A 69,905-nucleotide genomic window follows, 5' to 3' on the forward strand; every position below is an offset into this window, starting at 1 on the left:
GGCACTAGCCGATGCCACATAAAGTATCCAGGGTCCACCTGCGCTTGAGCTCATGTGAGTGGAACGCACGTGTCTGTTGGGGATGGATTTGTTTCCCATCTCCCGTAGTGTCTAGAGGACTCTGTTGACAGTCACCCACCCTGTGGGCTGATGCTCCCCCTAGGGCACTCCTGTCCCCCAGCATCCCCGTTACACCTGCTGCCACAGGAGTTAATTCTGGAGGAGCTGTTCTAGACACTGCAGAAGCAAACAGTAAACCCCACAGTGCAGGGAGCAGGGAAAAGCTTCAGACCAGACAGCGTGGAGTCCAGGTATGGTCAGCTGCTCTGGCTGGGCTGTGTGTCTGCTCTCTGTCCTCAGCCCCTCACTGGAGAAAGCGCCTGGCGGAACAGCATCTTCAGACACAACAGGACTGACGCATATATGAACTCAGAGCTGACAGCATGTACAAGACCTGCACAGGTTCAAAGCAGACACAGTCCCAGCACTGAGGAGAGGTGGGCAGAGTCCCACCCCTGACCAAGAAACTATTTGCAGTTGGTATCTGCTGGGAAAGGGAAAGCTCATTTTCTCCAAAAGAGTGTCATTGGGTATATCAGCCGCACTCCAGGGCAAGCCCTGTGCCCAAAAGCAGCTGGCTGCCACAAAGTGAACTCCATGGTTTTTGGTGTACTTTTTATTTGGTATTTTTTTTGTCTTACTGTTTGGGCGAGGGTCTGTTTATTTTCTAGGATTTTTTTATTGTTTTTATTGGTTTCTTGTTTTTATTTTTGTTTTAGAGAGAAAGAAAAAAAGGTGAAGTTAGGTGGGTAGTGAAGTGGGAGGACTTGCGAAAGGGAAAGAATATGATCAAAATATATAACAGTTTTTATATAAAATTTAATGGATGGTGGTGGTACACACCTTTAATCCTAGCACTCAGGAGGCAGAAGCAGGCAGATCCCTGAGTTTGAGGCCAGCTAGGTCTACAGAGTGAGTTCTAAGACAGCCCGGGCTACACAGAGAAACCCTGTCTTGAAAAAATAAAGAAATTGATAGATGATAGATAGATAGATAGATAGATAGATAGATAGATAGATAGATAGATAGATAGATAGATGGCTCTGTCTTGGGCAAGCTAAGCTTCCATTTCTGCATAGGTACTGGGAATAACTGGGAATATATATATACCTTACTGTAGAAAACACATGTCGAACTTTTATATTATAAAATGTTTTCAAAACAGTTGGGCACATTTTAGCATTCCCTGTGTCCAGCACTGTGTGAGTACTATTCACTGACATTGCTAGTGGCAGTCAGATTTCGCATTGGTTTATACAGAAAGACCTTGCTTTGCTTGTTGCATAAGATACTACAGTGATTGTAATAGGGTGTTTCCGAGTCCCAGCTCCCAATGTCCTATTTGAGAAGACCCTATTAGCTTAGTCTGAAGGGAACATGTATTGGGAGAGAGCAGTCCACTCTAGTGGTTTCCATGAAATAGACAAAACCATTGTTGCCTAGGCCCCAAAGAGAGCAATAACACTGGCCTTTTGTCTGGGTGGTATGGATGGGGTGTAGACTACCAAGCTTGGGCAGGCTCAGGACATTTTGCAGTCTCTTTTCTGCCAGCTTCCTGCTAGAGAACTCCAGATGGGAGGTTGAAGGGCATGCGGTTAAGGTCTCCGTAAGACAGTGTCACCATGGAGTTACAGGTGTCGGTGAGCTCGGAGTCTAATTGTACAGCACTGGGTCCCAGAGTAGACCTGCCTCTGCTGGATCAGCCAGAAACCCCAGAATACGGACTGTACTCGTTAACTTTGCAGATACCAAATTAACGGCAAAAGAAGAGACTATTAATGACTTATATTTGGAAAAATTTTAGACTAAGGTGGAGCTGACTGTACAGGTCAGCTCTTGGTGGTTAACGTTGCTGGAGAAGGGAGGACATTTTCCTCATTGGTGCAGTCATGGGAAGTGCTCCAGTAAATTACCCCCACCCTGAGCACGCAGGCAACGCTGATCCAACTCAGGGGTCACAGACAGAAAGTCAGCCAGAAAGTAGGAAAATAGGGGGTAGGCTTGTTGGGAAGGGGGGGGCTCAACAGGAGTAGGAGGGATGAGAGAAGATAATGGGGAGGAAATGGCCAAAGCACATTATTTACACTCATGAAATGGTTAAATAATATAAATAAAAATCTTAAGATAGTCAAAACTTGATAGAAACTATCATGAATGCTACCAACACATTGACCACCCCTAGCCTGCCGACCATCCCAGTTCAGCCTTGCAGTCACATCCATGGTTGCGTACACCGGTCTTTGGCTGGACGGAATACCCCACGCAAAGCTACCGTGTGATGCAGTGTGGAAACCTTGTGGAGCCTCTGACACCCTGGGCTGAGAGTGAAGAACCCAGTGGGTACATGGCTACACTTATGTGCATACTCAAGTTGAGAAAAGAATCGTCTGTAGAGCCATCATGGTTGAAATCTGGCCCGTGTAAATCCAGAAGCTGGCATTTACCAACTTCTACAGCCCCCGCTCCACGCCAGAGTCCAGGAGCCCTGGAAAGCCAGTGGCGTGGCTCTGTGAGCTAGGAGAACAATGAATGTCTTCCAAGACCACCAAGCAGGAGGAAGCTTCTCTCACCTTGCAAAGGGGAAGGTGTGAACCATCCTTTCCCTCTTAGTCCTTCAACTGCCTGGACGAGGCCATCTACCCTGGGGAGGGCCACCAAACACTGGAGGTCTCTACAAACACCAGGGTAGGAGGGTAAAGTAGAGGGCCATTCGTGTGAATGAAGAAGAAAGTCTAGTTCATCTTGACTCAGCAGACAGTGTCGCTTCAAACATCCAGAGCGACACTGGGCAGTTTATTTTAGTTCATATGTAAGTGCAGTACAACTTGGATAAAAGTTTCCTGGTGTAACACAATCCCCTATGCACTAGGAGGCATAATCGCCTCCAAACTCTTCTCAAGGCACATGTCACTTCTTCCCTGAAGACTGGTCCTATAGATAGACTACATGTGTTATCCTAAGCCGGGAGGGTCTGTGTGGTCTCAGTCAGGCAGATAGTGTAGAGGTCACCTGGGCTATTAACCATTCCCAGTCTCTTGGGAAACAGGTTCTATATCTCCCCTTTGAAGAGACAACCCCACATGTTAACACTACTGGTTTACGTAGCGTTGTCTGTGAGCGCAAGGACCTCCATGGCCCAACAAATCACAGACTCTACCCAGGACACAGCACGGAAACACACATTGTAATGTTCACCTGAATACCTGTGACCCATATCATCAGCTCCACAGGACCGCCATGAGCACCCCGAGTGGCCTTGGTAGTGATGGAGGGACATCTCCTTGAGGGTCCTGCCAGTCTGCTTCCCCACCGTTCCCACCCACAGCCGTGAGGTTGTGCACTTTGTTGGTGTGAGTAGAAGGAGAGGCATGAGCCCAGACAAAACAAAGATCCCTTTGATGTGTCAAAAGATCAGAAGGGAACTAGCAAACCAGAAATTGTCTTCAATGTATGTGGTAAAGAATTATATTGTTAAATGAGAATTATAATGAGGGGGGCAAGTTCAAGATACCCAAGATAGTGAAGGACACAGACCACTCTCAAAAGGAAATTTCCATCAACACATAAAAACAATTTTAATTTTGTAAGCAATAAGAGAAATACACGTCAGAGCAACTTATTCACAACTGGGAGCATTGTAGTAAGAGTAAACAAAACATTAGTAAATGACACATGCTAGTGAGGTTTTGCTGGTGGAGAAGAATCAGTACAGCAATCAAGAGACTGCCCCCAGTAGTGCAGATGATTTCTTAAGGAAATTATCACAAAAGATCAGGAAGGTGTTCCGTAAGAATGTTACTGCATAGCTTGTGGGCACCTGGGGCCTTTTGCATGCTAGGCAAGTCGTCCGCCACCCAGCTACACCCCACCCCACACCTCACATACTTCATTTTCAGTCCTGGATATTCTGGATATATCTAAGATGCTAGGTAAGTCCTGGAGTTATCCTTATGGGAGGCTTTTTAATCATATGAAGAGACTAGGCTCATATTTTAAAGACACTCTTGCAGAGGACCCAAGTTCAGTTCCCTGCGCCCGCACTCTAGCAACACACAACTGCTTGGGACTCCAGTTCCAGAGGGTCTGGTGTCCTCCTCGCCTCTGTGGGCACACACACGCACATGCACAGACATATACATACTTAAGAATAAAATGAATCTTAAAAAGCAGACTTTTGTTTGTGAGGTCCTTGGCCCAGCAAGAGGTCCTGCTCCTGTACTGAGGAGATCCACCCAGAGTGGTGAGTGTGCTAAACCACCTCGACCTGTGAGCTATATCCTCAGCCCTGCGCGTGTTTTCAAAGCTCCAGTTTGTACAGGTGAGAACCAGAACTTCATTTCTGGCCCGAGCAGCCACCCTCACACTACAGAAATTCACTGCAGGCCAGTGGCTTCTGCCAGCAGCAGATAGGGAACAAAAAGCAGAGCCAGAATTCAGGGGAATCATGAAGTTCCCAGAAAACAGGAAGTGAAGATGCTCTGGAGCTGGCCATGCCTCAGGCTGGAGCTGGGCGGGAGGGAGTCTAGGTCCTCCTGGCCCCTCTTTTGAAGAGGAGCTTTGCCAGACCCTGTGGATCTCTGACATTAAAACGCAGAGTTGTGGTTTCCAGATGCAGGGGCCAGAAGGCAGGGCCCAGGGGCAGACCTCCCCAGCCTTATGACTAGGAAGCTGGAATATAGAGTGTTGTGTAGTTTGTAAAACAAAATAAAACACTCATAGGACCCCATAGCTTATATATACTTTAAAAACAGCCAAATGACATGTACATAATCTATGAACAAGGCAACCTAGGGAGAGGATGTTTCTGTAAGCTTTTGGACATGAAGTCAGCTGCCGGTTTCCCGCTGGAGGTCATTTCTTCAAAATCATCTACGAAGCGGGACTATGTGTCTGAACACAGACCCATAGAGATGCTCATTTTTCCCGTTAAAAATTGACTGGCTGCCTGCCCCCTGCTGGTCATAGCTGGAGCAGCATATGGCGTGGTGTTTCTCTCCCCACCCCGACTCCCACCCCTTTAGGTCCCTCAGCCAGATTCCTGTTGGCTTTCACCTGGAGATTTACAGGATGCAGACAAAATGGGCAAAAGCTACAGGTCTCTTGTACCTGGCTGTGATCACTACTACAGTAACTCCCATTTCTCAAAGAGCTGGGTAGCCTGCGCGCAGGCCCAGAACAAACAGGAGCAGAGCGTGGGTCCATGCAAAACCCTACGTTGGTGCTGGAAGAACTGCTGCCCTGTGGTGCTAACTGCTCCCTGCTGGAACTCCACTGTCCACTGTTCCTTTGTAGCATCCCCGTGAACAGAAGTGACCCCTCTTGGGAAAGCAACCCCCTTGCCTTCTTGTTTTGTCCAGCAAGGTCCTCTCTTGCCCCACAGCCATCTCTGCTCTTCCACACACAGGTAGCCTGTGACCCCTGATGACAGGCAAGGCAATCGGACACCATGGAATGCTCATAACAACGAAACAACTCGTTGCTTAGCCAGTTTCAGTCTGGAAGAAAGAAGACTAAGTAAGAGGGGATAAGAGAGGGAGCGAGCTGGACAGGAGGGGATGGGTCTGGATTCACTCCAGTAGTGAAGGGGTGGGCAGCAGAACCCAGTGACACAGTTTGAGAGAAGAAGATGAAGCGATAAAACATGAATATGTGTGCACACTACACCCATCGTGCCACGCCCACTGTGCAGCTGCTTTGCACAAGCACCCCCTCCTGGTTTTGCATGAGACTCCAAGATGCTCCAGCAGTGCTTGCACACAGGAGGTCTGGATGGTGCCCATTCTTCCCCTTGACTGGAGATGGCCTACCACCTGTGCACTAAGTAATAAATCTCATCCTGTGGCTGTAGCTCAGTGGAGTGCTTACACGGGTTCAACCCCAGCCTTGTATAAAAAGGCCTGGCGGCACATCCCCATGACTCTAGCATTTGGGAGACAGAGACAGGAGGATCTAAGGCCATCCTTGCCTACAGAGCAACTTTGAGGTCAGCCTGGGATACAGAAGGCCTTGTCTCGAAGGCAAACAAAATAACCACAACATAGTCAATCTAACAACGGCCACCCTCCAAAAGGAAAAGGGAACAGGTGTTATTGTCATTGTGATGATTGCCACAAAACATGGTCTTCTGGCTCCCAGGCCAGCATTTATGATTTCATCTGTTAATCCCATCAGGTGAGCGTAAGACCGCTACCACAATTTTTAAGGCAAATTTGAAGCAAGCTTTATTAAATGCTGGTGAAGATGATAGACACTGGTCAGGTCCATATCAGGGACTTCCAGAGTATGACACCAAACTACATTCGTTGGAGGCTTATAAAGGCAAACCCCACAAGACTACGCACTTCCCAACTTTGCCCAGTCAGGGCAAACATACATCCTGATGGATGCCTGTGGTCCGTGCTGCCACCTGAAGCCGTGTTGATTCCCACAGTTCTGCTGGGAACTGTGTTAGTGTGGCCTGTATTGCCATCAGTGACCATGCTGAGGTCCATGGCACATGCTGACACCAGATACCATGTGGAAGTCCATGGTCTTTGCTTCTGCTGACTGTAGCATTGATGACTGCAGAATCGCAGTTGAGAAAGAGAGACATAGAAGGCTTCTGTGACAACCTTCCCCGGCCCCCATCGTAAAAGCATGCACAGGAAGCCATTGAAGACAACTCTTAAAAATTGCAGTAAGGATGCTGAAGTGTAGCTCTCCACAATAGATGGCTACTGGAGGGGGGGCTCTCACTTTTCCTTAAGGGGCTGGCCAGCGGGAGTTTGACCAGCTCCAGTGGCTATATAGACAGCACAAATTGGACTGTATAAAAATCTTTTTTGGGGGGAGGCCACCAGGGAGGGGGCAGACCTAAGAGGATTGGGAAGTAAGGGTGATCAGGGTTCATTATGTGAAATTCCCAAATAATCAATAAAATAGTATGTTAATAAAAGGAATAGTAGGGCGATGAATAAAGAGGCAAGACAACTTTATATTTTGTGTGATTTTGTGTAAACCTAAAGCCACTCTTATAGAAAGTCTATTTAGGGGCTGCGGATGTAGCTCAGTTGGCAGAGTGCCTTCCTAGCATGCATGAAGAAAATCCTTAGCTCAGTCCAGCACTGTAGAAACCAGGACTGGTGACCCATTCCTGCAATCCCATCACCTGGGAAGTGAAGACAGGAGCATCCATAATTCAAGGTTCGTCTTGGCTAGTTAGTGAGTTAAAGGCCAGTCTGAATTATAATAAAGTTTATTTAAATATTTGATAAATATGGTAAATATTTGAGAAGGTTCTAAGTATAGAGGCTTGAAAGAAAGTGGCCCCCATAGGGAGTGGTAATACTAGGAGGTATAGCCTTATTGGAAAAAGCGTGTCCCTGCGGGGGTGGGCTTTGCAGTCTCACATACTCAAGTTATTCCCAGTGACAATTCACTTCCTGTCACCTATGGATCAAGTTGTGAGCTTAGCTTCTTCCTCAGTACCATGTCTGCCTGCATGCTGCCATGCCTCACTATGATGATAATGGACTAAACCTCTGAAACTGTAAGCCACCCCAATTAAATGTTTTCCTTTTAAGAGCTGCCATGGTCATGGTGTCTCTTCACAGCAATGGAAACCCTAACTAAGACACTAAGAAAAACCCCATTCATTCCTCCTGCATATATGTCTCTTTGGCTCAAGAATATAATAGCTTGCTTAAAAACATCAGAAGTGGAGACGACCCAAATGTCAATCAACTCATGAAAGAATAAACAAAGTGTTGCCTCTTCACAGTGGCAGCTCTGCTCAATCAACTGCTGATGCCCTCTATAGCATAGAATTTGGAAAACATCCCACAAAGAAAAGACACAAAATGTTACATCCCCCATGACCCCACACATAAAAATATCCAGCCTAGGCAAGGCCCTAGACACAGAAGGATATGAGTGATTCCAGGGACCGCAGTGGCAGCTGTGAGGGTGACAGCCAAGGAGATAGGGTTCCTTTGTGAGAAAAGTTGTTCTCCATGGACTGTGCTGTGTATTTGTCAGGTTCTCTACAGGAACAGAACAGATAATGGGTGTGTAGTAAAAGCAGACTGACTTACACAATACAGTCTGTGTAGTCCAACAGTGGCCATGTTTATAATGGGGAGGCTGAGAATGCAGGAGTTGCTGGATTCCAGAGACTGGATGCCTTGGCATCTGGTGCAGAAGGCCTAGAAGATTGCTAGAAAACCATTGGTCTTTGAGATACTTTAGAAGGCGGAAGAAGATGGGTTCTGATGCCCAAGAATGATGGCCATATCAGGATGGATGCGCTCACCAGCAGGGGGAAAGCACGTAGATCAAAAAGCTTCCCTCTTAGCCGGGCAGTGGTGGCGCATGCCTTTAATCCCAGCACTCAGTAGGCAGAGGCAGGTGGATCTCTGTGAGTTCGAGGCCAGCCTCTACAAGAGCTAGTTCCAGGACAGGAACCAAAAAGCTACGGAGAAACCCTATCTTGAAAAATCAAAAAAAAAAAAAGCTTCCCTCTTGAGCTTCCTTATGTCCAGGGCACCTCTGGAAAGTAAGACCCACATTTAGGGAAGACCCTCCCAACTCAATGAACCTAATCAAGGAAGCCCCTCACAGGCATGACCAGAGGCTAGCCTAGGTTGATGATTTCTGAAAGTGTGTGCATAAGCTTGTCTCATAGGTGGCTCTATCAAATGCCAGTCAGTATTAACCACCATGGCTCTATGACTACACTAAAAGCCATCCACTGTATGCCTGGAAAAGGTCATTGTAGTGTATGAAGTCTATCCCAATAGCACTCTAAGAAATGGGGGTGGGGCTTACTTCCCAGGTTGTGTGCACAACCACAAAGGACAGCGTTGGGACAATTCCAGGCCCAGCAGGTTCAGTGGGTAAGCTGAGGCAGCCTTACTCATTGTGGGGTCAGGGCAGTCATCCTTCTGCCCTTGCTGAGCCAGATTCAGAGTCACAGGGACCAGCAAGTGTGTGGGGAAACCACAGAAGATGGCGGGGAAGGACCTTCCAGACCCACCAACCAGGAGGATTCAAGAACCAGCCAGCAGGGGGTTGTGGGTGGCAGGAAGATTGATTTACTTAGGGGCCACAGGAGGCACTCTACCTGCAGGGGTCCTAGAGGCTAGACCCAAGCCTTGGAATGTTCTAGGGCCCAGAAGCCCAGAGAGGTCCTCTCAGGCCAATACTGCAGCTTGGCCTTAGGCCAGTTGCCTTTAGGAGAAAGAGGGGACAGGAAGAAGGGAAATTTCTGTAGAGATTAGGTTAGATGTAATGAAAAATTGGTCTTCTCACAGTTAGGAAAGTTGGGGGGTCCAAGAGTGAGGGTCTGGTGGCCAGCGGAGGATCCTCTGGCTTGTCATACCATCATGGATAGTCAGAGGGGGAGAGGAAGAGAGTGAAAGGGACAGGGCAAGTTCCCCTTTCCTAAGGAGCCCACTTCTGTGATAACAAGCCCAGCGCCCTGAAGGTCACACCGGTCCATTCATGAGAAGAGTTCTCACGACCTAATTGCCCTATAAAATTCCCCCTCTTTGCACTGCTGATTGTAGCACCCTAACCAGTCAGATGGTAGATGGGGTTTCTCCAGCCCAGCCAGCCCTATCTAGTTGGCCACAGTGGTCAGCAATACGATATAGCCTTACATAGACCTCAGACAACTCAGCAGAAAAGTATACGGAGAGCAACTAGGGATGCCTGCTATGGAAGTGGGGTACGGGGTGTGGGTGTGTATACATAGTAGGGCTGCTCTACCTGCCTTAGAGAGCTTAGTTAGGAGCAAAAAAGAAAATGTTTGTTCTGCCTTCCTAGAAGCTGTTGGCCTGAAAAAGAACTCAGTGTCAAGACTCTATAAAGCCCAACTCTTCTGCAGAAACTGCTAGCTGAGGCCAGAACTTCCCCGGTCTACACCCTTGGCCTTCCCATGATAGGTGACTGGAATGTCCCCCAGCTTCCAGCCAGTTAAGTCTCCAACAGGCACATGAGCCTTTGGAAGCGGAGCTGTGTTTCTCAAGCCAAACAGTTACCAGCACCGACATTCACTTCCTAGAAGGTAACATGAGGACGTGTTAGATCACATCTGGCACCTGCTCCCAGAACGACACTCTGTGCCGATAGTGACCGGGATGGGACCTGACAGCATTCCCAGGACAAGAGCACTGACTCTGGGGAATTTTGATGCTCAATCCAGCCATGTCAATATGAGGGACAAAGAAGCTGCAAGCATCCTCCTCCTCTACTTAGAAGCTCAAGTCAGAGTAGAGGCAGTCACCTCCCCGCCCACCCCATCCTCTCTCAGCTCCAGGTGCCTCTACTCTTATTCTTCTAGGGGAGCAGAGGTAGAACCCCTCGGCCTAGAGTGGGTATGTGTGGATGCTGCCCATCAGCTCAGCCACGCCAGAGCATGGATCTTGGAGAGAAAGTGGCCGAGTGAGAGACTGCCAGCAACCATCCATCCTGCCGGCCTGGCTACGGGCCTGGGCAGATGCTTTGCATGTGGCTGCCTGGCTTGCCCAGACAATCCTGCTGCCTTGAGGATTTAAGCAGCTTAGGCCAAGCCCAGTTGATGTTTTCAGAACTTCCTGTAAACAAAGGGAAAGATGCAGCTTATGTAACACTCTTGCTGGATGGCTCCCTTGGCACAGGACAGCAGCCTGTCCAGGTATTGCAAGCAGACATGGCGGGGATGGGGGGTGTCTCTCAGCTGTCCCCAGCCTGCCACTGAAACACCCTCTCAGGGCCATTCTTTCTAAGTCTTCTGCAAGCTTTCCACCAACCAAGCGACCTTGGATCCCATTCCAGAACAAGGGAAGCTTCAGGCATATCCACAGTAATTGCTAACAAATTGCCCCTTGCTGAGGCAGGAATCAGCAATGAGCTCATCTGATCCACAGGGCAGCACTAGGAGGCAGGCATGAGCACTGTAAGCAGTTGTGGAAGACAGAGTTGAGCAACACCCCCTGCTCCCCCAGTGCTGGACATGGCCCAAACAACCCCCCCAGCCCCCCCTGCTCCCCCAGTGCTGGACATGGCCCAAACAGCCCCCCAGCCCCCCTGCTCCCCCAGTGCTGGACATGGCCCAAACAGCCCCCCAGTCCTCCCCCCCCCCAGCTATTCTCACTTCTGCTTACAGCTTTCGCAGCATCATTGGCCAGAAATACTAACATCCCCCTTCTCCCTTGGAGCCAGTGCTTTATGTAAGGATTAAGGTCTGCTCTTTAGAGACATGCGAAACCTGGCGGCTTTGATTGATGGGGAATGGAGGTGAGCCAGTAAACCTGTGTCCAGTCGCCTCTTTGTTAGGAGTCAAGGGCAACTGAACCAGTTCCCCAGCCCATGGTCTGATCCTCTGGATGAGACCAGGGCAGTGAGCTCTTGCATACCACAGTTCCTGTGATGCCTCCCTGAGACTCCTCCCAGAAGCCTGTGCAAGGGCTTGCCCCACCAGCTGAAAATTCAGACGGGTTTACTTCAGGTGCTGTCCTGGCTGATACAGTTCCAGAACAAACAGTTCTGCCTCCAAACCTTTCCTGCCACCTCTCCACTTAGATCTTCGAAGAGAAGACACACCCAATCACACCTAGGGAAAGCTAGCTCATCTTCCCTGTCTTATTTGTGAGACAGGGTTTCTAGCCCAGGTTGGCTTTAACTCTCCCTGTGGCTGTGGACGATCCTGAACATCCCATCTTCCTGCCTCCATCTCTCTAGTGCTGGGATTATTGGTGCGCACCATCGTGAGGGTTTTACACAGTGCTGGGGATCTAACTCAGAGCTTCATGCTAAGCAGATGCTCTGTCAATTGAGCTGAGCTTCCCAGTCGTTTCTTCTTACACGCCTGTTTTCCCGGACGCTGTCATTTCATTCTCTTCACAGACCCGCTGTCTTGGGTTTTCTTCCCTGCTAATTTGTGCTTGTCCTTCTCTGTCTGTATGGTAGACACCCTTGATGCTCACCAGTAACTGTTGCTTCCCCATGCTTCCAGTATCGTGTCTACTCCAGGGACCCTGGCTCTGGCCAGTTGAGCGTGAGCGAGGCTGGTCTAGGGGCATTTCCCTGCTTCCTCCTCCCTCTGCTGGGGTGAAAGTGGAGCTCCCATTTCCCCACCTCCTCACCCCACCCCTGCCAACTTAACCACCCAAGGATTTTGGGGTAAGCTTTCTTTGGTAGCAAAAATTAGTCTCTTCAGAACACATACACCATGACTCCCTTAAAAGCACAGACCCGCTTCTTCCACCGTGATCTCTGGCGCCTGGGACATTCCACCCAATAAATACGAGTGAGCAAGCAAACAGGGAATGAACTCTTCCTTTCTGTCCTGTCATAAGACAGCAAATGAGACAAAGACAGAAGCTGCCAATGGAGCCAAGCTGTGCAGCACAGACAGTAACTTGGGAGTGACCCCCGATTGTGGGGTCATCACAGCCAGCAGGGAAATGATCCACATGAGGTTAAGAATGAAACTGGGTCAGCACGACATTACCTAGTGCTGGGCCCAAAGCTCCTAGAGTCTGACCAAGCAGTTTATTTTCCTTACACATTTAAATACAGTAAAACGTTGGGAAAGCTTTCCATGTGGCCAGGAGCACAACAAAGCGTTGGGCATGGCTATGTAGAGACTCCCTCGCAAAGTACAGGTCTCTAGAGAAGCACCTGTGTACGTGAATGGGTTCTTATTCACAGAGAGACAGTGTTCAGGGCGAGGACCTAAGGAGGGGAGATTTATAATAAGCATAAGGATAGTTTCTGTTCATCAAGAACGCAAAGCACCCGGAACCTCTTTCATAGGAATGGGTTCTATTCACAGAGACAAAGTCCAGGATTAAGGCCTGAACAATGCTCAGGATTTGGGGGGAGCCAGGTGAAGGCTGGCTCTATGGATAGCAAGATCACCAGTCTTCTGGCTGAATAAGCATCGTTCATTCCCTTCTCTTGAAGGAAAAAAAGCCTGCGAATTTGACAGTTCTGGGTTTCTAATACATCTGTGAGCTGTGCCTTCTACACACAATTACAAAGACAAAACAAAATAGAAGGAATGTAATCTGAGCGTCCAGACACCAATGGGCTGAGGGAGATGTACTAAGACTGTGGCTCCCAGCCAAGGGCTTGCGTGTCATGGTGGACCGCTTTGGAGAGCCCAGGGATGTAGCTTGCGCTCCCTGGTAACGCATGAGTTTTGGCTGTTTATGTGCTGGATAAGACAATAGTTGGAAACATTGACTCATGATTGTGTAACTGTTTTTAGATTAGTACTTAACCCATGTAATGGAAAAACTAGATTGAATTAAGATGTTGGACCTAGACTGGGGTGTGTGTGTGTGTTTTGTTCTTCAGTTGGTTTGCATTTAGATATACTCTAAAAATACTTTTAGTCAAGACCTGGTCAGCTTTGGGGCTTTATAACAAAACAAATTACATTACAAAATTCCTTAAACTTCTGGGTATGTCACAAAAGAAATCTAGGTCAGCATCTCACAGAGGCGTTAGCAAATATAGCATGTCACAGAGATACCAGAATATATAGCATGTCACAGAGACCCAGCATATATAGCATAATAGCCAAGATAAGGAACCAGCCTAGCTGCCCGTCAACATATTAACGGGCTTACATATACACAGTGGAATTCTATTCAACCATGAAGAAGAAAAGAATTTATGCCATTTGCAGGAAAACAGATAAACTGGAGATCACCATGTTGAGAGAAAGAGGGCAGACTCTCATATGCAAAATCTAGATTCATTTTTATTGTCTTAATTGTAGATTTAATGAGAATAGGGTGTATACACGCATGCTTAATTAAGTACATGTGCGTGAGTGCATAAATGCAGGTCAGGGGGCATCTTGCAGAGGTCGGCTTTCTTCTTCTATCACGCGGGATCTGGAGATGGAAATCAGGTCATCGACTTCTGAGGCATGTGTCTTTACCTGCTGAGTTGAGCATCTCACTAGCCCAAGAAGCTAGGTTAAAAAATATATATAGTGAAAGAAAGCAGGCAGGGGCTCTGTATGTGGAGGAACAGGTTTAAAGGAGGGCGATTAATGGCGGGGGAAGACAAACACAGCAAGTTTTCTCTCCTATGTGGAACCTAGGCTACTGTATATCCTGTTTTCTCAATGAAAGCCCAAGGGAAAAAGGCACCCAGTGAGTGGGAGGGACACAGGACGAGGAATAGAGATGCATATGAACAAAATATAAGTATGGAGTTGCCATAGTGAAACATTTTGTATGCTAAACTTTTTAAAATTTTATTAAAATAATAGCAGTAAACAGGAAAAGGAGAGAAGGCAATTACGATCACCAACTGTTTGCTCTCATACATCCCTCCAGAACACACGGGTGATGCCTCTGGGGTCCCCACACCTCCAGAACACACGGGTGATGCCTCTGGGGTCCCCACACCTCCAGAACACAGGGGTGATGCCTCTGGGGTCCCCACACCTCCAGAACACACGGGTGACACCTCTGGGATCCCCACACCTCCAGAACACATGGGTTACACCTCTGGGGTCCCCACACCTCCTTTTCTCGGCCATGTGTTTCCACCTCTGTTAATAGCTGGTCATGTACAGGGCTGAGGATCCAACAAGAGGCAGAAGCCCTGTAGCTGGCACAGTTACAAGTGACATTTCTTGCCCAGCCTCCCTCTGTTTCTTCATGGAGAGATGGCTTCATGCCCATACTGCATATGCATGAAGCCATCTGCTAAGAGTGTACGAAGACGACAAGAAATTTCATCTCTTAGAGCCACCTGATATAACCTGACACATTTCCCGATGAGAGCTAACTTTCATCAGGGGAGAGGACCCCGAAACATCATCGTCAGAGCTCACTCTGACTGGCGTCTGTCCACCAAAAAGTAATGAAGTCTTTAACTGCCAGCAAATCAGAATGTTCCTGGTCTTGGAATCTTCTGTGACTAGTAAGGTAAAATGAGGTCATATGATCCCAGGTGGTGGTGGTGGCACATGCCTTAATCTCAGCACTCAGGAGGCAGAGGCAGGCAGATCTCTATGTGTTCAAGGCCAGTTTGGCACACGGAGCAAGTTCCAGAACAGCCAGGGCTATACAGAGAAACTCTCTCAAAGAACAAACAACAATAAAAAAGAGGCCATATGGGTGGCCTTAACCTAGTCTAATGGGTGTCCTTAAAATAGAGGGTTTTGCTCTGATGACATCCGCGCCGCTATTGCACCAGTGGGCGTGTCTAGCCAGGCTGGTTGTCACTGCAGCATGCAGGGTGCAGGGCTGGGCAGGACTGACGATCGCTTTTCTCGTGTAGTGGTTATCTTGCTTTCCCGCACGATGAAAGCTAGCGATAGGCATGAAGCCCCAGGTCAGTACCAGCTCGGTTTCCCCACGTTCTGTGACTCAAGCATGTGGTGTTTTCAACAACGGGCTCTTACCATGAAGTTCTGGAGGGAAACCAACAGCAGTGACAATGAATAGCCTGTAATGGCTGCCGTCTCTGGAGCCAACACTCACAGAGAGGTAACCCGTTCCTGGCCTTGGGCTTTTTATTAGATAGCCTGTGGTGTGTAGCAGGGCATTGTCAGCCCATTATAGAATAACTTCACCTTGATTCATTCTTGTTCCATTAATCCTCTTTTTAAAAGAGAGAATGGATTTTTTTTTCAGTTTTTCGAGACAGGGTTTCTCTATGGTTTTGGAGCCTGTCCTGGAACTAGCTCTTGTAGACCAGGCTGGTCTCGAACTCACAGAGATCCGCCTGCCTCTGCCTCCCGAGTGCTGGGATTAAAGGCGTGCGCCACAACCGCCCGGCAAGAGAATGGATTTTGAAATGCGTTTAATGACCTCTAATTACACCCTAATTAGTTCAATATCAGAACACATGATATGCTGAGTCGTTTCGGTAGTCCTGTACTTGAATAATACAACTTGCTTCGTCCGTGCTTGACAAAACAAGAAGTACAATATCCATTGCCACACAAGTTCAAACCAGTTTAACTTCTAGGAAAGTCTTTAGATCTTGATTCAAGTGCAAAGGAATATCCCATATTCTAAAATCCATTAACTGTACAGGTAGAGAGCTTCCACCTAGCTATCACTTGGAATTGATTAATGTACAATGTAATGAAGTGCTAGATTGCAATTAGCATAGAATAATTTGCTATAATTCTATAACAGCCTTCCAGTTGTTACATATCACTTAATACCATCTGCTCTTGACTGACATCAGTTTTTGGTAGTTCCTGTTTAAAAGAAAATTTCAAAGAGTAAATATGTAAATCTCACTCCAGATCAGCTTTAACTGATGTACCTTTAAATTATTTTTAATAATAGACAGTACTAACATTGTACCTCCTATTTAAACAAGATGTTATCGCTATAATTTTTCTGTTATTGATAGGCTTCCATTTATAAAAATGCATTAAATTATTTTAATATGCTTTGAATTTCATCAACGAAGAGTTGCAGAATATTGTGTCTGTTTCATTATGTCCTTCCCTAAGTTTCACTTGTTTCTAAGAAAAGAAACCTTTCAGAACTCCTGCTGTGAATTGGTTTATTTTATGTTCCCTCTCAGCATAGGCTCTCCTTGGTAGCTACATACTGAAGTGAACACAATATGAAGGACTAGAAATGTAGCTCAGTGCTATAGAGCTTGCTTAGCATGCACAGGGCACTAGGTTCTTCCCCAGTACTGCATAACCCAATTGGGGCTGTTCCTGCCTGCAATCCCAGCACTAGCGAGGACCAAAAGTACAAGTTCATCCTCAACTACAAAAGGACTTCTAGACCATCCTTATCTGCAAGTGTTCATTGCAATGAGTCATTGGTCTGGTTCAAGGCCTCTGGCCTCTGTTACACCATCAATACTGGGCCCTCGCTGGGACTCCTCTTGGATGTCCTGTTGTTGCCCTGTGTCTTGGAGATCGTGTAGCTTTGTGTCTGCAGGACCAGCCCCTTCACGTGTTCCAGCAGTTATTAAATGAAATGGATATTAGGGTGCGGCTATTCATAGCCCTGGTTCTGGGCCTGGGTGGTAACTGGCTTGTTCAGCCTGACAGCTTTCCTCATCATCACCACCAAGTCAAGCTCTCCAGCACGGCCCTGGCCAGCTCACCCAATGCCTTAGGCAGCAAGGGTGGGGCCCATTCTCCTGCTCTCATACCCTCGAGGCTGGCTGACCAGCACCCACACCACCCGGGCCAGCTCCACTGTGCTGCCCCAGTGAGGTGCAGGGCCCTCTCTTCTGAGTGCTGCAGCTGGGTAGGGGCAAGACCTGCTCTCCTGCTCTGGTGCAGGAGACTAGCTCTCCCTTCTGCCACAGGTGCCGAGGGGCAAGCGGGGTTGGGGTTGGTGGAGAGCGCACCTTTCCCTCAACCACACCAACACATGGCATTAATCCTCTTTAAGCCTTGAAACCACGGTATTCTGTCTTTCTGCTCTTGAAAATCTCCTCCCCATGACCTCTTGGGTCTCTCTTGAAAGCTTCCCTGACCTCTATGGGTATTTCAAATGAGGTATGCTTGTCTGCAGATTAAAGCTACATCCACAAATGAGAGGAAACATGTGATGCTTGTCTTCCTGGATCTGTGTTACCTCACTCAGAACAAGTGTTTCTAGATCCATTCATTTACCTATGAATCTCATAATTTCATTTTTTATTATCTTATAAATGTTATCATTTTAAAACCTTGCAAGTAAATGAAAACATCACACAGAGAAACAGACCAGACCCAAAGTCTCTATACTCAATGAACTTCTGTACAATTAGAACAGGCATTTCAAATGTGTGAGCATCACCTTAAATTTCACACTTCCAGTATCGAGTATATTTTCTGCATCTACCCACCACCAAAACAATCAACAAGACACCCACGAGAGAACTGGAACTGAAAAAACAGTTTGCTTAATATCTTCTTTCATAACCTGTGTTCATCACCTGCACCCGCCAGCATCCAGCCTCTCTTCTCTTTTCTTCATGTTACACTGCACCCACATGAACATCTGTTTACATGTGCACATATGTTATTGGCTAGAATCCATCTTTCTGAAACCATGTGGCCTTGCTTAATAAATATTCTAAGTCCACCCATTTTTGTGAAAATATTTTACCTTAATTTTTTTTAGAGCTGAGTAGTATTCTATTTTGTATATACATCAGATTTCCATTATCAATTCATCTCTTCATGGGAAACTAGATTGATTCCAATTCTTCGCTACAGTAAATTAAGCAGCAATTAATATGGGGTGCAAATATCTCTATGGTAAGATATGGAGTTCTCTGGGCAGATGCCCGGGAGTTAAATAGCTGGGTCATATGGAAGTTCTATTTTTAATTTTTTGAGAAATCTCCGAATTAATTTCCATAATGCCTGTGTTAATGTGTACCCATATCAACATTCAAAAGCAGATATCTCTCCACATCCTCTCCAACATCTGTTGGCAGACTTATTGATGATAGACAGTCTGACTGGGGTGAGGTGGAGCTCAAACTCATTTAAAATTGCATTTCCCTAGCAAAGAATAGAATAGCTAGGAATATTGGACACTTTTAAAAATAGTTATTAGCTATTTCTGGTTTGCTTGTTTGGTTTTTTTTATTTATTTAGTTAGTTCATTTACTTGTCTGTTGATTGGCTGGTTTATTCCCTTGGTATTTAATTTCTGCAGTTCTTTGTGAGTTCTGTACATTAGCCCCTGTCTGAAGTGTAACTGGTTAAGATTCCCGCCCCCTCTCTGGGCTGTCTGTCAACTCTGCTGATCATTTCCTTTGCTGTACGGGAGCATTTTCTTTCTGTGCTGTTGGTGGTCTGTTTAAAAAGTTCCTTGTTCCACTTGTTTACTGATTTGGCCCTGAGGACATGAACTTCCGAACCCTGTGTTTTTCCACAGTGCTGCAAGCCCGTGTATATATAGACCATGTTCTCCCTTCAATAAATGGCATTCTCTTAGCACGAATGACTTGCTGTGTGGTGTTCCTCTCAATCCTCAGCTCCTCGCTCACAACTCAGTACTGTGTTAGCGGTAGTGCTGGCACTACAAGTGGAGTTCCACCAAGATAGAGAAAGAAAAAAGGTCGTTGAAGGATCGCCCCGGGGAATAGCTGGCAAGTTAAGCTCCACAGAGAGGTAAGAAATAGGGGTGAACTGGAAATGGGTGCTGGAAGTTCCACGAGTGTTCTTACGGACCAATTGATGAGACTCTTAAAAGAAAATGGCCCCAGAGTTAAGTCATGAACAACCAACGAATTCGTGAAAATGCTTGAACAGGCCAGTCCCTGGTTTCTCATTTCAGGGGGGTGCTAAATATTCCTGATTGGGAACAGGTGAAGACAGATTTACAAATCTACATGATAAGAGACCTGATCAAATCCCCATTGCTGCCTTCTCCTTGTGGAGATTGGTTAAGGATGCATTGTTAAGCAGAAGGTGAACATGAAAGAGCAATGTGCTGAGAGAGGTCCAGGAGGAGGAATCCTCAAATCACTAAAGGTTTCAGAAGCCTCTAGTTCAGACACCCCTCAGGATACAGATAGCGAGGAAAAAAACTAACTCAAGAGATTAAAGTCCTCTGGAAGAAAATAAAAGGATGTTCTATAAAGAACCATCCTCCTTTAAGAAATCCTGACTTTCAGGGTCACTTCTTGAGCCTTCAGTGCCCCTAGGCAGGTTTGCCCTGCCCATAGTCGAAACGTCTGATCCAAACAATCCATATCAGGTTATATGAGTACACAATCCTCTACAATATAAGGACATTCAGCAATTGAAGGAGGTTGTCACTGCTTATGGGCTCCATGCCCCTTTTACTCTTCCTATTTTTGAGTCTTTTGGTGCCCTCAATCTTATGCTCCAGGACTGGTGCAGCAAGTGTCAGGAACATTGCACACAGATGTCAGGCAGTTCACAACGCCATGGCTGGGTTCCCGGGGAGAAATGTTGACATGCTTACTGGGGCCAGAGTGTATGCAGGAAATGCTGGTCGAACTTCCAGGGATGTGCTGTAAGGTATGGGGGCAGTGCTCACCATTCAGCCAGTGAGACAGATGCTAAAAGATCAGAGATTTTGCCCCAGCAAAGGCCTAGGGAGGAGATTGCAAGAGGCTCCTCAACCTGTGGCTGAAAAGACTCATATTACATGCCAGCATGGAAATCATGTGGGACTGGGGCATTTTTAGCAGGGGCATTGCTGAACAGCCTTTGATCATTCCACCCATTCCTATCTCTTGGCAGAGTGAGTAACCCATCTGGGTTGAGCAATGGCCCCTTAATAAGGAAAAAAATAGAGGTTGCCCAGATGATAGTACTAGAGCAATTGGCCACAGGGCATATAGTACCCTCAACATCTCCTTGGAACACTCCTATATTTGTTAAAAAGAAGAAATCTGGCAAATGGCACTTTTTGCAGGGCTTAAGAGCTGTTAAAACTATGATTGCTATGGGAGCTACTTAGCCGGGATTGCTCACACCCATAGCAATAATCAAATGATTGGCATTTAATTGTTATTGGTTTAAATGATTGCTTTTTTACTATCTCTCTGCATCCCACTGACTGCCATCACTTTGCTTTTAGTGTTCCATCTACTAACCTAAAAGAACCTTATAAGAGATATCATTGGGTGATCTTGCCACAAGGGATGGCAAATAGCCCCACTATTTGAGTTAGTGCTTAAGCACCCTCAGCTGTATATCATTACATGAATAATATTCTACTGGCAGGACCCACCAAAGCCTCTGTGCTAGATGCCTTTAGTGACTTGCAAAATCAGTTGAGCCTAGCAAATTTACAGATTGCTCCTGAGAAGGTTCAGACCCAATTTCCTTATCAATATCTCAGGCATCAGTTATTACAAAATGGTGTGAAGCCCCAAAATATCACCTTGTGATTTGACCATTTTCAAATACTTAATGATTTCTGAAAGCTCCTGGGAGACATTAACTGGGTAAGGCCCAGTTTAGGGCTTTCTACAGATCAATTGCAACCGCTTTTTAACATCCAGATTCATTGTCATGCAGGAGATGGACTGATGAAGGGTGCCAATGTATTACACTAATTGAAAAGACGCTGCAGTAAGCTCATGTACATTATATAGATTACTCTAAACCTTACAATTGCTCATTTTCAGCTCTGATTATGGACCTACCGGAGTCTTCTGGCAGGAGGGTCCCATATTATGGCTCTGTTTTCAAGCTTCACCCTCCAAGGTAGTTGTGGCTTATCACCAATCCCTTGTCTCCTTATAATTCAAGACAGTCAAGACTAGTGTCTTGACCTTTGATAAAGAGCCAGATAAAATCATTACCCCCCTATTCAGCCAGTAACTCCTATGGCTTCAACAGCATAGTGATGACTGGGCTATATTTTGTAGCACTGTATTGAGTCAATTTGATAATCACTTTTTTCAAGATGCACCTGGTTATTTTTTCCAGAATTGTGAATCTTCAACCCACTCCAGGAGGTCGTGTGGTATTTACAGATGGCTCCTCCTCAGGCATCACTGTAGTCATCTCTCAGACTGTTGTTAAGCAACTTTTCATTGAAACACAATCAGCACAGGTTGCTGAAACCTGCAGCCTTAGTTCTTGCCCTACAATTATTCCCCTCTGAAGTGCTTAGTATTTACACAGACAGTCAATATGTTACCCAAATATTTCCCCTGCTGGAATCAGCCACTTATATTGCCCCTATGTCCAGGGTCCAAGATTCCCTGCTTCAGCTACAAGGACTTTTGTGGCAATGGTCTTGCCCACTGTTTATAGGACATCTGAGAGCTCATACCCAGTTGTCCAGCAATCTTAGCAAGGGCAATGAGTTGGCTGACTCTTGCACACATGCATTCCTAGCTATGTCCACATTTGATAAAGCACAGTTATTACACTGATGCTTCCATCTCAGCTCTGGGACCCTGCACCACCACACTGGAGTCACCAAAGAACAGGCCACCCAGACAGTTAAGGACTGCCCTTCCTGTATCGAATTTCTGCCCATGCTCACCACAGGAGTGAACCCTAAAGGGCTCATGCCTAATCATATTTGGCAAATGGATGTTACCCATGTACCAAAATTTGGTAAATCACAATATGTTCATGTTTCTGTTGATACATTTTCTCATCTCATATTTGCTTCTGCTCATTCTTTTTCATATATGGGAATGCCCAAGCAGCTCAAAACAGATAATGGACCTGCTTACATGAGCTCAGAGTTTAAGCAATTTTGTGAGGCATATGGTATCACCCTGAAGACGGGCATACCATACAATTCGCAGGGACGGGCTGTGGTGGAATGCTCCCATCATACCCTCAAAAGTTACCTGGATAAAGTAAAAACGGGGGACTCAGGGGCTTTCATTCTGTCTCCACACGTTTCTGTAGCTTATATCTTATATATTTTAATTTTTTTAACTGTGGACTCTCTAGGATTGTCCGCAGCCGATCGCCATTGACAACCACCCATGGAGTCTGAAAGAATGGTTCGCTGGAAAGACCTCTCCTCGGGACAGTGGTGTGGCCCAGATCCCGTTCTGGTGTGGGGCCGAGGGTCTGTTTGTGTCTTCCCACAGGACGGCGAGCACACAATTTGGGCTCCTGAGCGTTGTGTGGGCCCTGTTGTTCCTGAGCCAGACCAGCCACACAGAGCCACTTTGGGCCTTTCTAAAGAACACCCCCATTCTTGATGCCTGTGGGCATCCAAAGCACAGGATGGCCAGCTGTGGTGGGAAATAATATTAGTCTGGGAAAAGTTTCTATCCCAGAGGATTTGGAAGAAGGAAATCTTACTGACATGACTTTCACATTAGAGGATAGCTTATGTTTTACTCAAATTTGGAATAGTAGTCTTTTGGGTGGAGCTGAATCCTCCTTTCTTAATCATTGTCTCATGCTAAGTAACTGGTCGATTGCTGATTTTGTACCCAATGCCATGAATGCCTCAGTCCTGGGCTTGCAGAACATTATGGGGCAGGTAAATTTTGATCGTAACACGTCAGGCAGTGCCTTGCCCCCTTGCCTGGGACCCCGCTGCTGGCCAGGTCCATTAACCTATAATTTAGAGTTACCACTCCTTTGGGGAGACTGTGTAGTTAGTACCCCCTACCTTCTCCATGGCCGTAGGGACGTTTGGCAATATGGACCTAGGCCTCCCATAAAAAAAAAAAATAAAACCATGGATTCACCTACATTTCATTATCGTAAAGCCCTGCAAACTGGAGTGGTCCCAGCCCTTGGTGGTATGTTTCTGAGTGGACCCTTCGCTTGTCTGGATGCAGTAAGACAGGTGGCCTGCAAAATATTTGCATTTAATACCACTGCAGCTGAAATACATCAGACTATTTTGAGCATAGTTTAAAATCACAACACACTTGATATAGGAGGAATATGTGTATGTATTGCCACTGGACTTTGTGTGCTCTCGCCATTCTTTTTGTGGTCACTAATGATTCCCTTTTGAGAGATGTTTTAGATTGTTCTTACAGTGACTGCCGCCTGCGGGGGGGGGGGTTGTGTGCTGGGGTGCAGAGACCACGGCATAGGTGGTGCGCGTTCCAGGCATCGTCCCCATGCCGGTAAATGCTGGGGCTGCAGAAGACGGTGCTTGGACGGCACAAAAGAGACTTTGGCACCACTGTAGCCGTTGCTGCTGCCGTTGCCCTCGGTGTGACTTCTGCAGCTGTTTCTTGCATTGTCCTTTCCCAGTCGGTGGTCACGGCAAGCGCGGTGGATAAATTATCGGGTGAGGGTGCTACTGCACTCAGCACTCAAACAATGTAAATGCTATGATACAATTGGGTCTTCTCAATTTAAATCATCAGATCGTCCAAATTAATGAAACCAGAGTGCCCCCATTGGCTGGGGACCAGATTTTGCGGGGCCTTCAAATTGCCAGTCGGCTTATCAAGGAAGGGAGCGGCACCTTAGCCCTGGGTCTTTTGGCCCTGGGAATTGTAGGATTTACTTTATTCCACCTATGCCGGTTTCGCAGGCAGCAGGCCCCGGACCGATTTCATATGTGACAAGTTATGCTGTCTCTAGCTACAGGCAATCCCACAGCACAGTCATGGTTAAGCATGCAAAGTAAATGAATATTCAATGACAGGTTCTACATGGGGGGGGGGTGCTTATCAACCTAAGACAGAGGGCTCACAAGGCCTGGATGGGCTTCTCTGAGACAGGTAAAGCAAGTACCAAAATCCTATGTTATCTAAGACAGAACTTCATTTATATACAAAAGGGGGGACCTGTTGGGCCCTTCTGCCAGGGATGTCTGTTTATTGCTTGCTGACATTTGCTAGCAAGTACATCTTGCACCTCCTGGCCTAACCCCAAGTTCCTTGTTCCACTTAGTTGTTTACTGATTCGGCACTGAGTACATAAACTTCCGAACCCTGGGTTTTTCCACAGTGCTGCAAGTCCATATATATAGACCACGTTCTCCCTTCAATAAACGACATTCTCTAAGCATGAATGGCGGGGTTTCTCTAGATCCTCAGCTTCTCGTTTGCAACTCGATACTGCAGTTGTGCTGGCGCTATAATACACCACTATATGGTGGATGTACCCCTTCAATCCCAGCACTCAGGAGGCAGAGGCAGGTAGATCTCTGTGAGTTTGACATCAGCCTGGTCTGCAGAATGAGTTCCAGGACAGTTAGGACTGTTACGCAGAGAATTCCTGCCTTGAAAAACAAAACAAAACAAGAATGTGAGAGCCAGAGACTGCGGATGATGACAAGGAAATGGTGTCCTCCAGACATAACAGGGCATCAGCACGTGTGAACTCACGGAGATTGTGACAGCAAGCTCAAGGCAAACCAAACCCCAGCATGGAGAAGGGAAGTGGGCATAATGTCTCCCTAGCTGAGGAATTATTGGCAGTGGATAGGTGCTGGGAGAGCGAGTCCATTTTCTTTAAGAGTTTTCCCTAGTGAGTCAACTATGGTCCAGAGGGAGGTCACACATCTAGGAATATACGAGCAGAACAGTTGGACTTGTGAATCATAGACCTTTTGGAGCAAGACTCTACCATCATCTGCAAATAACTATTCTCCCTTTGAAAGACACCGATTGGCCTACTATTGGGCCCTGGTGGAGACTGAACATTTGGCGATGAACCAAGAAGGTACCATACAATCTGAGTCACCCATCCTGAGTATTATCTGACCCACCAAGTCATAATATAGTAGATACATAGCAGCAATCCATTGTTGAAAGGAAATGGTGCATATATGATTGGGTTTGTGCAGGTCCTGAGGTTACAGGCAAGTTACATGAAGAAGATGCCCAAATGCCTATGGTGTCTACGCCCATTACAAGGCTGTCTGCTGCTACATGTGCACCGATAGCTTCATGGGATGTGTCTTATCATCAGTTGACTGAGGAAGAGAAGACCAGGGCCTGGCACTGATGGTTCTGCATGATATCCAGGCACCACACAGAAGTGGACGGCAGCAGCATTACAGCTTCTTTCTGGGACAACCCTGAAGGATACCAGAGAAGTCTTCCCAGTGGGCAGAACTTTGGGCAGGGCACATGGTCATACATTTTACTTGAAAGGAGAAATGGCCAGATGTGCAATTGTTCACTGATTCATGGTCTGTAGTCAGTGGATTGGCTGGATGGTCAGGGGTTAGGAAAAAGCAGGATTGGAAAATCAAGGAGAAAGACCTTTGTGGAAGAAGTATGTGGAGAGATCTCTCAAAAGGGGCAAAGGCTGTGAAGGTGTTTGTGTCCCACGTAAATGTTATCAAAAGGTTGTGGGGAGCAAAGAAAGTCTTGAGAGTGTGTGTAAGGCGCAGATGAAGGGAATGTGTATTGTTGGCGTGCCCAGGTCACAATCCCAAAGCCTCAGACTCGGATTGAAGGCCAGCCCTCTCTAGGAATCTTTGGACTCCACAGCAGATTGGAACTGGAAATTAGTGACTGGAGGACTGGGTGGTGGGTAGGACAAGCCTGGTTCTGTGACAGTGGGGGCTGTTGGCACTGACCACTGTGCTGTCTCACAGAGAGAACCCTTTCATAGATCAATTCTCAGATCAAATGTGATTTGAGAAGAGTATTGCTAGTTCCAGAGGCACTTTGTCAACAAGGCTCAGTCTCCTTTATTTCTTTTCACACAGACACCAGGATGGAGCCGGCATCCCAAACATGACATGGGGAAGCTAACCGTCATCCCCAGCCCATGGCCTCCTACCTCCCATGAGTTAATGTCGGGGGAGAGAGCTTTCTCTGTAGGCTTCTCAGAGCGATTAACCCTTGAAGTACTTGGGGTCTGGGTATAAAAAGAAGCACTGCACACATGACTTTCCTTCAGAAGACTTTATTGATCTCTGCATCCAGCAAACAGCAGAATGTGCAGGGGTGAGGTGAGCCATCTGGGAGTTGAGCACATGCGGGTAGCAGGTGGGTGAGAAGCCAAGATGAGGCTCCAAGAGCAATTTTCCAAGGACAGGACAGCCAGCAAAAATGAGTCGGGTATAACAGTCGTCTCAATGCCGGGGCATCTGTGAGGACAGGAAGCCCACATGAGACCCAAGGTCCTGTGCCCTGGTCCTTTGTAGTCCTCCATATTCTTTCATGCCCCAGGGCCTTGCCTCTCACCTTGACTGGGCTTGGGGGGTATCTGCCCTTGTGGGCTTCTTCGTTCATTAGAGACCTCAGCAGGCAGGAGCGGCGGTGGGAGAAGGTCTCGAAGCTTTTCTTGCCATGGTAGGCTCCCATGCCACTGTTCCCTAAATGAGAGGCCTATTCAGGGCCAGGATCCCAGCCCATCTTGTCCTCACGACCCTCATGAACTCCCTTGTCTGACTGAGCCTCACGGGAAGTAGTCAAACCTTAGAGTGCCCCCTAGGCACCTAGGCCAGGCAGAAGAGTGCTCAGAAAGAGTCTCATTCCAGGCATGCCACTAAACAGTGGTGTGACCCCAGGCTTGGGGTCCCTACGGAAGACCAGAGTGATCAGGACTAAGATCCCAGCACCAGACTTACCCACACCCCCGAAGGGCAAAGTGGGCACAGTGATGTGAACAATGACGTCATTGGCTGTCACACCGCCACTTGATGTCTCTGCAATCATTTTCTTGATCACCTGTGTGAAGACCCAAGCAGCCACCTTGCAGTCTTGCATCCTCACCACCCTTTCTTTCTGAACATGTCTTGGAGCCTCAAAAATAGGGACTAATGGAAGCAGAGCCCCAGCCACCAGCTCCGCCATCCTTAGCCCCTGCAGCATCTCCAGCCCTCTGTAAATATCACACAGTCCTCAGCGCTGTATGGGGAAACAACAGCAGTTCCACAAGCCTGTAGCAATGACTACAATCCACAGCTCTAGGAAGGTGGAACGGTCCTAACCTTAGAGCTAAGGCCAACGAGGTCCAGCTAGGCTAACTGATTTGCCCACGGCTGCATGTCTAATGAAAGAGGAAGCTGCAAACTTGAACCCAGGCCTGTGGATCTCTGAGTCCCCTTGCATGTGAATGCCATGCCTAAGAGGCTGGGAAACCGGGAAGAGGACCCTAGGCCTACCTTGTTGTTGTTGGAGAACACATAGAGTGCCAGGGGTTTCTCACGCTGGTTGATGAATTTAATGGCCTCCTCCAAGCTTCGAACACACACAATGGGCATCACTGGCCCAAAGATCTCCTCCTGCATCACCTTGGCCTGGGGGTCCACGTCCACGAGAATGGTGGGAGCTGAGGCAGGATGTGAGCTAGAGTCTGTTTTTGCTGATTCACCCCCATCCCCAACACACACATGTACGTACAATACACACACGCCAGTGCCAACATCTAGTTCCTGCTTCCATTCTCTTGCAAACGAAGCTGCCAAACTTATGTGACTTAAAGTGCTCCCCGCATGCCCACTTCCTCCTTACCCCCAGTCCCACACTCCACGATGGCAGACCATGGGGAAATCTATAGACTAACCTACATGGCGGAGCAAGATCTAAACACTGAAGGGACAGTCATTACATCTGCTGGCCCCATGTATCCATCCCAGAACTCTCCAGCCTCCTTAATAACTGGGGACCAAAGGGACACAAATTGATGTTGCCCCCAGCCAGGACACTGGGAGCTCCTCCCAGCCTGGCCTGCCTTGAACTCTTGGGGGCCTCTGCTGTCTGCATTCCTGCTCCCTTGTACAGACTGGAGATGAAGATGGAGCCCTTGTCTCTGCCTTGTGGGAGAGGTCTCTGGGGCTCCAGAGAAGGCAGATTCTGAGCACCACTCTTCTGAGGCCCCCAGAGCTTTCTGCAGGCCCACTTGGGGAATACTTCTTGCTGAGTATCTCTGCCCACTTTCTGTAAACTTGCCGTAGACGCTGGTAGTCCCAACAAGCAGGCAGAACACACACCTATGTATCGTGAAGCCGCATCCCAGGTGCCTCCATGGGCTACTTTCTGGCCCTCAATCAGGCCTATGACCCTCTGGAAGTGACGGTCATTGATGATTCTCCCATAATCACGGGCCTGCTTAGCATCTTCCCCATAGAAATCCTGAGAAGAGATGAGGCGTCAAGGAAGTCTTGGTCCTGACATGACCCTGACCTCCCAGCCTCTGGGCAGTGACTGTCTGTGGGTGGTGGAATCTGAGTTGCACCCCTCCCCCACCCCGTTATGTTCTGCACCCTTCCCAGTTGTCTGCGGTATGTGAGCACATTTCTTCCGTGAGTAGAAGATAAGTACCTAGTATTTCTCAAAGTCCTGGAAGCTGATTGAGGCAAAATACATCCCCTATGGCTACAGCTCCCGACTCGCATCTGCGGGTCATGCTCACCTTCAGCGACTTTTTGAGCTTCTCCACGATTTGGTTCTGAATGGAGGGGTCGCAGAGGATGTAGTCTGGGGCCACACAGGTCTGGCCACTGTTCATAAATTTCCCCCAGGCAATCCGCCTGTGGACATGCAGTCTGTTAATCATGGGCGCTCCCTTGAGACTAGCCACAGGCTCAGGGCCAAGGCACTGAAGGGCAAGCGATGGAGGATAGCCCATGGGCTGCGTGCTACCACGGTGGTTTCCCCTAAGCAACCACTCACTTGCAGAGGCACTGATAAGGCCCTCCACATACACCACAGGGGTTCCTGCAGCCAGAGTGTTTAATGTCACGGGTGTCAGGAAGGAAATTCTGAGGCTATCCTGGGGTGAGAGCTCTGTTCCTTTAACCACATTCTTAGAGTCTTGCACAGCCTCTTCCCTTCTAATGGGGTACAGAGATGGCCAGAGGCCTATCTAGTACAGACATGAGTCCCATCCTGGACTCTGAGGTGTGAGTCCCATCCTGGACTCTGAGGTGTGAGTCCCATCCTGGACTCTGAGCAAGTGGCCCTGTGCTCCTGGGCCTGCTTTCCAGATCTCAGTTGGGGATCTCCTGCTGAGGGGCAACGGGGCTTGGTAAAGGTCTCCAAACCCTGAAGATCCCACATCTGCTTTCCTTGAAGCTTCTCCTTGGAGTACCACCCTTAGTGATGCCCACAGAGTCAGTGCTCTCTCTGGAGGCCCCCCTCTAGGAAGATTTCTATGAATGGTGTCCCCCCATTCAACTTCTCCCATCCCCAAACCATAGGCTCCTTGGGGACAGGGACCATTTTTATTACTCGGTGCAGAGACTTAGATCTTTGGCACCATCATGTGTTGAAAGGTGGATAGGAGCCCAAGCCTCTGCAGCCAGCCAAGCCCAAGCCTCCTCACCGGCAGGCCACATCTAGATCACAGTCCTTGTCCACGTAGCAAGGGCTCTTTCCTCCAAGCTCCAGGGTGACAGGGGTCAGGTGCTTGGCCGCGGCGGCCATAACGATCTTCCCCACAGCTGTGCTCCCAGTGTACATGATGTGGTCAAACTTCTGTGTAAGCACCTCCGTGGTCTCGGGGACACCCCCATTGATCACTGGATACAGATCCTTCCAGCAAAGAGACAGGAGGCTTAGCAAAAATCAAGCCTCTCCTCACTCCGCGCACAGAGTGGGCACTAAGAGATTGGCCCTTCGGCTCTGAGCTTATTTGGGTACCCAAGCAGGTAAGTCATTCTCCTAGCTCAAGGGCTCCATTTTCCCTGCTGTTAGAAGCTGGGCTCCTCCCACCTGCTCTAATCACCTCCTGTCTCCCAAGCTTTAAACAACTGACCCCCATCACAGTCATCCTTGAACTCTAGAGGGCACCTCACCTTATCCAGGTACTGAGGGATAAGGGTGGCTAGCAGGTCTGCTGTATTCTCACTCACTTCTGAGGGCTTGAGGACTACTGCATTTCCTGCAGAATACAAGGTCAGGGTCATCCTGGGGAGACCGCCTCCGAGACTCTTCCTACCCAAGGACCAGGCCTTGAGATTCCGTTACATCATCTGTACTCTTGGAAGGCAGTGGGAGAGGCTAGACATGGGGGCATGCCGTGAGAACACACAGGCACACGCTGAGAAACACAGGTACACACGAAGGAACACAATGCAGGGAGCACACACAGGTGACACAGGAGCATCTGCTACAGGTACACACACTGGCACACTCTTTCAGGGGCGGTACCACCTGTCCCTCAGCAGTGCTGGGAGACTAGGAAAGAAGAAAGGACACTCAGAGAGATGCCCACACTAGAGAGCGAGCAGCTTTGGCCTCTCCTGTCACACACTAACTAATCCTTACCCCCACGCCCACCCTGACCCCACAGGTATATGGAGAGGTCATCCTGGAGGCCTGGCTACATGGTTTAGCCACCACAACCTCCTGTAGCAGTCACTCTTACCTGCAGCAATGGCACCCACCATGGGCTGGATGGTGAGGTTGAAGGGGTAGTTCCAAGCACCTATGACAAGGACCGTGCCCAAGGGCTCCGAGTGGATGTAGGACTCATCCTGCTGGGTATGGGGAGTCTTTGCCACAGGCTCATCCTCAGCCCACTCTGGGAGTTTCTTAATCGTGGTGTCAATCTCCTCCAGCACATGCGCGATCTCCTCATTGTAGGCGGTCCACTCATTCTAGGGAGAGGCACCACGGGAACGTGAGCTGCAGAGCCAAGGCTCTGCTGCCCTGGTAAGTTGGCTGTTCAACATGGGGTCTGTATCAGGGTAGTGGGATACAGAGCTGAAGAGTGGCCATTGAGCTATTAGGTCTGAAAGGTCCCTTCTTCCCAAGGTTTGTAGGATGGGGGTGCCCCAGGACCCAGAGCTGGTAAAGGAATGAATGAAACTAGGTCTGGCCTGAGGAATGGGTTTGAGGGTCATTGGTGAGGGAGAAAATGTATTGTCTGGAAGACTTACAGACCACACTGAGACCTGAACCTGAGAAAGAGCTTGGGAGATCACAGTGTTGAGTAGACACGGGTACAAATCCCACCCAGGAAAGAAGTGCCCGAGAGTGGCAGGCTAGAAGCCAGAACTACAGAATGGGGAGACAGGAGCTGGAGACAACAGAGCCTCCTGGCATGGTAGGAGTACAAGAAAGAGGGAGCACGGGGGCCAAATACACATCTCTTTCCTGAATTTTGGGAAGCCAAGAGTGAGTTTTCTCCTTCCTGTCTTTTATGGTGGGAAGCCTTAAGGTGAGTGAGCCCTGACGGGGCAGAGGGTGGGCACCGCAGGGAAGGTGGAAGCAGTCGCAACTGAGTCCTGACCTCAAAGTAAAAGGCTTGTGGTTCCTAGCTTGCTCAACCCAAGGGAATACGGAAGAAGCCATGTGAAGTCCGATCCCTCTGGAGAGCACGGCCTTGCTGGTCCTTGGTGTGCCAAACCAGGTAGAACAGGGAGGGACCAAGGACAGAGGGAAAAGGCAGGTGGCTGTGGCGGTGGGATAGGATGGGGATGGGGATAGGATAGGAGTGGAGAGGTACTTGAAACGGGTTGATGAAGAAGCCAGACCATAGTGGAAAAGCAACAGGTGGAGGGAAGAAGACCCTGTCTAGAGGTGGTGGAAGGAGAGGGCGACCCTGCAATCTTTGCCAATCCTTTCCGAGCCTCCTTCTCCCCTCTATAACATCGCTTCTACACGTGCAGCGTTTGGGAATCAGTGCAGTCCTCAGTGAAGTGCTGGGCGGCGTACAACTGACGCCCTACACTGTCCCCGTGCCTGTTACATCTGTTTGTCTCTTTTTGTGGCCGCCTCCCACACCCCCATAACCCCCCCCCCCCGCCCACGCCGCACCTTGTGTAGGTCAGCAGCCAGTGCAGCAATGATGTCCGCTTGGTGCTCAGTGATCATGCGCCGCAGCGCCTCCAGTTGCTGGATTCGGAACTGCAGCGGGCGAGTCTTGCCTGAGTTAAAGGCATCCCGCGCCCGGTTCACAGTGTCACTGATCTTGCTCATAGCACCTGGAGATACAGAGAGAGCATTTTGCAGAATAAGGCCACATCCACGGCTCTGGGTTGTGCTTTGGCACCAGCTCCCTGGCACTGGCTCGACCCTCAGTGCTCCGCCACTATGTTAATTTTATTTGGATAAAGACCTCTCCTAGAGACTGGAAAATGCATTCCTGCTGGAAGGTCCCTTTTTCTGACTCAGATGGCTAGGCCTTTCTGATGTCTTTAGACATCCTAGGTTAGATGACAATAATCCGCAGTGAGCTATACCCATCCGAAGCAGAACCTGTCATAGGGTGGAAGGGGGCACCCTCCTTGGCATCTCTCCAGTCCGACCACTTGCAACTTGGGACAGCTTCCTTCCCTGTAAACACTCGAGGAGGAGCCTTGCAACCAACTCCTTAGATTAGGTTTAATGCATACAGACCACGATTCCACCTCTTACCCATTTCAAGGAAAACTAACACCAAAAAAACTAACACATATCCTTCCTGGCTACATCATGGTGCTTGAATGTGCTGGTTGCCTGGCTAAGCTGAGCCAGGCTTAGCTTTTAGATCATCACATGACATAGGTCAGTGCCAACAAAGGTCTTTCAGTATCTCAGGTTCTTGTGCAAAATTGCCGAGGTGATTCTTGCTTCCAGTACAATAAAGAAACTGGCAAATTGGTGTGGCTCTTGGGGGGGGGGCACATCATATCCAGCAAAGGCCTCTTGAAAATATTTGTAGGGGTTGGGGAAATGGCTCAGCAGTTAAGAACATGCAGTGCTCACCCAAAAGACTCAAATTTGATTCCCAGCCCCTCCCTCACCTGTAACTCCAGTTCCAGGGGGTTCTAATGCCTTTGTAAGCATTTACACACACACACACACACACACACACACACACACACAGAGAGAGAGAGAGAGAGAGAGAGAGAGAGAGAGAGAGAGAGAGAGAGAGAGAGACCCATACACATAATAAAAAATAATAAAAATAAATCTTTACGGAGCAAAAGAGATAATTAAAGATTTTAAAAAGTATTTGTAACACTGAAGATCTGTGCAGGAGATTCTAGTAACCGCAGCTCCCTAAGCAACAAGAAAGTACCTACTGTTTGCATGTGTCAAACATACTGGGAATAGCCTAGCACTGGTGGCATCACGTGGTGGATTATTTAGACATAAGATAGAAAACTACCAAGCACATTCACCAAGGCTCTGCCTGTCACACATGTGCCATGGGGAAGAAAGAAACATGTTTCCCAAACAACAGGTGTAGTATGTATGCATGCATGAGAGAAAGAAAAGTGAGGGGAGGGGAGCTACTGAGGGAGTGAAATAATTGGTCATCCCCCCCCCTCCTTCCCTCTGTCTTTCCCTGTCCGGGGAACCTGTGCTTCTACCACTGAACCGCACCCCAGCTGCAGCGATGTGGCTTTTCATTTTTATGGCACTTGACATTTTGCAGTGAGCTTGTTTTCCTGAATGTTTGTCGATCTTTGAGTGGAGAATACATGGTCATGGTGCAAAACTGAACAAAAGAGGACACAGATTAAAGCACTTTGCCTTCTCCTCCCAAGAAGCTGTCATTTCTGCCAATCCCTCACCCTCCTTCCAGAGATATTTGGCCCAGCACTGTATAACATTTAACACTGGGGTGTGGAGGAAGTTATTCTCATTGTACAGAAATACAGCAAGTTCCCCTGCTAAGCCCTTCCCCCATATACTATTACATAAATACAGTATTTAATGATGTTGGATATGGGTGCATGAACCTGCCTGATTTTGCATTCAGATTCCTCCCACCACCCTCACCCATAGGTGTCGACCCTTATACTTCTTCCCTAGGGAGAGGCACCCTGTTGGCATCCAGGCTTCAGATCTGGACATGCCATGCTCTGTTCCTTCTCCACCAGGAGGCCGGGTAACTCCTTCATTGGGACCCCTGGGTAGGGATCTGTAGACCCAGCCTGTAGACCAGTTCATCCTGCTGGCCACAGCTTCAGCCAAGCAACCCTGCAGCAAGATAGTACTTTTCTTCTTACTCTTGTGGTCTAACCAGAGTCACATGGCCTCTGCCACAAATCACCAAGGTAAGGAACCAAGGAGGGGAAGAGCCTCATGTGAATGGGCTGGGCTGAGATCACCCCTCAATGTCATCTCCCAAAATTAAATGGTCTTTAAGAAGCTAGGTCCCTGGGTCTCCTCTGTGAGCCAGGTAATCCCGGGGCTATTCAGAGTTACTGACGGACATGTGAAAGCCATTTGATGCTGCACCTGGCACCTGAGTGGGCCACGAACTAGGTTTCCTCTCTCAGAACCACCCCACTTTGGGGGTTACACCTTCCTTCTAGACACACCCCACTCTCAGCAATCCTTCGCTCGCCCCTCAGTTCTCATAAAACCTCCATAGTAGAGCTGCTGAGATGGCTCAGTGGGTAAAGGACTTGCTTTGATGGCATCGGGACCTGAGTTTGGATGCCAAGAACCAATAGAAAGCCAGATGTCGTAGCACATTTCTGAAATATCACAATCCCTGCTGAAAGATGGGAGACAGACAGGAGAATCCCTGGAATCTCATAGACCGGCTATCTGGTATACCTGGATAACAGTCAACAACAAAGAGTAGAGACCCTGCCTTGAACAAGGTGGGGACCAAGCAATCAGAGCTGTCTACTGGCCCACACATACGCCATGGCGCCCGCGCCCGCACACACACACACACACACACACACACACACACACACACACACAAGGAAAAGGGAGAAAAAGAGACATGAAGGCGTAAGTCACAAACAATGCCAATTTGGGATTATGATTAATAGGGTGATATTTATTTAAAGGGGAAAAAACTTACAGATCACTTTCAGCCCTCTGCGTAACCAGGAAGGAAGTCAAGTCACCGGCGGAGCAGGAAGTGAAGAGAGAGAGGAGAGGGAAGTGGCTGCTTTTTTAAAGGGAGAGAGACCACGCCCCAAGGGGCTGGTATCTCAGCGACGATAGGCTGGAGGAGTGGGAGGACCTCCCGCAACACCTCCCCCTTCTGTTTAAATAAGAGAGTTCTAAACCTACTATGAAATTATATACAATAAGTACAAATATGCTATTCTAACTAGCTTAGGTCTTGTATAATAAATAACTTGGCCAAGTCATGAGAGAAAGTAACTACATTTATATAGTCTTCAACCCCATCAAAGATCTGAGAAGGGAAATAATGTTACCTGGGTAATTAGGAAGTTCAGTAAAACAACTTCCAAAACATGCAACAAATCACAGAGACAACTAGCTACCTAGGCAATCACCCAAAGTCACATTAGCAGCGTTGAAGCAACCAACTTTGGCTAAGGCCTAACATAACTGACACACCATTTTCAAAGGCAAGCAACTTTCAAAACTATCTTACCCTGTCTTGGCAGGATAAGACAGCCCTGTTTTATCCATTGATGCATGCTCTGTATCTTTGTCAGTGGTTGAGGTATGGGCATTTCTTTGCCCCAAGGCCAGTTCTGCCAAAAAGAAATGCTCCAGGTGGAGTGTCTTTGGTGCTCAACATTCTCTCGGGAATAGAGTGGTGTTGCCAGGAGCAATTGTGTCTCACTACCACAAAACTCTGAGTTAGATTAAAGGCCATTTTCTACAGCTCTTTGAAGAAGTTGAAGATTATCTATCTATACTGAGTATAATCTCTATATATCTAAAGAACCTGATTAGTCTAATTATAAATGACAAACTTAGATGACTATTAGTCTATATAATTCTCAATATCTATCTAACTTAAAGACTAAGACAATAAACGACTGTGAAACAAATGAGGACAATGACCTCCAAATATAAACAATGTACAAATATACATTGCAGTGGGTAAATATATACCAATACACGAACATTATATAAGTATCTTAATCAGAGGTAGAAATGTACACTGCAATATGATAAATATATACAATATATATATGTCAATACATAAAAAATGTTTTAAACAGAGGTAGAAACATGAATGCATACAATAGTCAATACAATTTAACTTTGTATCAATATACAAGAATCTATATCAATATATTTGTCTAACAACAGTAACTCACAATTACAAATCTATTATCCCATCATCCCTCTTTTTTTTTTTTTGTTTTTCAAAATGATCCCTGAGCTTATAAAATTCCTCCCCCAACCCTCAATCGTATACTAATTATAATCAACCCCTAAATGATGTCCCTAAACCCAAGGGCAAACTTTACTGGGAGAGGGGACGTCGTCCTCTAAAATTACTTCCAGCTGTCATAGGGGCGACGTTCTTTCTGGGGGATCCTGTGAAAGTAAAATGATGGTTAAATTTCAAGATCAATGTCTTTTAAAATTGCAAATAGTCTCTGAGTATTTTGTGGAGGTCTGGCCAGAATGTTGTACAAGATGTGCACCATTTCAGCTAACCAAGTTGGAACTGTCTTGTGCAGCTGGTACCCAAAGCAGGTCTTGTTGTAGCGCTATCAGTATCTGACGTCATATCAACCAGGTGGAGTTGTTGTTATGGGGCCCCATCTTCTGCCTGGAAACTTCAAATGTCACTTCAGGAAAAACTCATTGTTCATTATGAAAAACTTAAGCATTAATCATATAGACATATATAGACATATATATATTCAATGAAAGACATGATAGATATATTCAATGAAAAGTATGATAGATATGAAGAAAAGCAAAGATGTTTTCTAAACTCATATTTCTTTCTGTCCCACATCATGGCTCTTGACATGAGACAGAAACTCCAGAAACTCTGGGTTTTTCTCTTACTAACAGGCTTGGAATTGGAGAGGGACTGAGCCAGAGTCCAACTTCAAAACCAGCTTTATAAATTTAGAAATATGGTTTAATATTACTTACACAACCCATTCAGTTTTCTTGATATTTCCTATCGGGCAGGTATTTTTCCATCTGTCAGTATCCAAACATCCAGGGTCCCTTGAATTTCTCAAAGATGAGTGTTTTCCTGTGGAGATAAGAACAGAACCCTGCCCCCATTCTATATGTTTTTCTTACCACCTGTATGAATATCATCATTGTGGATAAGTTGTCATTTCTCCTTTCCAAGAGGTTTCTCCTCTTCAAATCGAAACTTTATTAATTTTGATGGTATCCACAATTTTTCTTCTCCTGTGGAAACAAGAGCAAAACCCCTTCCCCAACGTAGCACATCTCCTGGCTTCCACTGAGAGGTCAGCACATCTTTGAAATAAATCGGTTGATTTAGTTCAGCAGACTTTTCCATTATCCAATGTCTTTCTGCTGCTGTCGTTCCTTTCTCATTAGCGTTAAGAAAATTCAAGGTTAATAAAGCATTATGTAATCTATTTCTGGGGGTATTTTCGGTCCCTTTCTGTTTGTTCAGCATATCCTTTATAGTACGATTTGATCTTTCTATAACTGCCTGACCTGTAGGATTATTTGGTATACCTGTAATGTGTTTTATATTATAATAATCAAAAAAGCGTTTCATTTTCTTAGATACATATGCTGGACCATTGTCTGTCTTTATTTGTGCAGGTATACCCATGATGGCCATAACTTCCAATAAATGTGTGATTACTGAATCAGCCTTTTCTGAGCTCAGGGCAGTAGCCCATTGAAAACCTGAATACGTGTCTATGGTGTGGTGTACATATTTTAATTTACCAAATTCCATAAAGTGGAACACATCCATCTGCCAGATTTCATTTCTCTTAGTGCCCTTTGGGTTACTCCCTGCAGGCAACGGTGTTTGATTATAGAAAGAACAAGTAGGACATCTCTTTATAATGTCCTTAGCTTGTTGCCAAGTAATGGAAAATTCTTTCTTTAGGCCTTTACTATTGACATGATGCTTCTTATGAAATTCTGAGGCCTGCAACACACTTCCAATCAATAATTGATCAATCTCAGCATTGCCTTGGGCTAGAGGACCAGGCAGACCTGTATGGGAACGGATGTGTGTTATGTACATCGGACAAAGCCTGTTCCTGATTATGTCTTGTACCTGGATAAACAATGAAGTCAACTCTGTGTCATCTGGTATAAATTCAGCGGTTTCAATATGCAAGATAACTCTTTCTGCATATTGTGAATCTGTAACTATATTAAGAGGTTCTTTAAAATCCCTTAGCACCATAAGAATGGCATATAATTCTGCCTTCTGGACAGAATTATAAGGGCTTTGTTCCACCTTACTCAATTCATCTGACTTGTAACCTGCTTTCCCTGATTTATTTGCATCAGTATAGAACGTACGGGCTCCAGTTATTGGAGCATCACGTACAATTCTAGGAAGAATCCAAGAAGTTCTTTTTATGAGGTTAAGTCTACCACTTTTGGGATAGTTGCTATTAATTTCTCCCAAAAAATTAGCACAAGCTCTTTGCCACGGTTCATTGTCTTCCCATAACTTTTTTATTTCTTCAGTAGTAAAAGGCACTATAATTTCTGCTGGGTCTATACCTGCTAGTTGACGAAGTCTCAGCTTACCTTTTATAATTAATTCAGAGACTTTTTCCACATAAGTTTTTAATTTTTTACTTGGTTTATTAGGTATAAATATCCACTCTAAAATAATATCTTCCCTCTGCATTAGAATCCCTGTAGGAGAAATTCTGGAAGGCAATATGACTAGGATGCAGCTAAGATTTGGGTTCACCCTATCCACATGTGCCTCCTGTAATTTTTCCTCAATCATTGTCAGTTCCTTTTCTGCTTCAGCTGTCAGTTCTCTTGGACTATTCAAATCTTTATCACCATCTAAGGTTTTGTTTAAATGAACTATTAGATCAGGTGTTATCCCAACAGCTGGTCGTAGACTGGAAATGTCTCCTAACAATCTTTGGAAGTCATTAAGAGTCTTTAAGCGGTCTCTCCTAATTTGTGCCTTTTGCGTTTTAATTTTCTCTAACCCTATTCTGTAACCTAGGTAATTAATAGAGTTTCCTCTTTGAATCTTTTCAGGGGCAATTTGTAATCCCCACCTAGGCAAGACTTTCTTTACTTCTTCAAACATCCTTTCTAAAGTATCTTTATTTGAATCAGATAACAAGATGTCATCCATGTAATGATAAATAATGGACTTGGGGAATTGTTTACGAATTATTTCCAATGGCTTACTTACAAAATATTGGCACAGTGTAGGACTATTGAGCATACCCTGTGGGAGGACAGTCCATTGATATCTCCTATTGGGCTGAGAATTATTATAAGTAGGCACTGTAAAGGCAAATTTTTCTCTATCCTTTTCTTGTAACGGTATAGTGAAAAAACAATCTTTCAAATCAATAACTATAAGAGGCCATCCTTTTGGTAACAGAGAAGGCAAAGGAATTCCAGATTGTAGTGAGCCCATAGGTTGAATTACTTTGTTGACAGCTCTTAGATCTGTCACCATTCTCCATTTACCAGATTTCTTTTTTACAACAAACACAGGAGAATTCCAAGGGCTGGTTGATTCTTCAATGTGGTGAGCATTTAGTTGCTCCTGCACCAGCTGTTCCAATGCCTGTAGTTTATCTTCAGCTAGAGGCCACTGTTTGATCCATATTGGCTTCTCAGTTAGCCATTTTAAAGGTAGGGCTGTTGGTACCTCTAAAGGTTTGGTATTTGCTGTATGTTCTTGTACAGCCTGAATGGCTAGTGACCTTTTTCCATAATACCTCATCATATCTTTCCCAGAATTATGAGTTCCTGGAACTACAGGAATGTTAATCTGGGTATTCCATTGCTGTAGCAGGTCACGGCCCCATAAATTTATGGCAATATTGGCTATATATGGCCTTAGTCTTCCTATTTGCCCTTCGGGCCCTATGCATTCAACCCATCTTGTGCTTTGTTTTACACGAGATAGGGTTCCAATTCCCAGGAACTGAACATCTACCTCTTGAAGAGGCCAATTCGGATGCCAAGATTCTGGGGTAATGATACTTACATCCGCACCTGTGTCTAATAAGCCTTCAATAAAAGTGCCATTTATACAGACTCTTAGCTTTGGTCTTTGATCATTAATAGAAGTCTGCCAAAATATACGTTTACTCTGTCCAACTGGGTTTTTTGACTCATCCTCCACATGGATTTCATCATTTAGACCAGTATTACTTTTTGCAGCAGAAATTGGAGCTTTTAATTTTCTTGGTGAGGCACGTTCTCCACTGTGACTGGGAATGACTGGGCCACTGTTGGCTTGGGGGCCTGCGAGAGGCCCCTCAAGGAGTTTCCCGACGGTATCGGGTTGCCTTGTTTGTCTGTTGTTGACCTGCATTCATTGGACCAATGTCGGCCTTTACCGCATCTCCTACATATACCTGAAGGCCTAGGTCTCCTATCTTTGTCATTCCCAGAGGAGATAATATTCCTAGAAATTCTGTGCCTGCAATCCCTTTTCAGATGTCCTAATTTACCACAATTAAAACACCTGGCAGTTTGATGTCTCCTCATTGCTGTGGAAATCGCTTCTCCTACCCAAGATTCATCGTTATAGCTAAACGTCTCAACATTCATCGTATGCTGAATCCATTCATCCATAGGTGCTGATCTAGACTTTAAAGGCCCAATTATCTTTTTGCATTCTATGTTTGCATTCTCAAAAGCTAGAGATTCAAGAAGTATTCGTCTAGCTTCTGGGTCTGTTACCCCTATGTCCAGAGCCTTAATTAATCTTTGCAAAAAGTCAATAAAGGGTTCTCTCTGTCCCTGCCTAATTCTGGTATATGATTCAACCCTTTTTGCTGGATCTTGTATCCTATTCCAAGCATTTAAAGCTGCTTGGTGACATAGACACAGTACTTCATCATCATAAAGAGCTTGGACCTGTGGATCAGCATATTCTCCTGCACCAAGAATTTGATCTTGGGAAACCTCAATACCTTTTGCTCTTCCTTGCTGTTCCATATGTTTGGATTCTTCTCTGAAATAAATTCCAAACATCAAGGAAGGTCCATTATCTAAAACTGCAGACACTAACTGATGGAAATCATGGGGGGTAGCTCTAGCATTAGAAGCCCAAGTCCTTATCATTTCCTTTACGTATGCAGAGTGCAAGCCAAAATTAACAATAGCTTGCTTAATTTCTTTTAGATCATTCATTGCTATTGGCGTCCATCTAGCTTCTCTGACTCCCTTTGAGCCTTTAGAAGTTGACGCTTTGTCAGAATTAAGTATAGGGTATGCTGCTAAAACCTTTGGTAAGCCAGTTCTAATAGCTGGTGTTGGCATTGTATTCTGTCCTTGTGCCTTATTACTCTGTTCACCAGCTCCAATCATTTCTTCAATCATTTCAAGTCTTTTTATTATTGTCTCTTTTGAATCCTTAATCTCCTGACCTGCATGAGTTTCTAGTAAAGATTGTATGGTTCTTAGGAGTGCCATGATCTTCCTAAATGATAGAATATGCAAAAAAATACTGAAACCTAGTAACCAGTAAATTAAGTTATCCCCATAGTCATATAAACCTTGCATGATATAACCCATTGTATTGGTAACCAGAACAGTAAAATTCGCGTTGGAAACGGGAACTGCCATATTACCTATTATCCAGCAGGTGGCGCTGTTGCCAAGTCTCGACGAAAACACGGTCCTGTTTCAAAGTCCGCCTAGTATTTGTTAAAAACTGGAAAATGTAAGTTGCTCAACAAAGTAAATGTAATTAAATCAATTCCAGAGATGGAACCAGAAACCAGAATCCAGGGGTAGGGAAGAGCAACCTGGAAGCCGCTTATGCCTCCACGTGACAGAGTCACCCTGAGGGGTTGCAGCTTTCAGCAACCACGTGCTCTGGTTCGCGCCACTTAAGAGCTGTGCTTGCAAGGGAGATTTGAAAACGACTCAGAAAAGAGCAAATCACGCGGGCAGAGACTTCGCGGGCCTGTGGAGTTTAAATCCACAGGCAGCGGCTGAGGAAGCAACTGCTCCCGCCAAGCTGAACAAGCGCCCGCCAAGCCGAACTTGCGGCCGCCAAGCCGAACTTCCGGCCGCCAAGCCGAACTTCCGGCCGCCAAGCCGAACTCGCGGCTGCGAGCCGGGAGAGGTTCTAAAACCAAACGTTGGGCGCCAAATGAAGGCGTAAGTCACAAACAATGCCAATTTGGGATTATGATTAATAGGGTGATATTTATTTAAAGGGGAAAAAACTTACAGATCACTTTCAGCCCTCTGCGTAACCAGGAAGGAAGTCAAGTCACCGGCGGAGCAGGAAGTGAAGAGAGAGAGGAGAGGGAAGTGGCTGCTTTTTTAAAGGGAGAGAGACCACGCCCCAAGGGGCTGGTATCTCAGCGACGATAGGCTGGAGGAGTGGGAGGACCTCCCGCAACAGAGACACAGGGAGAGACAAAGAAAGGGAGAGATTAATTTTTAAATGCACCATAATAGTGCTCACAAAGAAAGGTCAGTTAGGCATTTGTTCCACAGATGAGGACAGTAAGACCGAAGACATTTCAACATGCCATCTCTGTCCTCACAGGTAGCAGGCACTGAAGTCAGCCCTTGACCTCACAAGCATCTCTCTCCAAGACACATACTCAGCTATGCAGCCCTGCCACCTTTCTAGGGGGCAGAGAAGCTTGACTGTGCGCACCAAGATCTCTCACCCAAAGGCCACCTCTCTTTCTGTGTTTTGTGGGTCTCTGGGACTTTCTTGGCCCAGTGTTGCAGATGATAGAGCTCCAGGAATCTGATGCTGGACATTCAATGCACCCAACCAGGAAATGTTGGCCTGGCAGGGTCTGGACCCCATTGTCCTTAAAATAGATGAAAGCCTTGGATTCTCAAGGCCCATGCTCCCACCTAGAGATGAAGTAAGGAGGATGGGGAAGATTACCTTCTACACAGCCTCCTCCAGCAGCTGGGATTCCTGGAGTGAGCAAGAGCCAAGAGAGGACACATTTAAGTACCCTCCTTCCTTCCCACTTGGTCCCGCTAGTCCTTGCCCAGGAAGTTCGCGTGATGAGCTAAAACAATATTCAAACGTGGGTGCAGCATAATCCGGATCTCTCCTCCACACAGGTTTTGAAGATTAGGTCTCAGGCTGTTTGTTTTGTTCTGCTCTGAACTGCAAGATGGGCCTGTGAAAGCTTGTGTGGGCTTTTAGCCAACCCTCAAAAGAGCCTGTTTGCCCTGGGCGTGGGGGCCACTGAGTGATTCAGCCTGGCATAAAGCTCATGCTTTTGCCAGATGCTGTTCCATGAGTCCCCTGTTATGTAAGGTCTACAGCGGGTGAGCTACAATCTCGCAGTGTGTGCTCAGCACCAGAGAATACATGTCAAAAACACATTCCTCTGTCACTGCCATATACAAGGGACGAGGGTTCCACTGAGGCACAGACTCACAACAGGCTGGTTGGAGATTTCTACAGGGGTCCGTACTAGTATGTGGATCTGTTCTCTCAAACATTAGAGGAGAATGTTGCCAGGGCCTGTCAGAACTACCAGGAATTTTCTCTCTGTGGTTCCCCAGGGAGGATAGAAGCTGAAAGTCCCTCTCTCTGTGTTTAAGCAGTGTTCTCTGAGCCCCTGGCCTGCACCACACTGTGAGGGTATAGGTTCACACAGACCACCACAGTCAGTCACATCCCACTCCTTCACTGTGACCAGGGCTTCCCAGTGCCCCTCGCTACCAGGCTACCTTGCCCCCTTATGCACCTGGTGTTCGTTCGGAGGAAAACAGGTCCCCACCATGGCTGTGAGACACAAAGGCTGTGCTCTTGGTCTCTCCTGAATCTGCACACTCCATGACTCTGCTACAATGTCGTATCAAATAGCACCACTTTGTCCTCTGATGTGGTATTCCCCTCTGTATGCTGTAATTACCATTAATGAACAAAGAACTGCTTTGAGCATATAGCAGAGCAGGGAAGAACAGAGCTAGGTGGGGAAAATATAAAATAATGGAGATGGGTTAAATTAATATAAGAGTTAGCCAATAAGAAGCTAGAGCTGATGGGCCAAGCAGTGACCTAAATAATATAGTTTCTGTGTGAATATTTCAGGGGTGAGCAGCCAGGAACTAGCTAGTGGCCTCCTTATTACAAATAGGCACCCACGTGGCCAACTAAAATCCACTTAAAACCTGAGAGGCCTTGCAAAGGAATTCTAGACACTGAAAAACAAAGTTTAGCTACATTTTTTTCCCCTAATGGGCTTTGCCTGCTGGCAGCACCCTGCAGCTCTTTTAAGAAAGGTTTTCCTGATTCAGCAGTAGCAGAAAAAAAGCGGCACTGTTTTGAAATGCTGGCTTCCTGGGCCATGCTGCCAATGCAACCTCTGGCTCCTTCAGAAGACCGAGAATTTGAATGGGGTTTATAAGCAATGTGCTATGGCTGCTTGGTGGCAACATGAACTGGCTGTGTGCCTAGAGATGGGGCACTGTGCATGGCTCTTGGGGGTGGTGAGCAGCTCTGCCATGCTGGACTGGGCGGGGCAAGCAGGCAGGGCAAGCATTGCTATTTCCCCTAGCAATGGCACCATTAAGTTCATAAGAAGGGTTTAGCATTTTAAAAAGCACTTCTGGTCAGATATGCAATAAAGACAAATCCAGATGTAAAAGACCTCTAAATGGGTCACAGTGTTGGATAAATGTATGTAGGCTTGGGAGAGAAAAATGGTTTAAAAAAAAGGTAAACTCTTTATTGAGACAGAGTATAGACAGTCATAGTTTAAAAGAGTAAAGTAAACATTAAAAAGTAATAGAGTAAAAACAAGCCACTTAAAGATGAAAAATACACAGAGTCTGGATTATGTGTTTTCTTTGAATTTTTTGACTGTGAAAGAGCTAAATACAGAGAGACATTTCATTGTATGGGCTGCTAAGCTAAGCTAACATATATATTTAAGGTATCTTAATTTCAAAATATGGGTCTAAGGATATGCTGCTTTGGAAAAGGGGTTCTTCTTTTGTTCCCAGAGAGGATGAGAACCTGTGGATTGCTTCTAGATTAATGTGGTTTGATGGACCAAGACTGCCTGGAAGATCACTGTGAACACCCCCAAAATATTTTGCTCAATAAACAGCAGGAAGCAGTTTGAAGAACTACTCTCATATTTCCAAATATTGTTTAAAAATGTTTCTTTACACTTAAAGGGGGTTATGCTATAGAGATTTGCATTGGTATGGATCTTGCTCCATTGATACAAATTTTAGGTCAATTTTGTTATATGTATATTTCTACTCTTAATTAAGATACTGTATTTTTATAGCTCATCTAAAAATGTAATGTATAATTAAGAAATAAAGGTAAACAGAGAGTCGCCTATAATAGTCAAGCTTGTAGTCATGTTAGTTAGATTTTCTAGATGTATAGAGATGTATTCCAGATGGATTGGGATTCCTCAAATCTTTCAAAGACTACAGAATATGGCATTTAAAAAAATTTTAGGAACTTAGGACTTTTCATGACAATGAGACACATGTGCTCTTGGCAGCACCAAGCTACTTCAAGAGGAAGATGGGCATTGAAGAGGCTCCTTATGGAGTTGGTTAGCCATTTGGGCAAGAAACTGCTCTTGCCTGTACTGCTTGATGAACTGGACATGCAGGACCCACAGAGAAATAACTGCTGAACTTGCCTAAAGGTGAGCCCGTCTTTCAGGGTTCCTGCTTCATGAAAGAGTCTACTGGACATTCTGCAGGACACAGAAGATAGTGACTGACAAATTGCCAATATAGGCAGAACTGTCTTTGAAATTTCCTGCTTCATGGAAATGTCTGCTGGATACTATGGGACTGTAGGCTAAAGTTGGATGCCCCAATGGTACAGAAAAACTTTGGGTGACTGTCCAGGCAACAAGATGTCTCTGTCAATTCTAGAGATTAGGAAGTTGCTTACAATGTACCTCCTGTTTTCTTAGGTAATATTATATCTTTCTGGAAGTCTCTGATGGTGTTTAGGAATATATAGTTTTCCTTAGTCATTATAAAAGATAAAATAGATATAAATATTCTAACTGTAATTCTTGCTTAACAACTGCTTTGTTATATGTAATCTTACTATGCTAAAGTTAAAACCTTTTTTATTTAAACAGAAACAGGGAGGTGATGTGAGAGTCCCCTCTGTATACTGTGATTACCATTAATGAATAAAGAATTGCTTTGAGTCTATAGTAAAGCAGGGAAGCACAGAGCTAGGTGGGAAAAACTAAACTGAATGCTGGGAAAAAGAATGGCAAGGTCAGAGAGAAGCCGTGTAGCCCCACCAGAGACAGATGCTGGGACCTTACCGGTAGGCCACGAGCCTCATGGTAAAATATAAAATAATGGAGATGGGTTAAATTAATATGTAAGAGTTAGTCAATAAGAAGCTAGAGCTAGTGGGCCAAGCAGTAACTTAAATAATACAGTTTTTATGTGAATATTTCGGGGGTGAGCAGTTGGGAACTAACTAGCGGCCTCTCCACAACCATCCTCTTCAGTCTTTTCCTCCAGAAATGCTGTGTCTACAGTTATGGGTAATAAAATTATAATGGAGTTGAAATTTTCTATTGTCTGGCGGCCTTGTGCCATAGCAGCAGCTGTAGCAAATCATAACACAGGCATTACGGTCCCTAAGACCTGATGCTCACCAATGACTGTTAATGGCTATTGCACTTTCTATACACTCTATCATTATTTCAAAGTGCTTTCCTTTGAAATAACAAGAAAAGAAAAGGGAGACGTAAAACTGTGTGCCACGTGAGGCCAGCAGCTGCCCCATGCACACCACGGTTCCTACATCACTTCCTCTTCTTGACCTTGCTTGTGTTGTTTTGTTTGTGGTGGCCCTGGGAGCAGTGGCTAAGTCGCGTAGTAGGTCTGCACCAGCTATGTCTGTTTGAGTGTGTTTTAAGATGTTCACACAAAGGCAAAACTGCCTGCTGAAAACACACACTCATTGTTAATTGACACACAGCAGTACTTGCACTAACTACTACCTGTCTCCCTCTCTGTCCCACCCCCACCAAACAGAGCTGGAGCCACTAGCTATTGGAAATCCATGAACTGGATGCTTGGTAAACATCTGTTGAATGGTGAAATAAATAAAATATTTCAAAATAATATGAAATAGTGATGGGGTGTGCCTATGAATCTGAGATGACAGACTCCCCAGGTGGAGAGGGGCTTTCAGGCAGAACAGCAGGCCAAGGCAAGATACAGGAGGCAGAGTAGTGAGTGTGTCTTCTGAAGATTGCCACTGATATAGGGTGATGTGTCTATGGCCTTGAGGAGGTGAGGAGGGGGACCACACTCCAAACCCCAGAGCCCTGTGGACTGGGCGAGGTCATAATATAGGGACCAGCAAGTGTCTTGTCAGGCAGACACATCTGGCCATGGTTTTTGCTTCTGTTGTGAGTAAATGGCAGTGATACCTTGCTACTCTTTGGCACAGGTCAGGTTGTCTCGGAGGCCTTTAAATCAGTGAAGAACAAGGTCTCCAAGGCTGTTTCATATTCTTTTTGGTTAAGACTTTTGTCTTAGGGCTGGAGTGTGGCTCGACAGTAGAGCACTTTCCTAGTCTCTAGCATTATACAGAAGGACGCTTCGGTTCTGTGATAACTTGGGGTGTAACCCCTGCTCTTCAGTGTTAGCATTTGCAAGCCCTGATAATCCATTCTCAATACCTGGTTCCAGCTTGGCCTGTCCTGCTCTGGCTCCTGGGCTACCACTTGCCTGATCTTCCTGATCACTCTCACTTCCCATGACACCTCTTCCAACCACACTAGATGGACTTTTGTTGGCGAAGGCTTGAGTATGCCTCTCCTCCCACTTGACATTAATTGCTGTCCTTTTGTTGCTCTCTGGAAGAAAATCCAATCTGTGAGCTCTTGAAGGCTTGACCCCTGGCTACCTCTCATGGCAAACACCAATCCCTAGGCTACACTCCCCAGACCTGACTTATAATATTTTAAACTCATGTTGGTTTGTTAGCCTGTTATATCCAGAGGACCATCTGTATATATGGGCATCAGCCATGAGTTAGAAAAACCCTGGAATCCGAAAACGTCAGCAAAATCTGTGACAAAATCCCAAGGCATCCCGCAGACATTTGATGCTTCAAGGCAGACAGGAAAGCATCTCTGATGCACCAGGAGAGGCAGAGAGTATCTGTGAATAGTGGGGCTAATGCTAATTCTAGCCACCCATATATAGTGGGGCAAACACAGTGGCTTGGCAGGTACCCAGCTAAGTGAAAACTCAGCTACTGCTTGTTTGAGGGAAAACCACAAGTACATCAGGAGCTGCCAGCCAGACAAGCCACTGCAGAGGCCAGTGTTGGCAAGGCCCCACACCAAGCCGTGGCTGAGCGGGCAGTCACTTTGGCATTGCTCCTCCCCTGGCTTCATGGGTAAAGGACCCATGGTTTTCAAAATTAGTGGGATGCAGTAGCCCCCATTCTGGGTCTGCTGTTATGGTTTGAGTGCAAAAGCCCTCCACAGGTTCATGTGTTTGAATATTTGGCCTTCCTCACACTTTGGGGAGATTATGGGCATTTTAGGACCTGCGGCCTATCTGGGAGATGTAAGCCATGAGGGACCACCGTTTGAAGGTTGTACTCACCTCCGGTCCTGTCTAGTTCTCTTCTTCCAGGTCTAACCACATGTGACTATACCACCTTCCCTGACCACAGACGATGTCATTCCCGCCACCCCACCTTCTCTTCAAGGATGAGGCAAAATCCCTCTATCAATGAGGCAAAATTCATCCTTCTCCCTTGAGTTTCTTAGGAACTTTGCACCAGCAATGAGAAAGGCTGTCCCTCCACAGGCAAGCAGGGTGAGAGGCGCTGGTACCAAAGACTCAACAGCCAGAGTGCAGAAGGGTAGAGTGGGAAGCGTGGGTGAGAATGTGGGCAGATGGGAGCCCCTTGCATTGTGACGGGGAATGTAAGGTGGTACAGCCCCTTCAGAAAACGGTGTGGCTGTTCCTCTGAGCACAGCATAGGCAGTTCTCTGACGACCCACCCGTCCCATTTCTGAGATACACACCAGAGAAATGAGAACACGTGTCCACAGACAACCTACACAGGAAAGTTCACAGGGCAGCTTCTCCTGATGCCCAAAGTGGGAACCACCCAAATGCCTGACAGTCAGTAAGCCAACAGCTTTGACACAGCCCTGAAATGAACACACAGCCACAAAAGGGAATGAAGGATGGGCACAAGCCCGCCACAAACGAACTTTAAGATGCAGCATCGAGTGAAAGAATCCACACGCTTCCTGGTTCCCTTCCAGGAAATGCTCAGAAAAACAAATTCACAGAGACAGAAAAGAGAGAAGTGATTGACAGACCCTGCAGAGGCATAGAGACAAAGAGGGTGACCGCTAATGGGCATGTGTTTAAACATATATCCTGATGCAACCCCAGAATTTGGGGGCAGAAGCAGGAGGGTCCCTGCAAGTTAGAGGCCAGCCTTGCCTTTTCATAGAAAGTTCCAGGCCAGCCAAGTACTATATAGAGAACTAAAGTCTGTCTTAATGAGGGTTTCTATTGCTGTGATGAAGCACCATGACCAACAAGCAACTTGGGGAGGAAAGGGTTCATTCTGCTCACACTCCCATATAACAGTTCATCATCAAAAGCAGTGAGGGTAGGGCCGGGCGGTGGTGGCGCACGCCTTTAATCCCAGCACTCGGGAGGCAGAGGCAGGCGGATCTCTGTGAGTTCGAGACCAGCCTGGTCTACAAGAGCTAGTTCCAGGACAGGCTCCAAAGCCACAGAGAAACCCTGTCTCCAAAAAGTAAAAAAAAAAAAAAAAAAAAAAAAAAAAAAAGCAGTGAGGGTAGGAACTCAAGCAGGGCAGGAACCTGGAGGCAGGAGCTGATGCAGAGGCCATGGAGGGGAGCTGCTTACTGGCTTGCTCCCCATGGATTGCTCAGCCTGTCTTCTTAAGGAACCCAGGACCACCACCTCAGGGATGGTCCTACCTACAAGGGCTGAACTCTCCCTAATAAATCACTAATTAAAAAAAATGCTGCAAGGCTTACCTAAAGCCTGATCTTCTGGAAGCATTTTCTTAGTTGAAGCTCCTCTTATCAAATTACTTTAGCTTGTGTCAAATTAACATAAAACTCTCCTATACAGAGTCATTGTCTTAAAACATCAGAGAGAGGGGAGAGAGAGAGTTGATGGGTGGATTGTGGTATTATCTTTCAAACTGAAAAAATACATTACATACTATAAACAAGTAAATTGGGGATGTCTTAGTCAGTGTTCTATTGCTGTTAAAGACACCATGACCAAGGTAACTCTTATCAAAGAAAGCATTTAATTGGGGCTGGCTTACAGTTTCAGAGGTATAGTCCATTATCATCATGGTGGGAAGCATGGTGGTACACAGGCAGACATGGTGTACCTTCATGGCTGAAGAAGTAGCTGAAGTTCTTGATCCAGAGAGCAGGAAGAAACAGACCTGGCTTGGGCTTTTACAACCTCAGAACCCAACCCCAATGTCATACCTCCTCCAACAAGGCCACACCTACTCCTACAAGGTCATGCCCAATTCTTCTCAAGTAGTGCCTCTCCTTGATGACTAAAGATTTAAATATGTGGGCCTATGGGCAGCATTCCTATTCCAACCATCATGGTGTGCGAATTATATTCTCATGACTTTAATTCTTTTCTTTGAAGTTTTTATTTACTTTTTTTTTCAGAGCCGGAGATGGAAGCTAAGGCCTTCCCTGCTCAAACCCAGTTTATGATTTTATGATTTGTGGAGTTGTCCCACACTTGGGCATCAGTGTTGTCCTTAAATGAGGGCTGCACACTGCACCATCTTTGCAGAGAGGCCACGATGGAGAGCACAGGGAGAATAACAGTGTAGCAGGAGCCTGACGGTGTGACCTCACTCAGGGTGTGACCTGATGGTGTGACCTCACTCAGGGTGTGACCTGACGGTGTGACCTGACGGTGTGACCTCATTCAGGGTGTGACCTGACGGTGTGACCTCACTCAGCGTGTGACCTCACTCAGGGTGTGACCTGATGGTGTGACCTCACTCAGGGTGTGACCTCACTCAGGGTGTGACCTGACATTGTGACCTCACTCAGGGGTCCCGATCAGTGTGAACAGTGAAGTGCAGTCCTCATGTGTGTGTATCCTCGATGTGTGGGACGAGAAGGACAGTTTCCCCTGGGGTCTTCCTCCACCCCAACATTGCTAGGAGCACCTTCCAGCCGGGTGGGGGTCCTTCCCGTAGAAGCTTCCAGCTGAGGCACCCGTAGTAGAACTTGCTGAACTAGGAGACTGATGGTTGGGACTGGAAAGAAGGTGATGAGGGTGGCAGAGATGGGCTTCATTCAGCCCCATGGGACTTCCAGTCTGGGCTGAACTCTTCTAAGTCCCCTGCAGTCAGCAGGTGGAATCCCAGTTAACAACTAAGGCCCATGACCCTGTATGTTTGCTTGTGTGTGTGTGTGTGTGTGTGTGTGCGTGTGTGTGTGCATGTATGAATGCTCAACAACTTTTAATGTCTAGGGTTGAGCTGTGAGGAAACATTGATTTTAATCATTCAGTTAATGCAGTCATCCCATAGGTACCCCCAGAGGACTGGTTCCAGGACCCTACTTGATAACCAAATCCACACACATTCATCTCCTTTATAAAGAGCACAGTGCTATAGGCAACCTACAAAAAGCCTCCTGCACACTTTAAATTAGCCCTAGATTATTTGTTAGGTGAAACATTTATCTAAATTGTTCTATTATCAATAAAAATTTGGGAGTCAAATATTGTGGTAAAATCCTGATAGATCCAAGAAGCAGCGGAGGAGCGACCAGCTGTCCTTCTCAGATCAAAGAGCTCGAAATCTCCAATTTTCTGTTTCCTGTGTATCTTCTCTATCCATAGTCCTGACTTTGCTAGGGCTAATTTTGGTTACCTAGTCACTGACTTCACCCCCCGATACAATGTTAACTTTATTAACAGTCTCAGGGTGTCACAGTGCCATCAAATGTCCCGCAACAGTATTGCCTAATGCCAAGGCTGTGTAACAGTTGCTATGCTATATGGCTTAGGGAACAACAATAAGAATAAAGTCCTGTGAGGCGTGGTTGTCGCACGCCTTTGATGCTAGTACTTGGGAGGCAAGGACAAGTGGATATCTGTGAGTTCCATACCAGCTTGGTCTTCATAGTGAGTTCTACAACAGCCAGGGCTACATAGAAAGACCCTGTTTGGAAAAAAAAATACATAAATAAACAATAAAGACAGTACATGTTTGGTACAATTTTTTTCAATTATCTTTGCATCTGAGTTTGATTGACTCTGTGAATGAAGAACTGGAACCCATAGGTGGCCAACCCACGTCAGTCAGCCCTGCACAAATCATCAGAACTGGCTGTATGAGGCAGAACTTTCCTGCCTGGATCCACACTGCCTGTGGAAACAAGAGAAGACCCAGAGGCCTCCTCTCTTTCCACTGTCTACTGCCAGGCTGCTTTGGTCTGGAGAAATTGTGGGTTTGCAGGATGAGGGGAGAGGGGGATAGGATGGCTGCTCCAAGTATGCTACAGAGTTTCCCAAGCCACACAATCCCTTGGAGTTCCCATTAGCAGTAAGTCATGGCTCCCCAAGAAAGTCAAAGCCTAGCCCAATGGGGCAGAAAACACAGTAGAAGACTGGAAAGGGCAGTGCCAGGACTTCCTGGGTTAAGCTAGCCTTCTGGGCAGGGTGCAGCAAAATGCAAGTCACTGTGTGTTAGGCACCTGCCACCTAGCAGCAGGAATGCCCGCCCAGCCCAGGCAGAGCCTGCCTGAGTCACAGCCTGACACAGGAAGCCATGCCAGGGCACACTTGAATTGGTAGCACTAATGATCTCTCCGGGTTTATCTTTCCTTCAGATCATAACCATCACAACGAGCACACTCTCATCACTGCAAGCCAACCTGCTCCAGCAGGAAGATGCGTCAAGCTTTATTTCTCCCCAGCTACACAGATGAGATTTCATAGAGACACACACCCGTGATAAGATGTTTTGGCTCAGCCTTGCTTTCACACTTACTTGGCTCAACATCTCATAAATACACTCCTGTCCATCCCCACCCTCCACTCCCAATGCTTATATAATACACTAAAAATGAAAACACGTGACAAAAGGAGAGTTGTAAGGCCTCTGGGGGACTGGAGAAACGGCCCGGGAGCTGGAGAGATGGCTCAGTGGTTAGAAGTATTGGCTGCTGTTGCAGGGGACCAAGGTTCAATTCCCAGCGCCCATATGGTGGCTCACAACTGTATCTAATTCCAGTTCCATGGGATCTGATACGCTCCTCTGACCTCCACAGGTACCAGGGACACTTGTGGCAAACAGATATACATGTAGGCAAAACATCCATACACATACCATAAACAAACAAACAAAAAGTAAGGAGACTGGAAGGGGATGTCTTGTTTACGATGGTCTGGGGAAAGCCTCTGTGGTGGTATGATTGTGTGATTTAAGAAAGAGTTTCCCTGGCATTCGTATGCCCTTCAAGGAGCTATTATAAGCCCACCCCTCCTTCCTTCCTCTTCTGTTTTCTGGCCACCATGATCTGAGCAGCTGCTTCTACCACATGCTCCCTGCATACTCTGCAGCCACCGACCCAAAGTAACAGGGCCAGCTAACCAAGGACCGAAACCTCAGAGGTAGGGCACGAGCCAAAGTCAAGTCTCTTCACAAGCTGAGTTACCCCAGGCACCTTGTGAGAGTAACAAACCTGGCCAGCACAGCTGGTAACACTGTGGTAACCTGATGGGCACAGCTGGTAGTGCCATGGCTCAGCAGATACACAGAGAAAACAATGAGGTGCTCTCATACACACTTTTCTATACTCTGGAGTGTGGGGACAATTGTTCCAGAAACATCAGATGACATGAATGCACTGCTCCTATGAGTATTAACCACGTGTAATGTATATTGTGTCTCCAATTCATGGAAGACCAGTTTGCAAAGGCAAAGGTTCTACCAAAGGCCTTGAACTTACTGGAGATTTTACGCTTATGTAAGGGTTTCCTGGGAGTGTTTTCATTTTTAATTCTCCGTGGTGTTGCCGGATGTTGTTCCGCTACGGCTGACCCCGGGAGTCTGAGGCTTGGATCCGGGGTGTATTGTCCTGTGTGGCTGTCCGGATAGGACTTTCCCACGCACGCTGTCAGTTTGCATCTGTCAGTAGTGTTCCCGCCTCCACAGCCCCTGCTGGCCTCACGCTCTCGTGTGTGAGGGGCTTTGTGGTGTCTTCTGAGGTGAATATTTATATACTCAAACACACTATTTTTGTTGTTCCAGCTTAGGTTAGGAGGGTCCTCTCTGCCCCTAAATTGTTCCTCCAATTCTCTGGTTTTCCTGAAAGATTTTGGCTGCTCCACTTTCTAATTTGAATTCATCAAGAGTTCACCTCACATGTGAGGTGACTGGTAATCCGGGTTCCTTTCTTGTAAACAGACAGTTTGCTGTACTCAGAGAATCTAATTACACCACCTCCCCTTACTGCGGCTTTGCTGCATGGCACGGACTGTTCCGAGCACATTGCAGGTTTTAATGTACTCAGTCTTCACAGCCACCAATGATATGAACATTATACACACAGGAGGCCTGGCACAGGGAAGCTGTAATTGGCCCGAGGTTACACACCCAAGGAACGCCACCTCAGTGTCCCCCTTTAAGAGACTCTGCTGAACTCATTTCCTCCATGTCTTCAAACTGGTTGCCAGAGTGTCGAGTGTATGTCCCTAACAGTTCTGTTACTATCTGATCTGTACTTATGTCTCATTCTCATGCCTTAGAGTGTGTGTTAGCTTCATCTCTTTGCCATTGCCATGGAAACCATTTGGCATCAAGGGCTCAGGCTTCAGGCAGAGGGTGGCTGCTGTTCTCCTTAGCAGTGTGAGTATAAATGTAGACTGACTTTCTGGTTCATTAGTTTTTGCTTTGATCCTTGTTGGTTCCCTTCTCCCCTCCATTGGTACATAAACTACATCAGCCCTTTCATCTTTCCCTTCTTATTCCAACATATAAGGAATCTAACTCAATTTTTTTTCACAGAATATAGCCCTGCTATGTCCTAGAACAAAGAATTTTTATTCTAATTGTTTTCCCAGTATTTTTCAAATTTTTAACGTGTGTGTGTGTGTGTGTGTGTGTGTGTGTGTGTGTGTGTGTAGGAGGAAGGTTTGAGGGGGGGCTATACATGTGCCATGATATGTGTGCAGATATCAAAAGACAACTTGTGGGAGTTAAGGCAGTTTATTAAAAGATACAACTTTAAAAATAACATAGAGATTGCTTTTCTCTAGCTGAAACCGGGTGGACTCCTTCACTGGACCTTTTGATATGAGGGGCCCAAAACTCCACTTTCCAACCATGCTCACCCCCACAAAGCTCTATGTCTGCTCTACTCATGCCATCTAAGTCTCCTTCTCAGGCTGTGGCTTTTAGCATGTTAGCGGGGCAAGAATAGCTGCACCCTGTGTTAGTGACTGTTTTACACACGCATTCTTCCCTCACCACCTGGAACGCGTTCCTCATCATCAGAGACAGCTCCAAACTGGCCAAAAAACAGGCAGATCACTCTCCTGTCTCCTGGGTTTGAGTTCATTGATGAGTTTCTCTTGGCAGTGGCTTCTTGGCAATGCCACTGCGCCCACAGAGTATCTGAAGGCCGGGCTGGCTTGCTGGCCATTCGTCTACACATGTGTTGTCTTCATTTCACAGGCCTAAGGAAGTCCACATGACTGAACTTCTTAGTATGTGTGCAAACCCCATGAGATTGATGGGGAGCTAGGACGCCTCAGGTGTTGACCAGGGTCAGTGTGGGAGGCTGCCTCCATGTGTGTCTGGTTAGTTTATTTTGTTATTGTTGCTTTAAATTTAATAATTTTATTGTGTATTTAATCTAAACCAGCAGATCATTCTTCAGTGACAAGGTCCCTAGAGAGAGGACCGGGAGATCAGAAGATAGGGAGACCGATAAGTTTGGGATCAGGAGGCCTTGCACAGGCTATATCTATGCCAAGCAAGCTTAAGGAGTACAGCGTCTTACATACTATTCAAGGGAGAAATGGACAGAGTCATCAGGAGGCTAATCAGGCAATGATGAACAAAGGGGATGTAGGGTAAACGGGCTAGCCACAGAAACGCACCCTGGCCCTGAACCAAAGCCGCTAAGAAACACACTTTGGCCCTGACCAACTTAGCAGGAAAACCAACCATTCCTGATCACGAAATCCAGCCAATCTCTGAATTTGTCCAAGCTCAAGGATTGAAATCTGACCAATTCTCACCCTGAAAATCTTCACCCCGGAAAAATGCCACCCCTAAGAAGCCCTATATAAGCCCAGTACCTGTTCAGTTGGGAGCTGCCTTTTTCCACCATGGCAGAAGCCACCACCCTCCTGGATTCTTCCTTCCCAATAAATCTCTTGAATGAAGTTTGGGTGAAGACCCTCCTTCTCCAGAGTGGACCACGCCAGAGCAGAGCAGAAAAGTAACATTTTCGCTGGGGAAACCTTCCCCTAGCCTAGCAGAGTTGTTAGATGGGGGAAACCTTCCTCTGGAGCAGGGCTGGAAGCTGATAAGTTTACAGTGACTTTGTGATACTCCTTGGCTCCCCACTGCCATCATCCCTTTCCATTCGAACTTCAATACTTACAGGGAAGTCAAAGAATCTCAGTGTATCTGAGCATGCAGAACAAGCACACAGCAGCCTTGGTACTGATAATCCCAGTCTCTTTGTACAGAAGCCAAATTCTTAGGAATTGAAACCTTAACTCCTTCAAGGCCCAGATCCCCAACTCTAGATTGGCCTTGCCATGTCTGCTCCCGAACAAGGACACAGAACTAGGTTCCCTTTGTCCTTTGATCGGGGTCTCTGAGAAAGTCTTGGATTGGTCTGGCTCTCAACATATGTTCATAATACTTTGACCTCATTTATGTGTGTGAACCATGTGTATGCCTCCAGATAGTTGTGAACCACTGCGTGCCGGAAGAGTCTTCTGCAAGGACAGTAGGTACTCTTAACTTCTGAGTCATATTCCAATCCTGTTTGTTATATATATTGTCTTGTGAAGTAGACCAGTCTTGTCTTGAATTGCAATTCTCCTGCCTCAGCCTTCTGTTGATATTGCATTACAGCGTATATCACCATTTCTGGCCCCTCCAGAGTTCTTTTACACAAGCAAGAACAATTCTCTTTGTTCCCTATGTTCGCTCCTATTTTTCTGGGTGTTTTCTTGTGTAGCAAAAAAAAAAAAAAATCTAATCCCAAGAGAGAGAAGTTCATGCTTATCCTTGAATCACAGTGTGAATTCAGCAGGTTCTTCCCTCCTCTGGGACATAAGTGTTCCTGTGTCCCTAAGAGGCAGGGCTGAGGAGGACATGTGTGATGTTGACAATCCAGGCTTTCACATCTACCATGGGACCACCCATGGTAAGGACTATCCCAGGGCACAGGGCATGGGCGGAGTCCAAAGAAGTTAGAGACTGCCTTACTAGGCCAGTACTATGTCATCTTAAATGTAGATTGCCTTTAAAATAGAGTCCATAGATCTTGGGGACCCTCGGCAATTCTTCCCACATGAGACATTTTCCTCTCAGCAACACTGCAGATGAATACACACACACACACACTTACGCTCTCACACACATGTACACTGACACCCCAGCTATGTGCTGATGTTGACTCAGAGGAACACGGAACTCTGGAAGATAAGGAAAAAGGAGAGTGGCTGGAAGCATCCCCTCAGTCTCCAGGAACCATGATCAAGGGCCAAGAATGAATGAGTCAGAGATGTCAGAATTTCAAGTCTGAGGGGTCTTTAGGGCACTCAGTGTTCCTCCTGGTATAGTCCATCTCCATGGTAGCCAGAAGGGGACAGATCCTAGCATCCAGTGTTCACCAGTCTGGCCACCTTCAGCTAAGACAAGTCTAGAGGGGACACAGAGAAGGTCTCCATTTTCTCCCCACATATTGTGAGGTCACCACCTGTTACTTCTCTAGTTGGTGGTGTGAACCTGGGAGAGCTGAGCAGACAAAAGTCTCATGCAATAGCCAGCTTTATTCAGAACATCAGATAGCTTATATTCTGAGGGTTTTCTGGGGGTTAGCATGGTCTTGAGCAAAGTTCACATACGTTTAGGCTGTATACAGTCACAATGACAGTCGGTGCTTGGAGACACCTTTCAACAGCGGAAGTAAGATGGCGTGTAATCTGCAGCAAGCCCACTCCTATTCACTACACCTGGGAGGGGCACAAAAGCTCATTCCAAGAACAACGCATGTTCTGAAGGAGCAGAGGTCACAAGACTCTTGTCACAAGCTCTCGGAAGTCACTCGTGGACCATGTTCCAACAACACCTGTGGCCGTACCTAGCTACAGCCACACTGATGAGCCGAGAAAGGGGGCAGGGTTTTGGGCTTTGGTCCCATCTTATTGTAAAGAGCATTCTGGCAGTTTGGTTTTATGACTCAGGAAGTTTGCTGGTAAACTGTTTCTCGTAGTCGACTTTGGTTTCTTCTGTGCCCTTGGTGCCAATTTGTGAAGAAATCTTGAAAAGAGGCCAAATAGAATTCACAGAGATTAGAGAGACTCCACTGTGTGGCACTGTGGATCAAAGGCAGATTCGGGGCTGGAATGGGACCGCCCGTCTAAAAGGACCTCTCAGGGTGGAGAAGGAATCTGAACAGTCTGGAAGAGTCCCAACAATCAAGCCAAGCAGTTCTGCTCTCAATCTTGGTCTGTTGTTTTTAACTATGTTATGCTATTTACTAATAAAGACTCTGGAGTGAGATAATCGGGGTGAAAACCTCCTAGATTAGAGAAGCTGAGAAGCAGCCTTCCTTTTTTGGTCAGAGACACAGCAAAGAACATCTCTCCTCCATCCCAAACCCAAAAGGACCACAAATCTCTAAGTCCCTCTGTATCCTTCCTGTGAGTCTCTCTATCCATATCCCTGCCCTCCATATTCTCTATGGCTAATTCCTGTCAACTAGATGTTGGCTCCATCTCCTGATCCAAGATTCATTTTATTTACAGTCTTAGAGTTTCCCAGTGTGACCAAATATCCCACCACATCAGTCAAAGAAGCTTCGGCTTGCAGTGGGGCAGCAGTTGGCAGTCAGACTCCCAACTGGCGAGAGTGCTGAGAATAAGGGACTGCTGAGTATTTTCCTCCAGGGCTCAGCAGACTTCAGGGGAAAGGCATGGAAAGGACGTGAGGGGCGGAGGATGGGGAGCAGCATATGCTGTGCAATGTTGGTACGATGTGATGGATGCAGTCCTGAACTCAGTGCAGTGGCCTCCTGCACGGGACCTGCACAAGCCTGGGCCATCAATGTTCCACGACAGAATGGAAGGATATGAATGAGGCCCCCACCCCTGGAAGGGCTACAGGCAATTGGTGCTTGCTGGGAGACAGGGAATCATATTCTTCAGTGGTGTAGCCATTGGTAAGTCGCCCTTGCTCAACTAAATAATCCCACCCTTATGCTCATGAAGGCAACCTTAAGTAAATGTAGTGAGATACATACATATGCACACCCACAAGTGTGAAAGGAGGAGGGGCCTTTTTGGAAGATGAAAGGGTTCAGAAGACAAGAGATAAGAGAAAATGGGGGTATGTGATCAAAGTACTATATATAGGTGTGTGTTAATACATATATATATTCCATATAGTCTACATAATGGAGATTGAATTGAATCTGCATCTTACTTTTGATAATATATCCATGTTCACAATAGTAATTCTGCCAATCCAGAAGCATAGAAAGGCTTTCTATCATGGTATCTTCTTTAATTTCTTTCTTTTTTAATTAAAATGGATTCGTGTGTGTTTGTGTGTATGTGTGTATCTGTGTGTATGTGTGTGTGATGTTTGTGTGTGTGCCATGTCCTACATGTAGGAGGCAAAGGTTACCTTTGTAGAATTGGGTCTTTCCTTCCCCCTTTATCCACAAAGATCCAATGTCTTAAAAGTCTCATTGTAGGGGTCTTTCACTTTTGTAGTTAGGATAAGTCCTAAGTATTTTCTTTAACTTTTTCTTCAGCAAATTTATTTCTATTATATATTGTAGGTGTTGACTAATTAGAAAGCCATTTCCAGATACTTAAAATATTCATCTTTACACTTCTGTTGCTCTAAAGCCACTTCTGGTACCAAAATCTGTAGTAGTCCAGGTTTTCTAGAGGAACAGAATTTGTAGAATTAATCTTATATATAGAGAGGGGGTTTATTAGAATGGTTTATAGCCATATAAAGAATGGCTGCCAATGAAGGTCCAAGAATCCAGAAGTTGTCAGTCCGTGAGGCTGGTGTCTCAGATGGTATTGAGTATGAGCTGGAATTCTGAACAAGTAAGCTCTAATCAGAGAGAAGGACTGGACTTGCCAGCAAGAATGAGAACACACAGGCAAGGAGCAGGTTCCCTTCTTCCATGTCCCTTACACAGGCTGCCAGCAGGTGCGGCCCAGATTAAAGGTGGATCTTCCCACCTCTAAAGATCTGGATTAAAGGTTTACCCTCCCACCTCAAAGATCTGAAATAGAAGTGAGTGTTCCCACTACAAATGATTTAATTAAGGAAAAGAGAATCCCTTCCCTCACAGGTGTGCCCAATCATTTGGGTTTTAGGTAATGCTAGACATAGTCAGGTGGCCAACCAAGAACAGCCATCAAATATATGAAAGCTACTGAATTTAGTAGGTTGATTTCTGTAAACTGCAACTTTACTGAAGGCATTCATTAAGTTTAAGAACCTTCTGGTCGAGTCTGTAAGATGGTCTAACTACAGGTGTGTGTGGGGGGTGTCTCTATTAAGGACAGTTTAGCTGCTTGTGACTCCCGTTTCCTTCACAGGTCTCTTTGGCTTCAGTGTTCTGAGACTTTAGGCACTGAATAGAGCAGGTGCCCTTGTCTCGATCCAGGTCTTAGAGAAAATGCCATCGGATTTTCTCCGTTTCATATGTGGGATATAAATTTGTCATATCTAACCTTTGTTATTTTGAGGTGTGTTCCATCAATTCCTAATTTCTCCAGAAATGTCATCATTGAAGAAATGCTGGGCTTGGTCAAATTCTTTTTCTACATCTACCGATCATTTTCATAGTGTGTCATCTTTGACTCAACCTCACATCGCTGGGATGAAGCCCTCTTGGCCATGATGTGTGAGCTTAAGGCGAAGCAAGTATTTTGTTGAGAATTTTCCCATCTGTGTTTACCGGAGAAATTGGTCTGTAGTTTTCCTTTTTTGTTGTCTTTGTCTAGTTTCAGTTTCAGGACAGCACTGAACAGATCTGGTCGTGCTACTTCCCTCGTGGCGCCATTTGAGAAGGATTGTTACTAAATCTTCCTTTAAAGTTTGATAAAAATTTACTGTTGGATCCATATGATCCTTTGTGGGGGGACCTTTAATTACAGCTTCAATTTCATTGCCTGTAATGGGTCTATTTAAGTGTTTTATATTTTCTGACTTTAAATTTGGTAGGTCATATTTGTTTAGAAATTTGTTTTAGGTTTTCCAGCTTTTTAGAATACAAGTTTTCAGAATGATCCCTGATGATGCTCTGGATCTCGCTGGAGTCTGTTGTAACTACTCCTCTTTCTGCTGCAACTTTATTATTATTGTTTCCTCTTTCTTCCTGTAAGCAAGGGTGCAGTGAAACTTCCAAATGGACCATTCCGTAGTTAGAAAGCAAATTTAACTGGAGAAATGAATTGCCAGACTGCCTCTGGGAATAGAGGACAGCAGCTTGGCGGGAAAACCAAGTGGGTCTTATATGACAGTCAGCAGGATGGTGTCGGGGGTCAGGGTTGAACTGTGGGAGGTAGGGTGCTGGATGCTTAGAGTCACACAAAACTCCCACCGAGCCAGTGGCCTCTGGGTTTTTCCCTTGAAATGAGAGGAATGAAATTCATGGACCAGAAAGGTTGAGCTTTGGAAAAGCTTTATCACAGATTCATAAGTGGAAGCTTAAGCAAAAGAGAAAACACAGCTCTTGTACAGAAGGGTGGGTCAGCTGAAGTGGGGTACCATTCGGGGTCCTCAGACTGGCATTTATAAGGCTTTGCTGGACGGAAGCACAGAGTAGGAGGAACTGGTCAGTCCAGCTGGTCTGTTCTCAAGGTGTCCAGGTGCCTCTCAGTTCTCGTCACACCCTCAGATACAGCTCCCAGGAAGGGCAATCTCTGGGGGAAGCCAGAATTCTTGCCTAGCACCCCTAGCTCCTGGGGCTCAACGCTTCTGGCATCTCTGGCCTTCAGCAAGGACAGAGCTGCTGAGAGGAACAAGGACACCCTGCCTTTTAATCAGGGAAAACCTTTCAGGGACCTCTACCCTTCAGACAAGCACCTGGCCAGTTTCTATATCCTGTTCTCATTAATAGCAAACAAATATTTGAACCAATAGAGTTTTCTTTGAACGTTACTCATGATAACGTTTACAAACACTGAATGGCTGTATTTTATCAAAATGACTACTTGGAAGCTACTGACACACTGGGATTTTTAAAAAACTGTTTGGGTCTTTTGTCTGATATTTATCTGAGTATCACACAAAGTTATTGATTTTTGTAAATATCTATCTTTTCTTGATAATATTTATAATAAATATGCTTATGTTTTTCTCATTGGGTAGCTATTACCATAACAGTGAGAAGAATTGTACTTAAACAATTATTCCTAAGTGGTACATTCTTGTCTAAATTATATAATAATTATAAAATTTGTATTTCTAGTCATAAAGTTATCTTAATGGACAAATTCTAAAAGCAGTTTTCCAGAGTGGTGATCCTTCTATATTGAAGAAACATTTAAATTTTTGCTTGATAAAAATTGACCTAACTGGTAAAAATGATGCTTTTTTTTAAACCTATACTGCAAGTAAAAATGATACTGTTTTTACTTTTTTTAAACAAAAATAACATATTTTATGGATTTATATAACTGAGAGTTTGCCTGAAAGTTTGTGTACCACCTATGCCTGGTGCCCATGGAAGCCAGAAGAGGGCATTGGATCCCCTAGAACTAGAGTTATGGGTAACTGTGAGCCACTATGTGGGTGCTGAGAACCAAACCTGGGTCCTCTGCAAGAGCAGCCAGTGCTCTTAACCACTGAGTCATCTCTCCAGTCCTTGTGGGTTGGTACATTTTGATACAATTGCTTCCTTTCCCAGTCTGACCTGAGTAACTGCACAGGTTGGATCCAGAGTGAGACTAGAGACCCCTGCACAGGTGGAGAGGTCCACTCTTGGGGGACCACCCTTGCTTAGGGCATATAGCTGACTGGGTACAGTGAGACAGTCGAGGGGACAATAGGGACGAATGTTGTCTCCATGAGATGCTAACTATTCAAAACAGCAAAGAAATCAATCTTGTGGAACATACACATAAAACAATCAAATTATGCAATTTGCAGGTGAATGGAACTGGAAAATATTTGAGTAAACAAGGTGATCCCAGCTAAGTATGTTGTCTCTCACATGTAGACCTTAGCTTCTAATTTCCTATGTGTGATACCTATCTGAGCCTGATGAGCTTAGAATCTAGAGAGAGGCCCATGAGAAAAAGGATTACTTTCATCAGAAAACTGATGTATAATTAAATCTCAGCAAATATTATCTATGCTACATTTAAAACCTAAAACGTCATAATGGTTGGATTAGCATTTTGACCGCTCTGAAGATCTTAATTTTCTGAACACGCTCTGTGAGGAGCTGCTGTTACAGTTGACTGCCTCTCCTGGTGTGTTCTCTCTCTCTCTCTCTCTCTCTCTCTCTCTCTCTCTCTCTCTCTCTCTCTGTAGAGTTCTGAACATTTAGCCATCTATTCTGAAGTTCATTTTTTTACTTTGATCTTGATGCCTTTCAACTCCCATTGGTTTTCATTATGTTAATTAAAATCTGCAAATAAATTTAAAAACTTTCTAGGTGAAAATTGCACTTCTGGTAGGACCCACACGATGGGTCTTGTACCCTCTATTCCCTATGACTCAGCCCTGCGGGGTCAAAATGTTTAAATCTGACCCTCAGACTCTCAAAAAGAACTTTTCCTTTCTAACAAAAATTCCCCTTTGCTCCCACCTTGAGATGCCGTCTCATGGCGCATTAGGCTGTAACCAAGCCCTCCTCTTTTGGCATAATTTAGAAAATGGCTCTGCGATCCCCTGCATCCAAGGCACTGTGACCTCCCTCTCAGCTGTCAGAGAATGTCACATCTGCCCCACTAGGCTCCGACACTAACCTGTCTCTGTCAACTTAGCCCCAGAGGGCATTCTCGACACACAAGCCCCCTGCTCACCCTTGAGCTTCTCCACACTATTCACACCTCCACCTGCTAAACTTCGGCTCCTGCTTCCTCCTGTTTGACTCCTCCATCTCCCCTCCTCCCATGCGCTCCTGCGCATACTCACTTTAAAATTTCATATATGGAACCCAGGGGACAATTCTCCTCAGAGAAAATCCTTCCCCTTCATAAGACGACTAAAAATGAAGATTTGGTACCATCTGGTTACATGTCCCCTTCTCCATGTCTGACCAGTCCCAGATATGACCAAGTATGGTCATTTAGCCAGGATCCCTACACTCTCCTTCAGGAATTCAAAGCCCGCTGTGGCTTTTGGTCTAACGAAATAAGATATCACTGTCATCACAACCACCCACTGCACACATAAGAAATCCTGCACCGACTGCACACATAAGGATTCCTGCGTCTGATCTTTAGCACAGATGGGTTAATGGGTTCACCTGGAACCTAGTTACAGCCAAGCTAAGCACCTCTGGGGTGCCAGGTTTGGAATCTCATTGATCATGTCAAACCACGGACATAGGAAGTGATGGGGAAGGGCCTGCCAAGTCCATCATAAAACCCACCACCCTAGCAGGTTGCAGGGATAACACATGGAACTCCTCTCCTTTGTTGTCGAAGTCAGCTGAAGCCTGGACCCCCAGACTCGGGACGGCCAAGCCAGCCTGGACACACATTTCATAAACCGACCCTCTTCAGATTTGAAGCAAAAGCTTCAAACACCACACCAGGCGCCCCTAGACCCTCTTTCCCACTTTTTTAGGCGTGGTCTTCATGTCTTTAAGAGATCTCGAGGGTGAGAACTGGAGGCTTCGCAACTGCCGCGCCCCTTGCGGCTAAGGGGGCCCTAGAGCTCCATCTAGTGACTGCCTGCTGCAGTCTGCGGAGCGGAGCCGGCCAAGGACAGTTTCCTGTTACCGTGGAGTGTCCAAAATCCCAGGGTTTCCGTGAGGGCACATCTAATCTGCAAAATGAGGAACCACTGGAAGCGAGACTCTCCCTTTCCCCCTTGGGAGGGAAGAGCAGCCTCCATTCAAGGACCTCACACTCAGGTCAAATGTAGCTCAGCAATAAGGCCCTTGCCTAGCACTTGTAAGATTCTAGATTTGATCCACAGGAATGAAAGGCGGTGAGGAGGAGGAAGGGGAGGAGAAGACTGGTGTCTAACCTGGCTGATGCCTGTTTACTTAATAAATGATCATATATTTTTTTCTACCTTTGCAGTGCCGAAGATAGAACCCAGGGCCTCACTCATGTCAAACAAATACTTTACCACTAAACCATACCTCTGGTGCCCTAGAAAAGATACTTAAAATGCTATTTCATCTGGAAAGAGATTTAAATATGCACGTCTTAAGATTGATTTGGTTTTAATTATAATTATGTATGTGTGTCTGTCTGTGCAGCCATCCCTGGAGGGCAGAGGTGGCAGATACTCTTGGACTGGAGTCAACAGCTGAGCCATCTCTGTCTCAAGTTTATATTTTGATAAAAAGATGTCCTCAGCATCACTTTGAAAGGACAATTGTCGTGATGGTTGCTCAAGGAAGCAAGGCATCACGGATTTTTATGTTTGTTTTTAAAAAGGTTTTTCAAATTATTATTGTGCCTTTGGGTGCATGTGGGTGTGCATGCCACCACACACATGTGGAAGTCAGAGGACTTGGGAATTGGTTCTTTCCTGCCACCAAGTGGTTCCCAGGGACCAAACTCGGGTCGTCAGGTTTGGTGGCAAGCACCTTCACCCTCTGAGTCATCCCCTTGACCTCGTGTTTCTGTTTTAAAGTACATAGGGTTCTGTGATAATCTTTCTATACTTCTTTCTATGGCTCCAAAACTTCTTTCATATTTGTCAGACTATCAACACAATGTTCCCAGGTCTAACAAGCCATCAGAGCCAAGCCTGTCCACACACATACAACCAGTGTTTCAACTTCCCTGCAGCAATTAAGACACCTTAACAAAAGAACCTGGGCTTCCAAACACAGGCAAAGACCTGGGGATCAGCTCAGTAGCAGTGGAACCTAACACTACAACAACCAAGCAACAAACAAAACAATAATCAGCACAGAGAGAGGCAGGAGGTTCACAGCACCAAGGAATACAGAGGGTAGGTAGGAAAAGTGAAATGAAGCAGCCTTTTGATAGACTTAGTCAAATAGGATTTATGCTCAGGAAGTTAACATGGCCCTGAGCTGGAAAATGGACCCTGGTCCTGTTTCCTCAGAAACTACAAAGTAAAAGCAAACCTGGGGTGATGATCTGTCTGAGAACCCTTTATCTGAAGCACTGAGTGTGCTCTGTTCTCAGCTTCAAGGACTTTTCCACATCCTCGTCCATAGGTCAGGCAGCGCGTTTTCTGTGAACCTAGGGATTTGAAGATCAGTGTGTCTCAATACCAAGACCTGGGTCAAAGCAGTCCTGTAAGTTCCCTGTAGAATAAGCACAGCCTTCAGGAATGGTTTCCAAGGCAAAGGCAGTTCTGAAGCCAGCAGGCCATGCAACATGCCAAAGTGGATAGAAGCAGATCCATTCACAGTCCGAGGGCCATTCGGTGCACCTCTTCGCATTGTATCCTCCTTCCTTCAGACTCAGGTGCCACCAGGCTGCCCTGTTTTCCCTCGAGAAAACAGATAACACCAAGATGCAGGCATTCTTATCAGACCCAGACAAAATTAGAGCTGGAAGTTATGAGGGGTGGCAGGCCATCTGTCAAGAGCTTCGTAACAACTCCAAAGAGGCTTTTTTCTTGTTCCATGTGTATCTCACAAATTATTAGAGCTTTGTAACAACTCCAAAGAGGCTTTTTTTCTTGTTCCATGTGTATCTCACAAATTATTAGCCTCAGGAATGTGCACAGATTTCTGTAGCAATGTTTACCTCTAACATCCTTTAAGGCTGCAACAATTGAAAGGCTCTGAAGAGAATACCTGCCCCAAAATAGAATTTCCACTTGATGCTAGCCCTGCCTTTGGTCTCTGTCTTAGGATTTCTATTGCTGGGAAGAGACACCATGACCATCACAACTCTTATAACAGAGAGCATTTAATTGGGGCTGGCTTACAGTTTCAGAGGGCTAGTCCATTGTCATCATGGGGGGAGGGGAAGCATGGTGACGTGCAGACAGACGTGGTAGCTGAGAGTTCTATATCCAGATTAGCAGAGAGCAGGAGGAGAGTGCCGTACAGGGCCTGACTTGAGCATCTGAGACCTTGAAACCTACCCTAGGTGACACACTTCCTCTAACATGGCCACACCTCCTAATAGTGCCACTCCCTGTAAGCCTGGGGGCAGTTCTTACAAACCACCACAGTCTCCGAGATCAACAAACTCTGCATCAAAGTAGCTGTGGGTCCATTTTTGTCCTTTTTCCTCTTCAGTGCTGGGGCTCAAACTTAGGACCTTATAACATGTGAGACAGGGGCATGGCCACTATGATACACCCCATCACCCTCCTGGCCTTTAGCTCCTCTCCATGTTTCAACTTCCTTGAGCACGCCCATCATTTCTCTAGCTGCAGGAGCCTCTTAGGTCAGAGCATCCCCCGGAAGAGGACCGTTACCCATGCTCTGGTACCTCTGAGCAGAAGTGAGCATCTTGTAGGAAGCGGATTGGTCCTGACAGGCAAGGACAATAATGAGCAGACAGATAACGTATTGGCCACCTTGGTAGACCAGAGCTGAGACAGTGCCTTGGTCCTGGGACTTGGTCAGGACTGCTTAACTATCTCTCTCCCTCTGCCCCAGCTCTTGTACTTAAACCGGAAGCTCAGGTCACATCCTGAAGACGAGTTAAGGGATCCCTTTTCATTCCTCTTTCCAGCGCACATTGATTACATCTCCAGCTTCACACTGTACAGTTTCTCCAATTGGCCTTGGTGGGACACGGAGTGATGCCTAGCCTCTGCCCCAAGCCTCCAGGTAGTGTCCATGGCAGACAAACCAATCAGGCTCGCCATGTGGTGTCAGCTTCAGTGTGTCCCTTTTCGAGAGCTAACTGAAACACCAAGGCCCAGTGAGTTTGCCCTGCACACTGAAGAGAAGTCACAGGCCATTCGTAGCTGACCGTTCTGGGTCCATGTCCAAATGTCCATGTCATGTCCTGCAGATGTCCAATGAAGAGGATGTGTTGGTAGGGTTGGTGTAGCGGCTACTTACAATATGAGAACAGTCTAGTCTAGCGAGTTCTTTCTCATCCATAAAGCATATTTATTAGTATCAGGTTCAAGTTTTTAACAATGATGTTTTATGTGTTTTCTCCTTTAAGACACCACCCTGTCTTGCTGATGGACACCAGTTAATAGGATCTAATATTAAGCCATCCATTTAAAATGTTACCATTGCTGTGTGCTGTTGACTAAGTGTTTAAGATTCTGGATCTGTGTTTACTCGGGACGGCATTAATCAACATGTAGGGGCACACAGGCAGAAGAAGCTGGAAGGCTGTTTTATTTAGAGTGTGTCCTAAGAATCTGCTGTATTTCTAGTTTGATAGTCCTGGCTCTCTCCTTATAAATAATTTTTTTTTTAAGTTTTCCTCTCCCCGTTTGTATTCTCCATCTGGTCAGGGTTCTGTTTCTCACATAGAAAACTGGAAATTTTTCATTTTCTGAACATTTATATATTCTGCAATATGTTTGAATGAACAGTTAGCATGCAGATGTGCATAATATCTATTTTTTAAACATGCTGGTAATTTCCTCTTTGGGGAGGATGGCAGATCTAGTCTTCCTTGTTTTTTGACATGGAGTTCGTAAGTACTGATCTTGAACCTGTGAGCCCCAGTGACCCTCACTTAGTCCCAGGTGAGCTCGAACTCCTTGTCATTCTACCCACCATTTTGTTTTTCTTGATTTTTTTTCCTCTTTTCCCAAACTACTTCCATTCTCTCATTGTTCATACTTATTCCACTGTCTGATTTTGGCACTTTAATTACATTTTTTTTCCTGCTTTGTTAGTTGAGTAATAATTTTCTTCAGATTTTGAAAGGGGGCATTTTAATGTTAGGCATCTGATTACTTCTTTGACTTGATCTTATTGTTTAAATTTATTGTGTTTTCATCTGTTATTTTCTAAAACACTGGCAAGATGCCCTGTATTCCTGTTTCTCGTTTGTCTTATATATTCATATGTACTATATTATTTGGCACATAAATGTTCATGGTATTTATTTACATTTTAACATGAAATCTAGTTTAGTATGCTACAATTCCTGATCTTCTGTTTAGCTTGTGCTGTCTGCCAGGTTGTTTTGAGACTAAGGTAGGAATGGTCTTAGACTCGGTGACCTTCCTCTTTCGGCCTCTTATGTGCTGGGATTATTTGTGTGTGCCTTCAGGCCTTGCCACTCCACCTTTTTGTTTGATGATTATGATTGTTGCTTTAAAATGTATCTTATTT

At 46.0% G+C, this 69,905-nt stretch overlaps 1 protein-coding gene across 1 annotated transcript; it reads right to left on the reverse strand.

The window, feature by feature from the left end:
• Positions 1 to 26,313: 26,313 nt before the first annotated feature.
• Positions 26,314 to 43,190, reverse strand: Aldh3a1 (aldehyde dehydrogenase 3 family member A1). The gene is made up of 11 exons (XM_075992289.1): positions 43,088 to 43,190; positions 32,131 to 32,297; positions 30,737 to 30,968; positions 30,165 to 30,250; positions 29,693 to 29,901; positions 28,781 to 28,898; positions 28,359 to 28,500; positions 27,531 to 27,697; positions 26,994 to 27,093; positions 26,608 to 26,738; positions 26,314 to 26,510 (listed from the first exon to the last, which is right to left on the reverse strand). Exons 2-11 carry the CDS (start codon positions 32,290 to 32,292, stop codon positions 26,496 to 26,498), a joined length of 1,362 nt encoding a protein of 453 aa, XP_075848404.1. The 5' UTR covers positions 32,293 to 32,297; positions 43,088 to 43,190; the 3' UTR covers positions 26,314 to 26,495.
• Between the last annotated feature and the right edge of the window lie 26,715 nt (positions 43,191 to 69,905).

This window comes from Microtus pennsylvanicus, chromosome 11, assembly GCF_037038515.1.
Source record: "Microtus pennsylvanicus isolate mMicPen1 chromosome 11, mMicPen1.hap1, whole genome shotgun sequence".
NCBI lineage: Eukaryota > Metazoa > Chordata > Mammalia > Rodentia > Cricetidae > Microtus > Microtus pennsylvanicus.

Excerpts from the sequence above, each read along its gene's own strand:
- Aldh3a1 (XM_075992289.1), bottom strand. The coding sequence starts at position 32,292 with ATGAGCAAGATCAGTGACACTGTGAACCGGGCGCGGGATGCCTTTAAC. Across the intron at positions 30,969-32,130 it reads TGGCTGCTGACCTACACAAG|AATGAGTGGACCGCCTACAA; the intron begins GTGCGGCGTGGG and ends GCCTCTCCCTAG. Across the intron at positions 27,698-28,358 it reads TGCGGCTTCACGATACATAG|CTCCCACCATTCTCGTGGAC; the intron begins GTGTGTGTTCTG and ends ATCCTGCCTCAG.